The 52,781-nt window shown below is 37.1% G+C and overlaps 1 protein-coding gene and 1 non-coding gene across 2 annotated transcripts; both read left to right on the top strand.

Moving 5' to 3' along the window:
* Positions 1–4,840: 4,840 nt before the first annotated feature.
* On the top strand, positions 4,841–27,622 carry kcnv1 (potassium voltage-gated channel modifier subfamily V member 1). The gene is made up of 4 exons (XM_030158564.1): positions 4,841–5,054; positions 15,220–15,537; positions 16,747–17,405; positions 26,569–27,622. The coding sequence occupies exons 2-4, from the start codon at positions 15,230–15,232 to the stop codon at positions 27,093–27,095; spliced, it is 1,494 nt and encodes a 497-aa protein (XP_030014424.1). The 5' UTR covers positions 4,841–5,054; positions 15,220–15,229; the 3' UTR covers positions 27,096–27,622.
* Positions 27,623–40,854: 13,232 nt separating this feature from the next.
* Positions 40,855–40,926, top strand: trnae-uuc (transfer RNA glutamic acid (anticodon UUC)). The gene has a single exon. It is a non-coding gene; the product is annotated as a tRNA-Glu (tRNA).
* Positions 40,927–52,781: the final 11,855 nt, after the last annotated feature.

Below are 52,781 nucleotides of genomic sequence, written 5' to 3'. Positions count from 1 at the left end.
ATGCAAAGAGCTTTTGCTTTGCACCATCAAATCAAAACAATGTTAACCCTTTCATGCATGAATTAGGAGAACCATAGTCAAGATTTTTTCCTCTTTAGGCATGGAAAAAAAACGATGTAATATAATTTTTTTTAATGAACCTATTCTTCATGGAGTTACAAAAATGTCCACTTAGCTGCACATCATGTGTTATGTGTCATTTTTGAAGCTAAGAAAAGTGTATTAAAAGGCAATATCAGAAAGTTATATAGTGTATGAAAACTATGAAATAATATTTTTAATAATAATAATAATAATAATAATAATAATAATAATAATAATAATAATAATAATGCAGATCTGATGTTTTCTAACATTTTATCATGCTCTAATACTAATTATTACTCATTTCATGGAGATAATATATATACATATATACACACACACACACACACACACACACACACACACACACACACACACATATATATATATATATATATATATATATAAACCTTTTTGTTTAAGTAACCTGTTAATTACAGTCTAGTAACTGAAAATTGATTTACACTCAAACATGTCAGTGCAGATCAGGTTAATCAAGAACAGCAAAAATACAGTAATGGTATGAATGTCAGTGTCTGGGATGGTGCATAAGTGTCCACTGTGTTGGCTGATATGGAACTAAAACAAAATCCATGCAACTTGATATCATGACTTTGCGTCAATATGCATGTCACTTTTGATGGTAAATTGGCGTGTTATCTGTACGACATTATATGCTTTTTGCGTGTATATTGACCCATGAATATACCAGAGAACAGCTGTAGGATAGCTGTCCACTGTAGTGACCACTATGCATGAAAGGGTTAAAATTTTGCAGTGACAAACATATTTAAGTGGGTTAAAAGTGTGACATATTGTAATACAGCTTACAAAAATGTATTCTTCATCTTAAGACTAGCCAGAGTTATGTAATTTTCTCCCACCTTAGTTAATTATGTTAATTAAAATGGTATTATTTGTTACTAATGACCCAACATTATGTGAAACGGTAAGATTTGTGTACAAACTTTTGTTGCCCTAGCTGTGCACCAAAGTCTTCCACAAATTTTGGAAAAATACTGACACAGCCACAGCAACAAACCCTTCTGAAAACACAGAAAATTCATTATTCTTACTAATTATTATCATACTTAATGATATCCATAATAAATCTTTTTAAGAAATTGTAGTTCAAGATCAGACTTTCCAAACATTTCTGCCTCTAGTTTGAGATCATCAAACTGTTCAAGTCATGTCAAACTTAATTTATGAAGTCTTTTATGCAAGAGTGCATTGCAAGAAGATTACGATCAATCAGCAACAAAATTTAGCAACAAACGAAAGTGGAAAAGTCCATATATTTTTTACTCTAGAAGAAGTATAAATGATGTTAAAGAGTAAAAGTAAAGGTTTTTGTACATGTATAGCTCTGCTTTTTGTGTGAACTTCACATCATTCATGTTTGGCCCCAGACTTTTGGTAAATAGATAACACCTTCTCTTCATTTATATTGTCTGTTTTGTCTTGTTATATCTTCCAAGTGGTTATGTTTATGTGGTGTAACATGCCTCCAAGAAGTCATCTTTTCTGTGTGTTATTGTTCCAACCATTTACAGTGAAATTAGTCTTGATGTTGTAAAGAAGTACCATGTGTTGTTCATGCTTTGTGCACTGTGTAATGATTATAAAGTTGAACTGAATCATGTGTTATGTATCTGGGACAAATCATGCAAGGAGGGACAGCATCAGATAATTTCTGCTCATTAGTGCCCAGATGTCAGAGACTGAGAAAGAAGCATCATAACAAAAACATTTTATTCATCTCATTCAAGCAATTTCTGAATTTCACATTGACATTGAAATATTTGCTGGTACACATCACTTCAAAACAAATGCCGTATTTTGTAGTATTTCCTGGTGTTCTTTTTCAGACATGTCAGGATGAATAATGTGATGCAGGTCAGCAGCAGCAGTAGAGTCTCAGTGACAGGGCGATGTGTGGAATTTGCTGTAATTACCGCTGCAGAAGAAGAGTCTTGGCCTCAGTGGTCATCAGGCTGAAGGAGGCACGATGAGACAGATCCACACAGAGATCCACAGGACAAAAACTACATATTGCACCCACTGCTCTAACTCCTCCAAGTCATTTTTTTAAACCTTTATTTTGTAGTAAGATGGCTTTTATGATGAGCATTATGATATAAAAATTAACTTTGTTTATGATCACAAATATCTGTGATATCAGTGCTAAAAGTAACTTTGGAATGATTCATCAAAACTTCATGTTAATATATGACCTAAAGTATAAGGACAAATTTTTAAAAAATTAAAAAATGAATAAATAACATGTCATCATTGAACATATTATTCTCAATCACAGAATTAACATACGATTAATTTGTCTCTCTGTCTTGTATCAGATTTTTCCCCTTTGCTTAAATCTGCAAAATTGACAAAATGATCAAAATAAGGATCAAATCTGCAAAATTAAAAAGGAAACAATTACAAAATAAGCACTATATAGATATTTTCCTTCTAAACTGAGAAAAGGTATCTGATTTTACTTTAAATGTTGGTTTAAAGTTATGTTCTTAGGGGTTTTCATCATTGTTGTTTCGATTAAAAGGCTTGTTGATGAGGTGATAAAATAATAATGATTATAATAATAATAATCTTAAAAGGAACCCTCATAAAACTCACACCTTGTTCAACAGTCATATCATTTCATGTTGAAACAGGACATTGTTTTTAACCACTGAACTGTTTAATTAAACTGCAGACACAATGTTGTCATCCCATGCTGTAGCGTCAGACTGAAACTTAAATGAAACATCTGGAGATGAATCTGAAAAAACAACCACCACCAACAGCGGTTCAACAGGAGCTCCACATATGGTCAGCAATTGAGGAGTAACAGGAGCAGACAGATGGTGGCGCTGTGGGAACACGGATTTATGATGTAAAAGTGGAGCAGCGTTTTAATTTCCATCAAGTTGGATTCATAATGCTGGTCTGTTGCCTAGCAACCGCATCATCTCAAACTCAACTGAGTCCTCCCTGCAGACGAGTATGAAGGGTGATAAACGCCACAGAGACGGAGACGAAAACAAAAGAGGTTTATGATCTCAGAAGACATTTCTATCATTAAAAGAGGTTTATAGATATTAAAGCAATAAACTATAACTTTTATGTTATAAAAGCTTAAAAACCCTTACCCTCAACCTAATCATAGGGCGTGTTTTGTCCTTGTTTGGTATCAGAATCAGAATCTCTTTATTGTCATTGTACAAGTACAACAAAATTGAGGTCGAGCTCTCCAGTTTAGCGCAAGAAATTACAAGGTACAACAAATAACAGTAAGAACGCACACTTATTTACATTGGAAAAAAATTAAAATGAAAGTATTGTAACTAGGATTGTTTGTAAAAAAAAAATTATATATATAGAAATAAGTAGTGGAAATAGCATGAGAGTAGTGCAAAGGACATAGGAAATAGTGCAAATGACATGAGAAAATTAAAAAAATATATTATGGTATGATGTTAACCAGTAGCTGCCTTCAAGTAGTGATATTAAACATGTACACATCTGGGTTTCTGAAAATCTCTTAAAAAGCAACAAAAGACTGTGGTGGACTTGGGTGGTTATCACAGTTTACAGGCCTGTTTTTGTTGAAGTTTGCTTAAAAAAAATGGATATTTACAACTCAGTCAGAAGCATTCAGACTATGTCTGTAAATTGTTCCCACTACAGCAAGGGTTTTCAGATCTGGTCCTTGAGGGCTGGTATCCTGCATGTTTTACATATTTCCCTCTTCCATCACACCTGGTTCAATTAATGATAGAATAGAATAGAATAGAATCTTTATTGTCATTATGCGAGGCACAACAAAATTTCGTCCAGCAGCTCTTGGCATTAAGGCACACATATTTACACATATAATATAAAAGGCACATCTAAGATACATATATATATATATATATATATATATGTATATATATATATATATATATATATATATATATATATATATATATATATATATATATATATATATATATAAATAGAGTAAAATAAAGTGACACAAGTATCCGTAGTGATCATCAAGGTCTGCAGAAGCCTGATAACAACGTAATGACTTCCAGGTGTGATGGAAGAGAGAATTATCTAAAACATGCAGGATACCGGCCCTCGAGGACCAGATTTGAATACCCCTGTACTACAGAATAATCTATGGCAGCTTTAATTTTTCAATCTGATTTACACGTAAAATTATATGCACGAGTATTCATATTGGAAACCCCACCCAACACACACACACACACACACACACACTCACACACTGCGAGTGTCAATATAATGGAAGAAAAAAGCCACAATATTACGAGAACGACGTTGCAATTTTATCACAATCAAATTTCTTAATTGAAATAATCATTTTAGAACACCAGCACACCACGCAAGATTGACCTATGATTAAATTACATTAAAATAAAATCTTTGATCAAATTTACAGTCTTTATATAAATAGGGAATGGAGGAACTTTCTAAGCCAGTTGTTTGTGATTTGGTCATCACCATGTTTCATGCTTTCTGTGTGTATGCATAAAGATAGTGCAAATGAACAAACAATACAAAAATTTTAATCGTCATAAAAACTCCATTTAAATGTATATGTAAAAGTTTAGTGCATGGTTATTTTTTCCACTCATACAGCCGCCGTGTTCTTTTCTTTTGTGTGGCACTACTCACCCGTCATAGCTCCATCCACTATTTTAAAACCTCACCGCCAACAGAGAGCAGAGAGCGGAGCTGTTTCACTCAGAGCCCATAGGACACGGAGACTTTACTCTGCTTTTCACCATGGAAATAACTTTCCCCACTTACTCTGTCGCCATGTGATCGATCCTCAGAGAATTTACCTCTTTTAGTTTCTAAGAAGATGTGGAGTTACAGCTACTTAAGGATGCACCAGATCCTCTACAGTTAGACCCGGTTCCAGTCACCTTTTTCTAACCAAAGAACTGAAGGTAAGCGACTGATCAGAACTGAAGCATGTTCAGAATTTAGCGAGAATAATTGTTGTCTGAAAGCAGCTGCTCTGAAAATATCATATTCAGTTTAATTTGGCAGATATAACTCAAAACTGAACCAAAAAACCTCAAATGCATTGATTTGTGTTGACTGACAATGATGTTTTTTTTAAAAAATTATATTTATTCTGGAAACCTGTCTTATAAAATGAAACATGTTTAAAGAGATTATTGAAATAAAATGGTTTGATTGTAAGGTTTGACTGAAATCGCTAAAAATATACATATTTTCTGCAGAAACATGTTATTCTTTCTGTACTCATCTGATTTCTCCTGATATTTATCTTGTGACTTTGATGCCAAGAGGTAAATTATACTAAAAACTATCAGTCTAACATTATTGTTAATTAATTTAACTAATTTTATAATGTCAATCAATTAGCAAATGTGATGTAAGACGGTAATATGAGTTACACAAGCCTTTTGTCTGCAGAATCAGCCAGTATACAGACAGGTGACAAATTAAAGGAAAAATCAGTTCAATTCAATTTCATTCTCATCAAACCATTTGGGTGGGGATGCTGTTATCACCACCACTCATTGAGTTTTTCAATGAGAAAGAGCCAAATGTAGACAAACAAAGCAAAAACAAAATTCACTGGAGCTAAAACTTACAAGAAAACAGGGAATCAGACTTTAAAAAAAAAAAAAAGGTAGAGTAAGACTTAACTGTTTTTCTTTAGTAAAATCATCTGACATGCCATCACCCTTGTGTTAAGAATAAAACATGTACAACATCCCTGCATCACCTACTGACACATTACAGCACTTTATGAACAGTAATGAAAGTTAATTACATGAACATTTACATGAACACTCATCTGACAGATCAATGCATCAGTGTATTGGACACATGCAAGAGAACAAAGATAAGACAGGAAAAAAGGAAGCTACTGAAAACAAGGAATGAGGACAGAACAGAGAAAAGGCTGACAGTCACACCACTAAAACAAGATAGAAATATAGTATCATTCAAAAGACAGAGGTGACGACTTTGTGTTGATGGGCCTGATCCTTCTGTCTGAGGCTGGAGGTGTAGTTGATCTACTGGGTGCTACTGGTTATTATTCAGTTAAAGGATAGTCTGGGGCTCAGTAATGCTTAAAGGGGTCATATTTATCTAAACCCACTTTTATTAGTCTTTGGTTCTTTTATTTGTGTATTTAGACCCTAATAGTTCATAAAGTTTGAATTTGAACCCTCCACGTGCTGCAAAGCTATCTTTATATTAATTTTGGCAAAAATCATGTGGATTTCTACAACCTGTTTTAATTCCTGCTTAATTTGTTATGTCTATAACTAGGTACGTCTCGACATTTGCACATATAAGGTCAAGACTTCCGACAAACATTACTCAGAGTATGACATAATTGTTTGTCAGTAGCAGTGGTTGTAGTCCATACTGAAAATATGTCCAAACTTTAATCCATTTACCTAAAATGTTCAGTTGTTGGTTGAACGGGACAGAGCAGCACAGCCAACAACATGGAGGGGGTGGGGCATGAAGTGGCTCATTTGCATTTAAAGGGCCAGCGCTCAAAACAACCTTTCTGGTGTCATTACTCAGAAATAGGGTTGAAGATGGACCTGTGGAGTTGAATTAATGAAGAATACAGACCCAAGCAGAGCATTTACAGTTTATGTAGACCACAGGGAAATCCTACTATAATGGAACATTTTGTGTCTGATGCGTGTCCGACACGTGCCCGGATGTTTGTCCCAATGTTGCAGCACGGGAGGGCATACGGGTGCAATGCCACTGTTGCACCACGGGAGGGCGCTATCGTACAAGGGCACCATGGGTACAATGCCGCTAGTGTTTTAAAATGCATAATTCCATTAAAAAAAAAAAAATCTAAATATCACTCCTTTAAAGTTACACCCACCTTACTGGTTTAAGTGTTGTTCATTTTGATGTTTTTTTTTCTTGACCATGATCAATGAAATCTATACGCCGTCCATGATGATTTTAATTAGCAACCACCAGTGACAAAAAACATCTACTGTTCAATAACTTTAGAGTCACTAATCTTATCAAAACATTGAAGTATTTCAGGTAAAATACAGTTTCTCAGCTTTTCATGGTCATCAGATATGATTCATTTGGACGTTCAGAGGCTCTGCAGTCAACGAAGAAACATCGTCATCTTCTGCAATGTTGATTCACTAGTAAAGCCCATGTAGTTTGACCAATGATAGTGGTTGTAAACACTTGTTTTACATTGGTTAATGATACATTTTGTGGAAAAATTCACATTTTCTTTGTTTTTTTCTGTTTTGATACAACAACCTTTGAATTTACTCTGAGCTTTTCTAAACATCTTCATAATCAGTGAATGAAATGTAGAAAAATATTTGATTTTCACTGTAAAATGTAAAGCATGAATATAATAAATAGATGTCGAGGGAAAATCATTTGGAAGTCACCACCTCAATAGTTCTAGTTCTTCAAGGGTTAAGTCATCCACATGCAGCAGTGTCAGTAATAGCCTACGTTGCCATTCCAGTTACAGTCAGTGCTCGACTTGGATTAATGTCTGTTTTTTCTGGTCAGGTGTAGACACTTATTAAACGGTGAAGGGATGAGTTGAGTCAAACTGAAAGGTGTCCAACAACAACCTGATGGTGACGAATCACAGCACTAAATCCAACTGGTTTTGCATTAGTAAGAGTCAACATGATGGGAGGAACATACATTTGTTTTATCTCTATACATACAGTATGTGAGAGGTGACATCAGCCTCAAAGAAAATCCATTACGCCAGGACCCCAATGTTGGTTTTCCATCCTCTTACAACATAATTTTTTTTTTTATCATGTTAACATGGTGCTGGATTTCCTGCCTGTGGAGTGAAACCATTTTGTAAACTTCTGATCACTTCTGTGGACAAATGTTCCCTGACTTTAAATCTCTGATGCTGGTAATTCTGTTACACACTTTGACAGAAGAAAACAAGTGATTCAACAAAACTAACGCATCTATCTGGGGAAAAGACATGAAATCCAATGACAGCTGCCAAGTTGTGTTCTGTAAAATTACGTTGATCATATTTTCTTTTGTGCTGGTGTTTTAGTGTCTCTGTTACTGTGACGGAAAAGTAATTAACCTGCTTTAACCTTTAATATGAAACGTGACACAATCATTGTCTCTGCCCACCTTTGCTTTCTATACCCTTGTAAACGCATAATCTATAAAACTGGCTGATATATAGAAAAATTATTTTATTTTGATCATGCTAAGATTAATTGTATGCCTCATTGTTATAAAAAAACATTTTAACCTTCACTTTTTACACAGCTGATTGAAAGCACTTAAAAGAAGGAAGGAAATTAAAAACAAAAAGGGAGGACATACTAAAGGAAGAAAATGAAGAGAAATAACAAACATGCACATAAATTAGTGAATCATGCAGACGTAGAAGTCCTTCCAGCGCTGACCTTTTAATAACTTGAGCATTTTTTTCCCTTGCAAATCACAGTATATAACATTTAATAGTAGTGTTGTAGTAACAGGACACATTTTTCAGGTCTATGTTGAAAACTGACTTTATACAACAAACACAGCAAATATTAAATAGTAAAAAACAATATATATATATAAGAGGAGGATTATTTCTTTTATCTTATTTGGTGCTAACAAGTGTTAACAGAGAAATTCATCATATTCATTTGTTTTGGTATTTTCTTGCTAAGTAAACTGAAGGTGATGAAGTTTTGGGGATGTTTTATTGCTTTCATCAGGTCAACTGTAGAGACTTAGAGTCTAACCAGTTGTTCAACCTGACCAAGTACTACTATAAGTAGTACTGATATTCCAAACTCTCATAAGGGGAGCTCATGTACCGGAACACACTTAAGACCATAACCATCAACAAATCAAGACTATGTGTCCACAGACTGTATCACTCACAGAATAAAGTATAAAAGTCATTCTTAACTCACATCTTTATTATGGTTTTATCACATTTTCTTCTTCAAACTAAAACTCATAGCTGGTTATTTTGACAGTTGGTCAAAGTAACAGTGTGTCGTATAATCTTCATGTGCTGCATCAGCTGATAGTTTACATTATAGCTCTGTTAGCTTAGCTCTGTTTTTACACAGAAAACAGCCACAGTAAAACCACAAACCACCTCTGTTTTCTGTGCAGTTTGTGTTGTCAATATCTGCACTAAAAATCTGTTTGGAATCATCAAAAGAAGGTCAGAACTGTCACAGTTTAGTCTGAACCCTGGATCAACATACAGCAACTTAGCAAAGATAAGAAGATCACATAATAATTTTATACCTTCATAAGCCTCATAATCAACCTCACCCAAGTAGAAGAAACACTGTGATTTCATCATTGAACTCCATTGTTTTCATTTACAGCTGTGTCCAGTGGTGAAAACAACAACAGCGCTTCTAGATTTTATCTCTTTGTCACTTTCTTTGACTCTAAAACTTGTTTTTAGCAATAGTGTTGTAGTACTCAAGTCTGGTCTCGAGACCATTTTCTGCTTTCTCTGTCTCGTCTCAGACTTGATCCCTCAGGGACTTGTTCTCGGACCACAGTGGGAGGAGAAGGACTTGTAATTTCAGAGCGAGTCCTTGAGACCAACAGATTTCCATTCCATTTCAGCTGCTGGTGTAGTCCAGGGTATACCTACTTCTTTTGCAGTCAGCATTGCATATACCTGCATCTAAATCTCAGTCTTGCTTCCTCGAAGACTAGGTTTTGACTTGGTCTTGACTGCATTTGAAAACCAATGGTCTGTCTCGACTCGGTCGTGACCCTTCAAAGACTTGGTCTTGACATAGACAGTCTTGTCCCCATCACTAATTGTTGGTTCTCATCCCATCTGGTCACTTTCTGATAGTTTGGTCAAAGGCCCTGTGATGTTAGTTTTCCTCACCATGGGGGACCAGTGACTCACTACTCCCTCTAGTGGTCATTTAAATCTTTTGAATTCAAGACATTGGTGTCTTTGGCAGAACTTCTAAGCTATTTATTCTAAACTCTGTAATGATAACTTTAGGTCTTTTTTTTAATTTTAGAAAGTAGAAATATTACAAATAGCCCCTTTATTGCTCTTCTTTCCAATTAAAAATATCTCCTCATGTCAAAATAACACAAATCTTCAGCCAACATAATCACTGGCACCATCATGTGCAAGGCTTCTGACAGAGCAGTTTTCCAAATGGTGAAACAATGACACGTTCCACCAGAAGGATATGAGAAAGTTCTGTGTCAAATCATCTTCATGCAAAATCAGCTGGAAGAATAAGATATGACAGGAAGAGGAGCAGCCGTCAGCAGCCCGAAGAAAAATGTGAAGAAGAGTGGGAGAGATCCAGAAGAAAAGAAGAGGCAGGAGTTGACGTGTCAAAGGCTTTGACATACAGATGGCAATAAGAGATGAAGTACATCTGTTGAACACGGAGCCTCGAGCCTCTTCTGACTCCAGGCAGCGTCACAGCAGACTGAGGCTGAACAGGAGACAGACGGGAGTGTCCTTTAACCCATGAAGACCCAAACAGCCACTGGCAACCAAAACCATCTACTGATCCAATCTGTTTAATACCTGTTGATCCACTAATCCTGTCAACACATGAAAATAATTGGTGTAAAATACAGTTTGTTGTCTTTTCATGGTCATCCATAGTTACCGTGGAAACACTGTCATCTTCTACAACATTGATTCACCAGTAAAACCCATGGAGTTGGATCAATGACAGCGGATAGAGACACTTGTTTTTATGTTCAGTTATTGATATTTTTGCTGAAAAAGTCATTTTTCTTTAGTTTTCTCTGTTTCTGATATAACAACCCACAACTTGAATCTGAGCGTTTATGAACATCTACATTATCAGCGAACTTAATATAGGAAAATACATGATTTACACTGAAAAAATGCAAAATAAGGAGGATAATATTACAATCAAGTGTGAAAAATCACTTAAGAAAGGTTTAATATAAAGGAAAATTCATTAAGGGACTGCCATAAAAGTAACACTGGGTCTTCATGGGTGAAAGTCAGCATTAACTCTGTGTTATTGTACACCTCAGCCAAGTACCCAAACCACACTGTGAGCTGGTTGAACTGGTCAAAATCAAGTTCCCCATCACAATGTGTCCATTAAACTATACAATGTGTCTGTAATGATGGGCTTTGCAACATTAAACCAGCCAAACCAAAGGCTGCAGATGTGTTTTTGTTCTGTTACATCATGTCTTCTGTGTTGATTGTGTCAGTTTGTCTCATGTCGTCTTCTTCCTGATAAAACCTGCGATGTGACTTTTGGCAAATTTTACAGGAGAAACAAAAAACTGTTTATATAACAGGAAACTGTGAAATATGACAAAAAAATATCTGTTCCTTTAATGTTGGCACTTATGATGGAATGTAAACAACTTTCGCAGGAGACTGAAATTTGAAGCTATAATAGGGAAGATAACAGGTTTTTATTCCCAACCAAAAATGACACTTAGCAGGTTTTATCAGGAAGCCGACGATGTGTAGTTGTTGTTTCTGTCTTTTGTCTTTTATATCATTTTTGTGTTATATCATGTTTTCATCTTATTGCATCTTTTTTGTCACTTTCATCTTTAAGTTATTTTCATCTTTTTACATGTTTGGGATTTTCACCTTTTTGCATCTTTACATCATTTACATCTTTTTGTGATTTTCACCTTTTTGCATATTTTCATAATTGAAATCTTTTTGTCATTTTCACCTTTTTACATCTTTACATCATTTACATCTTTTTTTATCATTTTCACCCTTTTACATAATTTACATCTTTTTGTCATTTTCACCTGTCTTTTTTGTATAATTTCTGTCTTGTTTTATCGTGTATGTTGTTTTCAACTTGTTGCATCTATATGGTTGTTTTCTTTTCATCAGATTTTTTTCTCAAATACTGTAAAATTACAAATACCTGTGTGGTTTCTTCAAAAGTTAATGACATTTACCTTGATACTTATTGATGCTGATGACTGATATAATAATTTGGCTGTAATGGCCACAGTGTGATGATATTTATCCGTTCATCTTGTTGTAGATTCACACCTTTCCTGAATAGTAAACATGCTGGGGGTGATTTCTCACCATCAATCCTCTTAAACCCAGGAGGACTGGTTCGCTCTTACATCTTCAATCTTTTAATATTCACTAACAGCTGCTCATTTGACAGATGAAATATCCCTAATCTGACATGTTTTTCCTGTCCAGTTTGACAGCTCTGAATTATTCAAGGCCGTAAACTCACACAATTTTCCCATCATCATCATCGTCATCATCATCATCCTCATCATCATCATCCCTGTCACATCTCATCACGTCAGTCGGACTCCAGCTTCACTTCCTTTTGTTGACCTAAAACCTTAAGTGTGTGTGTCTGCTCAAATGGCGTCATGTAATATTCAGAAAGAAAGAATTAGACAGATGACAGTGTCAGACAGAGGCACGTAGAGAAAGAGAATGAATGATCACAAGATAAGTAGCATTACATCCATTAATTAGGAATGTCAGCTAAAATATTTAAATATCGCAGCAGCCGGAGCTTGGCTAAAAGTAGGACACTGCCACAGGCTAAGTCTTTTTAATTTCTACATCTCGATTTCTCGTTTTGTGGATCTGTCTCTCAGCCTTTTTTCTTTTTACTACATTCTTTATTTTCTATTATATTATCTTTTGATGGCTGCACCACGTCAGCAGAGGTGAAATGAGGAAATTGTGCAAAAAGGATCCTTCAAAGCCTCCCCATGTCTCTTTAAAATACCACAGACGCTCGTTGACAACAGGGGAATATTTACACAGCGCCAATCTATAAAAAAACAGATTCTCGTGAGATGTATGAAGAACAGAAACAGATGATGTTTTTGAGGAGATGTAGAAAAAAAAGGAAAATACCACAGAGCAAGAACAAAACAGAACAGGACTGTGACAGTTAAATGGAGGAAGATTTGGACAAAATGTGAAGGTAACAGCTAAAGCAAGCCACAGAAATAGTAATAGAAAAAGAGAAAAAAAAACATCTGCATAAAACGTGAAAATAAGCAGATAAAACTAAGAAAACACAACGATCCAAGATTAATGAATGGATTTTTGCCACTTTGTGTTGGAAAATAACCTATAAATCAAATTAATGAGCATCTGTGGCAGATCTTCTGAGCTCTTTATTCTAAACATTATGATGATAATTTTAGGTCTCTTTTTTTATCTTGGACAGTAGAAATCCTACATATATCCCCTTTAAAGATCTGCTCTGTAAACACTTTCTTATTCTGCTCTTGTTTTATTTAAATCTAAATTAGTAAATCACCTTATGTCAAAATAAGACATCAAGTAGCAGGTTTAGTCTTTGACCTTTAGCCACTGAAACTAAGTTCATCCTTTGCTATAATATAATATAATGTAATATAATATAATATAATATAATATAATATAATATAATATAATATAATATAATGTAACCTGATGGACAAACAGACTTAAAAGATGCACAGTAGACACTGGTTTCTAAAACTAGCGTTCCTTCTATTTCCCGACTAAAAAATATGTCAACCAGTATGACAGTGATGTGTGACGTATTATTAATCATTTTCAGAAGATAGGTCCTGTCAAATGTAACAAAAAATGAAATCCAATGTCTCCTGTGAATCCAAACTTCATCTTCTAGACTGCCATAACATGTCCATTTCTACTGAAAATAACATGTCCATTTCTACTGAAAATGACTCCATGTATCATTGTATGTTTATATCACCCTCCAAATGTGAAGATAAAATGCGTAAGAATAAAGACTGATATTATTTTGATTTGATCTCAATAAAGATACTGTATGAATTGATCCAACTAATTATTAAAAAAGACAAACCAACAAAGAAAACAAATAAAAAATAACAAAAAAATGAAAAAAAAGTTACAAAAGTTAGTAAAATTACCAACATAAACATGAAAATGAATGTGAGCTAAAAAAAAAAAAAAGAAAGAAAAAGAAAAAGAAAGAAAGAAGATAATAATAATAAAGACATTGAGGCAAATAATTAAGAACATGAACAAAAATGAAGAAAATAATCAAGAAAATGGACAAAGAGAGTAAAAATATGAAATAAAGAGGCATCCTTCCAGAACACATCTTGGGTCCCAACCATAGGTTTGGACCACAGGTCAGATGAATTAAATTCAGTTACATGCACAGATGGTCCTGTTAATAAATATATTTGTTGCTGTTGGATAACAAAGGAACAGAAAATATGGCTGATTAGATTTTTGTGATGAACGCATATTGTAGTGTTATTCAAGCTTCAATTAAAAACACAGTATTGGCAATAATTACTCTAAACTACTAGTGTTATTTGTAGCATATAGCACTGGAATATCTTGATCACCACATGAATTATCTGATAATTAATACCTCTGTTATTTTATTACATTTTCAGGTCATTAATATGGCTATTGATGAGCCAAACCAGTCATAAATCCACTGTATTTATGAACATGTTTATGCAAAAAGGATATTTAACCGAGTCATAGCCTAAGTCTCATGAATCCGTTAGTCTTTCTGTAATTATGCACCTGAATCACTTCCCTCATGGTGAACAACTTCAAAGTGTACTCCATCACAAGCAGTCCGTTTGTTTACATACCAAACCGATATGTCACTCAGGCCTTTTCGGGAATTTTGTTGCCAAGTGCATTGTGGGAATGGGAATTCCACGCAGCCACAATATGGTCGCAGCAGCAACAAACACAGAAACCGCTTCATTGCTTCTTGCTGTTGCGGCTTCCTGGAATTCCACAAAGGCCCAAGTGTCGGTTTGGTTTCGGTTTTGGTTTGGTATGTACACAAACAGGCGGCTTGTGATGGAGTCAATTTCAAAGTTGTTCATCGTGACGGAAGTGATTCAGGTTCGTAATCACGGAAGGACTAACAGATTTGATGAAAAATTGGTGCCAAAAGTCCTACGCAGCTTTAAACTACATTCAAACCATTGACTTTCAGGTCTGTGTCTCACTCAAAATAAGACCTGAATCCAACTGGACATGTCTGTTTGTCTCTGTTAATACCAGGGGTTCAGGGTTAATACTGGTCTCCTCTGATCTTTAACCTCCAGCTCCTCCATCATGAGCCTCAGCTCCAGCTCGTTGACGGAAGCGGAGCAATATGTCGACAGTCGCTCTCTGGTGTCTCTGGACTCCAGCGTCTTCTTCAGCGAGACGACGGCATCGTGCGTCCGAGACCCGCTCGACTTCTTCATCATTAATGTTGGGGGAAGTCGCTATGTTCTGTCTCAGGAGATGCTGGCATTGTATCCGGAGACACGTCTGGGGAAACTGGCCTGTTGCAGCCGCGACTCAGCGCTGGAACTCTGCGACGACGCAGACTTTCTGGAGAACGAGTTCTTCTTCGATCGAAGCTCTCAGACCTTCCAGTAGGTTTGATCCTTAAGTTAAAACATGAGCAATGTCCTATTGTTGTCGCATAGTCTAAAAAAAAACAAAAGCACCTTTAACTCTGATGACCATTTTTATTCAGCCTGAGTCCACATGACCTGTTTACATGGATGATAAACAAAGTGAGCTGATAAAATGCCCCAAAGTTTTTACAGAAAGTTCCAGTTTGTGGTAAATATACAAATATCAGTTGAAATAGCTCAGTGAACTGCATCTCTAGACTTGCCTGAGATACAGCATCAGTACCCAAGGGACATATTGTTGGCATATTTCACCTTCTTCTTCCAGAACAAGAGAAAGGTATTAAAAAAGATGAAAAATACTACAAGTCTGAACATGTTTACAGCTGCAGTGGCATTTTGAGTGGCTCTGAGCAGCTGATAGAGAGAGTTATAATGAGGAAAAATGAATAGCAATGTACAAATTGTTTGGCGAAGTGAAAAATATAGAACAAAATGCACAGAAAATGAAGGAGGTGATCAATAAATTAAGTAAAAATGAACAATATAATTAAGCAAATCTGCAAAAAATTCAACAAAACTTTAGTAAATAGTCCCTTTTCCACCAGATCCCCAGAAACTTTAGCTACCAGGAACTTATTTACCCTGGTAAAAGAATTCCTGGTAATCTGTGTGGTTTGTGTTTCCACTGCACCTTGAAGTTTCTGAAAAGCTTATCAAATGAGAAACGTTTTTTAGGGAAAGTTTGGGGTTGAGGGAATTTTTTTTTTTACCTGGGTAATTTGGGTGGAAATGTGCTGAGGTTTTTCAAAATTCCTGATAAAGTTAAAGTTCCTGAAAAAGTCCCTACAATGGAGAAGGGGCTAAAGCAAACAAAAGAATCAACAAAGTTAAACAAAGCCAAACTCTGAATGACTTTTTGTGAAATAGTTCAACTTAAAACCAATTCAGTAATACCACTGTGCAATATTCAGTCAGTTTTATTACAATACATGTTTACGTTTTCCAGTCATTCCTCATCCTCCTTTATGTTCATTTATTTATTACTATTACTTCACTTTGCTTTCATTGTTTTCTGTTTTTCTATTAAATGTTTGTGGTTCTTTTTTAAAAGGCCCACTTCTCTGTCAGTCCTGTGAAACGGAATTTCCTTCTTCATGTTATATGTTGAATGATAATAAAGGATCTTGAATCTAATATCTTATGTGATTTTGTTGCTCTGTGCAGGTATGTGATGAATTACTACCGGACCGGTCACCTTCACGTCATGGAGGAGCTGTGTGAGATCTCGTTTCTGCAGGAGATTGAATACTGGGGCATTGACGAGATCCGCATCAACCCCTGTTGCCGGGAGCGCTACTATCGCCGCAAGGAGCAGAAGGACACGTTGGACGTAAAGAAAGACTTTGAGGTTGACGATGGAGATGAAGACTTTGTGGGAGCCGCCTGCCCTGCTCTCCGTCGGCGCCTTTGGGACCTTCTGGAGAAACCTGAATCGTCTCGTGCTGCTCGTACCTTCGGGTCACTGTCAATCTTCTTTGTTGTGGTGTCGGTGGCGAACATGGTGCTCATCTCTCTGGACTTCGGTGATGATTCTGGTGCCAGTATCAGCGCTCCGATGCTGTTCGACACTCTGGAGTATGTCTGCGTGGTTTGGTTCACAGGTGAGCTGGCACTTCGGTTTGTCTGCGTCAGAGACAAATGCCGCTTCAGTCGCAGTATTATCAACGTCATCGACTTGCTCGCCATCCTGCCGTTCTACGTGACGCTGGCGGTGGAGAGTCTCCACGGAGGATCCACCGAGCTGGAGAACATGGGTCGTGTGGTGCAGGTTCTGCGACTGCTGAGGTCTCTGCGTATGCTGAAGCTGGGACGACACCTGACAGGTAAACAAAGAAAACATGTCTACAACGATAAAACTACTGTGATGATGGAAACACTTGAACACCTGAACATTCTTGATGTTAGCGTGTTCTTTTGTTGGAAGCGCCAAGAATAAGTCCGGATTCTTTTAGGTCTCATTTTTATAAAATTATTGTTGACTTGATCTGATCACAAACAAAATATAACTCAGCTGAGGATCCACACCCCAAGTGGGGAAATGGATCCAGACATTCCACCCCCTTGAGCTAGGTGGGCTGGGTCACAGAAAATGGACTGGTGTCATCTGACTTTAAAGTCAAGCAATGTGATACCTCAACTCTGTGTAAAACCCCCTATTTAGTGTTTACCTCTTACACTCTAGTTGTTTACAATTGTCTGTGGGCATGTGTATTAGTCCTGTGATCATAAATCTGTCAGTTTAGTATGTGACCAAGATGTGACCTGTCTAGTGACACAAAAGAATCCTAACTAATAGCAACTAATATGCAATTAAACTTAAGAATTCAACTAAATTTGTCTAAATTAAAACAATATTTCATTGAACATCAGATAGGTGTGATAGGACAGAGCTCTGTAACGCTGACCAGAGGGAAGGAGTTTAAACAATGTGTGTCCAGGGTGTGAGGGGTCTGCAGAGATGTTTCCAGCTCGTTTCCTGGTCCTGAACTGGTATAGGTCCTGGATGGAGTGCAGGGTGGCTCCGATGATTTTTTCTGCAGACCTGACAGTTCGTTGTAGTCTGTTGCTTGTCGTGTTTGGAGGCAGAGGGAAACCAAATAGAGATAGAGATGCACAGGAAAGACTGGATGATGGAGGTGTAGAAGATAATGAGCAGTTTCTGGGGCAGGTTGAACTTCCTGAGCTGTGTGAGGAAGTACAGCCTCTGCTGCGCCATTTTCCTAAATTCTAGGAGTCATGAATTTTTGCAAATATAGCGGTGAAATGGGCATTAAATTCTGTTCTAAGTAGTCTTAAAAAGGTCTTAAAAAGTCTTAAATTGAACCTGTAGAAATCTGTAGAAACCCTGATAAAGATCCAGTTTTGCAGAAGCAGTAGGAGCTAATGTTAGTAACAGTAGCCAGCATCTTTTAAACATATTTATCTCTTTTGATTAAGATTTTTAACTTTACTTGTAATGGCAAATGGCAAAAGTACTGCACTTATATAACGCATTCTCTTCACCCGTGGTTCCCAGCCTTTTTATGCTCATGACCCCATTTTAACATCACAAATTTCTGGTGACCCCAGACATTCAAACTGGAGACTTTTTTTTTTTTTTTTTTTTTTTTGCTAAAATTAATTTATTTTTGATCATGTAATAGTTTTCTATACCATGTTCCAAATAAATATCAATTTTAGATGACATTTAGTCTATATAATGTACATTACTATGGATAGAGGCAGAAAAGGCAGGTGTAGATTACTGCACAAAGTGAGAATTTTATTTTCCTTGGTCAGGATATGTACACTCAGTCCAGTTTGGATTTACAAGGCTGACAATATAAGCCAAACAAACAATAACTCAAACTATGAATGATGAAAGAGCTGCAGCATCTGAAACCGACCACAATGAACATTTGAAAGATAAACAGAACCACAGTGCTTCAGTTTCAGCTTCAGAGTTTGTCATGTGTTTTATGTATTGGGATTGTCTCTCTCAACACACCATATATTTAATTAGTAAGTTTTTATTTATTTCTATCAATTACTAGAAATTTCCGGTGACTCCATTTGAATTCCAGGCGACCCCACGGTTGAAAAACACTGCTCTACACCTTCATGGTGCCCAAGTGCTTTACAAAGCCTCACATTCACCCTTTCATGCACACACTCATACACCAGTTGTAAGCTTCATCCACATCCTCTGGTCTTTATCATCACATATAAAGTGGTAGAATGACACTAGATGTGTTTTATGGAGACACAGTAGAGTAGCAGATTGAACACACAGGAATAAACAGAAGTGGATAAGACATGACTTATCAGCCAAATTCAAACTGGGCTGTTTTTCACATCATCAGCGAAAAACTCGAGAAAATAAAATGCTTAAATTGTCAGAAAAAACAGATTCTTGTCCACAGTAGAGGACGTCCACCATCTTGAATCCCTTCAGAGTCAATAAGTGAGGATACATGAGACCATCTTTCACTGAACTGTTTAACCAGACCAACCTTTCCTGTTATTAGGAATCTGTGCGTGAATGGACGGTACAGCTGGTTAAACTGGTCTGAAAACAATTCGCAGCATCACTGAAGCTTAATATAAAAGTAAACAAACAGGAGAAAAGCAGATGTGAGCTGTGATTCATCATCTTTTCAAAGTGTCTGAATGAAAATAAACCCATAAAACCTTCCCTGTGCTCTGCTGTGACTGATGTGATGAATACACAATGGAGTATTTAATTCATGTGGAGATTATGTTTCAAACTGTTTAAGGATATTACCATAGACTGAACTTAAAAAAACATACGCTTCTGTGTCAACGCTGATAACTGAGAGCTGGTATTCATTCTCTGCACAAACCCAGACTCCTGACGTCTCTACAGAGCAGCTTAGAGCCGACGCAGAGCTGATCAGCTTTGATGTCGCTGCGTCTCCTCACACTTCTTTAACTAGTGTTTTTTAATTAGAAAGACTGAGACTTCAGGAAAAGACGCAACTGAGGGAAGCAGGGATGCAATTAAAGGCACTGGGATGTATATGTTGTTTGTGAATAGAAAGAGATAGAGAAAGTGTTGTAACTCTGAGAACTAGGCAATGTTCACATCAAAAGATCAAGATGCGAGCGCCCCAGTTAAAAGTGTCGGATATAACTTTCAATGAAATCCGCATGAATCTTGAGCTTACAATGCTGATGTGAAATTTCTGAAGTTTACAGAGTTGCATCATGTTCTGTACGGCTGAGTTTGGCAATGATGTGTGATGTGTTATTAATCATTTTCAGAAAACATCTCAGCTGCAGCAAAAAATGAAACGTGGTGTCTCCTGGGATTCCCTGGACTGCCATAACATGTCCAGTTTGACTGAAAATGACTCTACATATCATCACTCTCCAAATGTGAAGATAAAATGCACAAGAATAGAGACTGATATTATTTTGATTTGATGCCATGAAAGACAGTGCATCAATTGAAACAACTAAATTAGAAAAAAAAAGCAAATAAAGAAAGAAAATGAATAAAGATGACCAAAACAACCACAAAGATGGATGAAAGTTGATGAAAAATTAAGAAAATAGAAGAAAGAAGAAAATGAATACAACTGCCAAAATAATTACGCAAATTAATGTAAATTAAAACAGATGCATCTTGAACTTATGATGCTAATGTGAAACTTCTGATGTTTATAGAGATGCACCATGCCCTGTAGGGCAGAGTTTTCACACTTCAGTGTTGTGTGTTTGTCATTCCTATAGTTCTTATTCAGGTTGTATTTGTGTTCTTCCATTTTAAAGCCTTGAGACGCTGAAGATGCCGTTGCCATGTTAGTCCATGAGAATATGAGCCCGTATTTGGCTCCAGAGAGTGGAGCTGGAGAAGAACAAGTGGTGAAACCAGGGTTACAATAGTTTTGGATTTTTTCATTATAGTTTAGTTTTAGTTAGTTTTGACTTTTTTTTTTTCTCTAATTCAGTTTGTTTTAATTTGTTTTTAGAGCAGGTTTGCTCGTTTTTATTAGTTTTGCTTTTTTTCTAAATGCTTAGTTTTAGTTTATTTTGAGTTTTGTCATATCTTTTCTCTTCTTCGCTGTCGTATTCAAATAAATTCCTCTGCTACTTTCTCCCAACTTTAGTCTTCACGTTTCCAGGTAGAGTGGGGACCAGAAGACTACTCTAAACCACAAGTGACCACAAGTGACGGACCGTTAAATATCATATGGTGCCAGCAGCTACAATTGCTTGAGGGAAAGAAATCGATTTCATATCAATCCGACATTGACAAAGATGAAAACGAAGGGAATTTTATCCATAATTTTTTACACGTTTTAGTTAGTTTTATAAACACACAGTTTCAGTTAGTTATCTTTTTTTTTCTTTTAATTATCATTTCTATTTATTTCAGTTAACGATAATGTTTTTTCAATTCTAGTTTTCATCATTTCGTTCGTTTTCATTAATGATAATAACCTTGGATGAAACTGAAACTTACTGAAACACCCACCACATCCACTACTACTTTCAGCTGCGGCCTTTAGGGTCATCACAAATCATCTGCTTCCATCTGACCTCATCCTCTGCATCTTCTTAGACACCAACCAGCTGCATGTCTACCTCCTCTCTGTCTTTGACCAATTTTAGTTTTAGTTAACAGTGATGACAGTCATTGATCAACCGATCAGATATGGAAGTTTATAGAACATATGGAATTTGCATGGTTAATTTGAGAGAAGTATTACACCCTTCCTGACACAATCCTCTCAATTATATACGCTTGGGACCAGTATTAGAAACCAGAACTAGGACTGAACTGGGACTGGATTATCAACAACACTAATTAACTTAAAAGCATCAACAAGTAATGTCAGCATCTTAATAAATAATACGTACAGTTGTGTTTGATAATATTAAAGTTATGAAATGTATAAACACACTAATAACAACTGAGTAAATTAACAGACTAGCTAGCATGCTAACATCAGCTAATGCTGCTAAGTTCCATCAGTTATTGTAATTAAATACTGCTAAACTTCATGAAAGAATCCTCTGACAGCCTTGTTCATGTAACGCCTTAAACACAACTAATGCAGCTGCCTGTCTTATTGTTTTGTTTTTTTTTTCTGTCTTGTTTTATTCAATAAATAACAGCACTGAATGTCAAACTCTGCAGCCAAGCTAATGTTAGCTGTCAATAAAACCAAGACAGAAACGTAATTGACACTGAAAAATCAAGACAGCTTGAGTCGATAAGTCATGATGTTCCGTGCCCTCCACCCAAATCACAGTAACAAGACAAGACGAGACAAAACAAAGTAAGACAAGATAAGATAAGACAGCCTTTATCGTCTTTATTGTATAGTCTCCTATACAATGACATTGGAAATCGGGATACAACTACTGGAAAGTGTCTTACAATAAAAACAAGATGAAAAAAAACATGTACCAGTTAGAATAAACTCAAATAAAGTAATAAGTTGTAGTGTAATTACACAGTGTAATTAAACAGGGGTAACTGTTCATATTGGACATATGGCTGGAGAAAAAAAGAATGTTCTTCAGCAAACTATTTCATTAACTGAACATAAACCCGGTGTCTCCATTCACTGTCATTTATCCAATTCCATGGGTTTTACTGGTGAATTAATGTTCTAGAAAATTATGGCGTTACCACGGTAACTACAGAGCCTCTGAATGTCCAAATGGCTCAGATCTGACCACAAATTGCATTTCACAGGATCAGTGGATCATAAGTTATTAAACATTTTACATCAGTTGATGGTTTTGGTCATCGGTGGCTGTTTGGGTCTTTATGGGTTAAAATCATAGTTTACTGTAATGCTCAGAGTACGTAGACTGAACCCACATGCACGACCCAGAGACAGATTTGAAAGTTCACAGTGTTTATTAAACACCAAGCTCACTGACAGTTCACTGATAATGAACAAAATCTTGAGAACACTGAGCCCCGGGTTCTTCTTTGGGTTAGGGAACTGGACCGGAGACGAAAACCCACAGTCCGGGTTGGTAGATAACATCGGGAATCCGACTAGGGAAAAGCAGAGGGAGGTCAGTGGCAGAACCAGGTCATACACGGGCAGGCAGACGGAAAGGCAACAGGACATAGGGATCAGGCTAGCTCACATACCGTAAAAACAGGCGATAAGGTCGAACACACGTTGAGTCAGTAGAAGGCTGAAGTACAGACAGGGATCAGGCAAACAGGCAAAAAACAGAGATGGCAAACCGGGTCATACACAGATAGGCAGACAGACAGGATCAAAAATGCTGGTAAGTATCTCACGAGGAAAATACAAACTGGCAACATACAAGGGGAAACAGGGCTTAAATACACAAAAGGGAGGGAAGACAAGGAGACACAGGTGGAACAAATTAGGGCGGAGTCAGGTAATCACACAGGTGGACACAATCAGGGACAGGAAGCAAAGACACCAGACATGACACACGAGGGAAACTTAACAAAATAAAACAGGAAAAGACACACACAAGACACACAAGACAGACAAAACCAGACTATCGTCGAGTGGTAGGCATGACAGTTTACTGTGTTTTCATGGTATATTTTTTGGAATTTTAGGTCTCAGAAATGTATCTTAGCCACAAAATGATGCATGTCTGAAGCTGAAATTTTTGCTAAATGTGTCCCATGTTTGAAAAAATGAGACTGAAGACTGAACACTGGAGTGAAATCAGAACATCCAGGTTCTGTTCCAGCAGTTTGAAAAGTATTAAGACATCATGACTTTACTCTGAGTATGTGTTGAGTTTCATCACATTTGTCTCCACAGGAATAACTTTTCTTCCTTGTTAATGCTGTATTTACATTTTTAGAACAGGAATAAGACATAAATCAGATTTAAAAATAATAGATGGCAAAAGTTCAGGATGTGAAGTTGGTCTTGTCAGAGCAGGAGAACCTCTGAGGGACCTGAGCTCTTATTCCCTCAGTCTGTCTGTCAGGGGATTTGGAGAACATGATGTGAACAGCCGCAAAACCAAATTGAAAGTCTCCCCGGTAAACTGCTGCTGTGAGATTACAGCCGAGAGGGGAGAATGAGGAGTGGGAGTGGGAGTGGGAGTGGAAGGGTGTCTGAGGATGAGGAGGAAAATTATTGATTCATATTGTGGCAAATTCTATTGGCAGCTGAAAGAAGAGAAGCGCAGGAGACGGTGTTTTGTAAAGAAGACATGTTTGTGTGTCAGACGGAGACGTGTGGAGGCTTTGATCTAATGATTCTGGGAGGAGGATGATCCTCCGACTCCACTCATGAATAATAAATGAAAACATAGACAGAGGAAGAGGAGGAACAGGGAACAAGGGAATGGACTGGAAAGAGACTGGAGTTAATGAACAGATCCCAGAGACAAAATACTCTAGTTGTTGTTGTTGTTTTACTTTTGCTGCTCAGCCAAAGAGCACTTGCAGTAATGATCACATTTTTCTTGTTAAAGAATACATCTGGTGATTTTCTGTACGTCCAGAGTTTTCCAGTCTTATCTTCATAAAAACACACCTGCTTTCAGAGTGTGACAGAAACATGAAAACATTTACAGTAAAAACTCTAGATTTAAATGAAGTTCAGATAGTTTTCAGACTGAACAGTAGGACTTAATAATATTAAATAAAGGGTACATAAAGTACAGACTATATTACAGTCTTTTTTTATTTGTTTTTTTAGTTGTCGTCACTTATTTGAATCTTCCTTCATTATTTATCTTGGGGTTTTTTTGCACATTTTTGTGAGATATTTGGGGTTTGGGTTGGCACAATTTATTAAAATTTGACCTTTTTTTTTTTCTTTTCTCTTTTAATCGTGCAAACAAATGAAATAAACACAAAATAAGTATGCTATTAATTCAGAACCAATCATTATGTAAGTTCTAATTTTTATTGCTGATTGTTGTAAAAAGTTGAATATCCCAGTCTTTCTCGTATACTGTACATTGGTGTCTTGGAGCTCTGTATTCTAAACACACTAATGATAATTTTAGGTTCTTTAAATCTCTGTTATTCAATCTTCATAAATGCTTTGCCTTTTTGGGGGGAATTTTATTAATCAAATTATCAATTCACATAAAAAATTACGATTCATCAGCAGTGAATATAATCTTTTGTTTCAGCTCAATGTGAGCTTCATTAAAGAAGAACATGACACTTCTAACTGCAGACTTGTGAAAACTGAATGAGAACTACAATACATACAACTCATTATCAACTTTCCTCTGATGTAAAAGCAGCTGTAGCAGCTGCAGACAGTTTTGATGAGCCTAAACTCAGCACCACAGCTCTTTTTATTCTCAGAGGAGAATAGATGACAAGTCATTCTGTGGTGTGAACATCAGACTCTGTGAGCCGCTCACATGTGGCGTTATTTATAAATTTGCTGTTTCTGTCTCGCGCTCGTTACTCTCTCCTCACTGAACAGCTTCGGTCCTCCAACAAAACATAGAAAGGAGACGATTAATAAATAGATTCAAGTGTGAAATCAACTGTGATATGAAGCCATGAGTCAGAGTAAGACTATTTGAACTAATAAGTATGGTTTAAAAAGGAATTATATCTTGATTATTACAAATGAAAACCAAACAAAAATCAGGCATTATAAAGAAATATAGCAAATACTGTAGTAAAATAATATTACATAGTGTAATATATGAGTCAATGCAGTTCATTCTGACTTGGTAAATACATTTGCAAGACAAATCTCAGAGTTGTTTCTTTATTGTAGATGTTATGTTTAACCCATAAAGACTCAAACAGCGACTGGTGACCAAAAGCATCTACTGATCTAAACTGTTTAATACCATTTGATCCATTAATCCTATCAATACATGGAAATAATTGGTGTAAAATGCAGTTTGTCATCTTTTCATCCCACAGCTTCATGCCATGGGTGAAAATGGCATGTAGCCACATCACCTGTGGCATCCCTGACACAAAGCTGTGGCACCCAGGGTGGCTGCCACAGAATCCATACCAGTGCCTCCATATGTGCCCACTGCCTCTCAGGCACGGGGGGCGCTGTCATCAAAATGTCATACCTTGGTTGTGGAACAAGAGGTGTTCCTTTTACATAGTGTTCCGGAATATATATATATATATATATATATATATATATATATATATATATATATATATATATATATATATATATATATATATATATATTTTTTTTTTTTTTTTTTTTTTTTTTTTTTTCCCTGTTCCGGAATCATGATTCCACCTTTATCATAGTTCTGTTACTACGTCCAGAGGCGTTACAAAGCCACGATAAAGGTGGGACCAAATGATCCCACCATTTCATTTACACAGACATCGTTCCGGAATAAAGGCAAAATATTCCTGTTACAGAAGTGCTGTTTAAAAGTGGCTAAAGACACAAACAAACAAACAGAACCAAAAACAATACCCCTTGCCTCCCCTTCGGGGGGCGGAGTAAATTCAAAAAACGACATCTGACGTCTGGTGTCCTTTGTCCTTCTTGTGTCCAGGTCTGAAGTCTCTGGGGATGACCATCGCTCAATGCTACGAGGAAGTCGGTCTCCTCCTCCTGTTCCTTGGCGTGGGCATCTCCATCTTCGCCACTGTGGTCTTTGCTCTGGAACACGACCTCCCAGCCACCACCTTCACCAGCGTACCGGCCGCCTGGTGGTGGGCGACCACCTCCATGACCACAGTGGGCTACGGTGACATTCGGCCTGACACCACTGTAGGGAAGGTGCTGGCGTTCCTCTGCATCCTGTCCGGGATCCTGATCCTGGCGCTGCCCATCGCCATCATCAATGACCGCTTTTCCGCCTGCTACTTCACCCTGAAGATGAAGGAGGCGGCTGTGCGGCATGGCGAGATGCTGAAGAGGCTGGCGAGGGGTTCAATGGGCGATGTGGGGGAGGGAGGTATTGGGGGAGGGGTTAACCTGAGGGACGCCTACGCCAGGAGCGTCCTGGAGATGCTGAAGCTGCAGGGACGAGAGAGAGCGAGTACGAGGAGCAGCGGAGGAGATGAACTGTGGTGGTGAAGAACCAAGGTGGACCATCAAGACCTGGACCAGGACTCTGATACCTTTTCACACACATGAAAACATATGAACACAGACTGGGCATCCCACAGGGTGTACACAAGGGTATTTTTACATTTCACAGGAGGTTTTCTCAGAGGTCTAAGCACCAGCATCGTTGGAACCCTCATATTTTTGGGGGGGATTCAATCCTGTCTCACAGAAATTAAATTCATATACAACCAAACTGCAAATACAGTTGTAAATAGTCTTAGATGTAAAAAAGGTGGCATTACATTTATTCCCAACATATCATATATAATGTCAAAATTCAGGACAAGCTGGGGTTTGCATCCCAACTCTTGTGATTTTAACCATAAAAGCACTTTGGTTGAAGTAAAAACCAAGTACTTTTCTCTATTTAAACCAAGATTCTCTATTTAACCAAAACTAAGTGTCTTTCTCTAAACCAAACCAAATGCTATCAGTGCATAAAACTAACCACAAAAAGTTTCATAATACCAGTAAAAGTGCTTGTTTGGGTTCAGGAAAAGATCATGCTTGGTTTGAAATGGAAATAGATGACTTGTTTTTTAATATATATTTGTAGAGTGTGTATATTTTGTATATAACAAAACCCAGGAACATTATATTTGTTGAACCAAGTGCAGGTAAGTTTAACTGATTTGTATCTGTCTGTGGACAGTTTATGTTCACAATCAACAATCAATCAGAATTTGAGAAATAACTAAAATAAAATGTGATGCAACTGCCGTTAGTTTATATCAAAGCATATTTTCTGATTACAGTTTCATTGTATATGAACATAATTTCTATGATATGGGATATGGTATTGTATTGTTCCGTGTTATTTTTTTTAAAAACTAATATGGCGACTAAACAGCACATGATGTGAAGGTGAAATATTCTCTAAAACTCTATGGGGCAGACGGAGGGGGTGGGGGGGCACTAGAATCACCATGGACATAAAGTATTTTTACATTCTTTGAACTGAACCTCATCTGCCATTTTCCATCTTAATTTTCTTCGGTAAATTTGTGATGAATTTGATATTGATATGATATGATGTGTGGTTTTTCAACTGTGAACGATTAACTTTTTGTGAAGTGATGCTTTGGAACCTCATAGTCAGTATTTATTATGAATATTGAGTACATCAGTTTGTTACTTTGTGAGTTAGTGTCAGTTTTGGATAAAACGCAGTAACTCAGCCAAACACATGATGCGAATACACCTACTGAGAGCACTATTAAATATTTCTAAGTGATAAATTCACAGATAAATGTTTTTGTTCAAGTTTACGTGCAGTATGTAGCCTCAGATACATGGATGGGGTGTTTCACTTGGGTTCAAAACATGTACCAGTGTTTGGACTCCGTTGTGATGGTTTGCACAAGAAAATGCTCAGATTAGACATTTACAGATATCAGCTCTACATTGGAAGTCAGAAAAACAAGGTCACCAGCAAACGCCTACTATCACCCAATATTATTCTGCATTAACATCAGGAGGATTATGTTAATTACACACATATTCAGTACCTTGATTTTGTTGCAAGGGAACATATTTTGTCACTGAACAACCTGCAGGTTCATCTTCTTTCTTTTACCCTTTACCCTTTTTGGGGAAAAAACAAAATTTTATCTCCGGCATGTTTAATGTTTATTTCAGTGTGAAACAGCCATATATCTGTACTCAGGACTCAGCACATTCACAGTCAATATTATATCACGATTACACGATTGACCACACGCTGGAAAAAATCAAAATCTTAAAATCTTAAATTTTTTCTCATTTCTAGCCAAAATGTTTCATCACACTTAAAATAAGACATGAATTTTAAGCAAGAAAAAATCTGCCAATGGAACAAGTGAAAATTATCTTGGTAAGATTTCTTGAAATAAGATTTTCAAGATCTATTGTCTAAAAATAAATTCTTCAACCTCCTAAGACCCAGCTATGGGTTTTCTGTCCACATTTGTGGACAAGAGTTTCACAACTTTATACAAAAAAAAAAAGAAAAGAAAACTATCCACCACAAAGGACATTCCATAAAAATTTTAAAAACTGCATCCGAAAAAACTGTTGCATCATGATGTTTCCAATATAGGCACTTATTTAATAAAAACCAAAAAAAAGCTTGTACTTTGCTGACATTTCCTGGGTCTTAGGAGGTTAAATCTCACTGAAAAGTTACTCTAGGTCACAGGTGTCAAACATGCGGCCCAGGGGCCAAATCCAGCCCTCCAAAGGGTCCAATCCGGCCCGCGGGATGAATTTGTGAAATGCAAAAATTACACTGAAGATATTAACAATCAATGGTGTCAAAATCATTTGAATTCAGATTCCACATACAGCCACATACAGTCCAATTAGATTTCAAGTGCGTCAGACCAGTAAAATATTATTAAAATAACCTATAAATAATGACAACCCCAAATTTTCTTTTTGATTTTTTGGTGTAAAAAAGAAAATTACATGAAAATATTTACATTACCAACTATACTTTTACAAAAAATGTGAATAACCTGAACAAATATGAACAAACGGAAATGTCTTCAGAAAAGTAAATGCAATTTTACCAATATTCTGCCTGTTACTAAATGATTTGTGTGATTGTAATCCACATGTGTAAATGATAAACTGATAAACCGAGGCAGAATATTGTTAAAAGTGCACTTGTTTTTCTTAAGACAATTCAAGTCATTCATGTTATTCAGATTTTTAAGGAAACTTTGCAGATGGAAACCTGATCATAATAGAATTTTACTTTTTTCACTGTTATTATTTCACTGGTCTGGCCCACTTGAGATCAAATTGGGCTGAATGTGGAACTGAACTAAAATGAGTTCGACATCCTTGCTCTGGGTGATTATTTCTTATTTTAAGTGTGATGAGATATTTTGACTGGAAATGGGAAATATACACTTGGTAAGATTTTGATTTTTGCAGTGTGCATAATTATATTAGTAATTTGGTGCCCACAAACCTACTTACAACAGGTATTTCTTTTATTTCTATAAGACCACTCTGTCATAAAAGTAACAAAACCCGCAATAAATAACATGTCCTACTTTAATAGGAACCCCTGAATACAACATGAAACACAGTGGGAAAGGAGTGTTTATTTATTTTTTAAATTTTATTGCATTTTTTATTTTTCGTTACTTTTTCAGTCATTGAGAGGCAGTAATGGTACTGACTCTAATCTGCTGATGTGGACATACACGTAACGAACCTTATTATCTGAATAGACTTTCTCACTTATTTCTTTATGTTTATGTCAAACCACACATTCATTTTACATTCACCACACATATTAATTTACGAACTGTTCAACAGTTGTTCAGGGACAGACAGATTCAGTTGGTGAGTGGAACCTTTTGAAACTTTATTCATACAAGTGTATTATGACTTTCTGTACATGTTTCCATGATTCTGTTGTATTTAAGGTGGTTGTGAAACTCACTGAAAACTGTGTTGATGGATTTTATGACTGTACAAGAGAAAAACTAATAAAATCATCCAAACTTGATTCTGTTCACAACGTTCCGAGTCAGACACAGGCCTGGTATTTCTCATAAAAGCCGAATAAACAAACACACTTAAAGCCTCAGCTGAATACAAGGATGTCCTGTCATATTTCTGTTAGGATTTGGTGAGTTTAATTCAGTAGGTGGACCACTGTCCCACCTGGTGTTACTCTGGTTAGTTGTAGGTCTGTAGTAAATGCCCAGAAATCTCAGACTGTCATTTACAGCTGATATTTGCCAGTATCAGCATATAGGATGACATTTCAGTGATGGATTTTTTTAAGCTGTCTTGTATTAAAATTGTGGACTTGTATTTCTATCAACTGAGTTAGAGCATGTTATTAATTTAGTAATGTGAAGACGATCTGGAAGACTTTGAAACAAATAGATCAAAAAATAACAATTACAATTTAAATTCAAAAGTTGAATTCTATTTTCTCAAAAGTCAGTTATAAACCTGGTCTGAAGTGTTACAGTCTGATTTCAGCCACTGCAGGTGTGTGTCTCACATTTCAACAAAACTTACAAGACAGACAGTAATACAACTACACCATAAAAGCTCTTTTTGAAACATTTGTGAGACTTTACTTTAAAACAGCTAAGGAAATGTTGGATTTTGCAGCAAAACTAAGTTTCACCCTGAATAAGACCATTTCTACTTTTTGAACACAGCAGATTAGAAATAAAGTTTTCTCTCTAACACAAACCTTCAAATAAAGGCCTGGCACTGTCCACAGCTGAGAGAAATAAAGGCCACAAGACACTATTTGAGGAAATTCACTATGTATATTGAGCATTTATTTGTTTCCACAGTGCACAAGGGTGATAAATTACAACAAAAACAAAATAAATGAAGAAAATTACATTCATTTTAAATTAGCCCAGAAATCAGTGTATCCTTAATTTTATTTATTTATTTATTTATTGGTGTAACATAATCTGTCTTCTGATGTTGGACCTTAACTTTTGCAAGAAGTGGAATAATTTGGTAACTTAATGCCCAAAAATACATCCAGACCACTGCACTGCAAATTTGATAGAACAATTGTAACACTGTCAGGGTTCTTGTCGACTATAACTCTTTCTGACATTGTGAAAGGTGGTGCTGCTCATGCAGCAAATTTAACTCTCCATGTAGGGAGAGCTTAGCTTATTAACTCTACATGAAAGCAGAATTAAATTACTGTGTAGGATGGAAACACTATTTGACCTCACCTCACATGCAAATACAAAGATTGTCATCAACTCTGTAGAGTACTTTACTCATGGTGTTACAACGTCATGATCTGACATGTTGCTGCTACAACCTGACCTCCTCCATGACACGCCCCCTGGAAACTGTCGCCATGACTTCAAACAATGAGAAGCAGAATTTGTTCTGCCAAGAGACCTATTTAAACTTAGATAAACTTTCCCAGATAGCAAAATCATTATGGCTTAAATCTGGCCCCAAAACTGGCATGCCATTTTGGCAAAGTTCTGGGCAGATGTATGGGCCCTAAATGCCCCAAAATAGGCAAGCCAAAATCAAACCAGAAGGAAGCCAAAATTCACCCAAAACTAATTGCGGACTTCCAAAATATAGCCATAATTGTCCCAGAAAAGCCCCAAATCCCCATAATCCAGCCAAAAAGTAGTGAAAACTGACCCAAAGAGAGGCCAAAAGGAGGCCAAAATTTGTGTTGATCATGCTTTTACAGTGAAGTGGGGTTTTCTTCTAGGTAGAAATTCTCACTCTTTGTGCAGTGTCTTGACTTTACAGAAATATGCTAAAACACAACCAAAACACATCCATATATGGAATAAGATGTTGCTGCTCTTTAGTCAATCTTCTGGCTTGCCATAAACATGCCATACCATCCCTATACTTGATCCCGCTCTTTGCCCTGTCTTTTGGTTAACCAGACATATGCCAGAACTCAGCCATATATTGCTGGTGCCTCCATATTTATTATGGATAACCTTAATCATACCACAGTAAAGCCAACAGGTTCTCATAATGCCAAAAGAAAGCCAAAAACACCAAATGTATGCCATAATACTGCCAAAATATTTGCTATCTGGGTTATTGATTCACATGTTTGATTTACATGTTTAGACTGTAATGTACACTGTCCCACCTAAATAAAGATACATTTAAAAAAAAAAAAAAAACACTCTTGAAAAAAACACTGGCAAAAAAAAAAAAAGGAAAGTGAGCGTGAAGAGATACAAGCAATAAATAATAAAAACAGAATAAGATAGAGAAAAAAAAATACAAGATTTGCATATGTACAAATCTACAGGAAATGGAAGTAAATATACACTATATACATTCACTGATCAAATTCAAATCATTAATTCTAGCCTACAAAATTCTCAATGGGTCTGCTCCTACCTACTTAGGTGCACTGATAAAAGCTTATGTTGCCCCACGACCACTCTGCTCGTCTAGGGAATGTTGTCTGGTGGTCCCGAAACCTTGCACAAGACAATCCAGGCTCTTTTCATGGGTCATTCCACGGTGGTGGAATGATCTACCAAGCACTATGAGAACAGGGGCGTCCCTGCCTTTCTTCAAGAAGCTCCTGAAGGCCCAACTCTTCAGAGAGCACCTCCTGTACTTGCACTTTCAAACATTCCATTTTAAATGTATTATTATGGTTATTCTGTTGTTTAACTTGGTATTTTTATTTCACTATTTTAAATTATACAGCTGTTTTTATGTCTTCTTAATCTATTCTTGTATTTTTACTCTAGAATTTTGCTTTTTAATCTTCTGTATAACACTGTTCTTAATTGTACAGCTGCTTTATGTCTTTAATCTATTCTTGTATTTTATTTTATTTTATTTTTTGAATTTTTGGTTTTCCCCTGTAAGTCGCTTTGGAAAAAAGCATCTGCCAAATGCATAAATGTAAATGTAATAAAGCAGAAAAAATTAAAAATTTGCATATGTACAAATTTAACACCATATGAGTGTAAAAACAACACCCAAATCAACACTCACCCATTCAGCTCTAGAAACTCAACAGTGCTTAATTTGCTGATTGGAGAACGGAACTGGACTTGAGTTCACACCCATCAGTTCCAATCCATTGTCATGTTTTATTCAGGTTCAGGGGCGTTCACATATATCTCTGCAGATGTTTACATACATACTCTCCTAGGATTTCCCACAATGCTTAGTTTGCTGCACTTTTGCTTTACTTTAAAACAGAATGTGGTGTTTGTGCAGAGAACTTTTTTCATGTTGCTGTTGTGTTGAGTTCTTGTGTTTTACCTCAGTGACCACCTTCACTAAAGCGCCCCTCAGAGTGCACATGCATTAGTAAATCAGGATTAAAGCCTACAGGCTGGTTTTTAGGACCTCGGTGCTTCTGTTTCATCTCTTTCTCTCTGTGACTCAGTAATGCAATAATAAAGAGCATTGTCCTGTGGCTCCGAGTGCTCTTTGTGAATATCACAGTGATGACCTGAGGGGAAACTCTGACCTGGGAGAAGCCACTTCCAAGTTTTATAGAAGAAGAAATTGGTGTTTTGGGTTTTTTTTTTTAATCTTTCCATAGGATTTTTTTAACATGTTTGATGTGTTTCTGTATCTCAGCTTAAATTCAGCAGCAGCTCAAAAACCAGTAAAGCATAAAAGAATGTTTTTTTTATCAGGTTAACCAGATGGTGAGGTGTTTTCATCGCTAGAATTATTTTTTTACTGACTTAATCTAATCCGACATTAAGTATCAAGTGTAAAACTCAGCTTTTCTGTCAGTAAATGGAAAGTCTCTCAAACTTTCCTTGCTTCACTCAACATCACAACCCTACTGAAATAGTTTTGTCTCCAGTGTTTGTATGATTTACATTTGCACTTTAGCCCTAAGAGCATAAACACAGCTCTGGAGTACAAGAAAAAACAAGGATGGCATATTTTTAGACATGTTTTGCAGAGAAAAAGAGACAGGGTTCACTATATCTTCAGATAAAAACTTAAAATGTCATAATTTTTGGCAGTATAGCTATAAAACTAAAATTGCAAGTTGAAATATTGAACAGAAAGAGGTATTATATTCAAAACTATAAACTTAATGTTCTTCTAAGAAATAACTGATGCAATAATAACAAATGCAATCTTCATTTTAATAAAAAAAGAACCAGAATAAAAAACACATGCCCGCTAAAATCACTCTGTTTCATGTATTTGTCATTTACATTAGTGTTTTGCTCTGCACTAAGAGAAAATAATCACAGAATTTTAAGAATAAGGTCAAATTATTTTCAGAAATATACAACTGAGAGCAAGAACAACAAGAACAACAACATTTTGATGATATAGCAAATAAAGTTGGAAGATTAAAGTCTCAGTTTTTGTAAACAAAGTCACAATATGAAGATATTTGATTTTTAACGAAAGTAATATTTTTTTGAAAAGTTTCCTTTATGTTACTTGTGAAAATAATAGCAATTATTTCACTGGAAAAAGAATGTAAAAACATATAGTTCTGTCTGTTTTACATGTGTGATTTAACTTTGTGTTTTATTTCTTTTTTGTCGAAAGAATATGAATGAAGGACACTGTTTAGAAAGAGAAAATGTGAAATATTACAAATAAGGTTGAGTTACTGTATTTTCAAACAAATAATACTGAGAAAAAGTTCATGTACTGTGAAACTTAATTTACATGTGATAATAATGTTTTGGGGATACAGACCTTATTTTCGTTGTAAAACCTGTCATTTATGGTTTTTATTTTACTTTTAAGAGCATGAGCAGCTTGTAATGTCAAGAATAAGACTGGAGTATTTTCATAAAAGTGATGGTGAAAAAGTACTATTTCAAATATACACCAGATGAAGTTGGAATATTACAAGAGAAATATATAATATAGGTTATATATAATCAATCAAGTCTAAGTAAGTGGAAGAAAAGCTGTAATATGGAAATAAAAAGAAAATGCTTAACAAAAAAGGTATTGTTTCAACAATGCAAATATTATGTACTTTACAGTTTTCGTTCGACTATAGGTTTTAAAATAATACTTTATTCTGCTGTTTGATAAGTCAATCTTTTTTAACAAATGCAAATAAATCAAACTAATACCTTTATTATTTCATAAGTTGCCACATTTTGTGTGAAAAATGTTTATTGCAACAAAAATCCAGTTTTCATCTTGAGAAAATGTCATCATAAAGACCAACAAACCAAAATAAAGACATGACTCGATATTTATTTGAATGAATTGAATAAACTGAAGATGTGTACGTAGAGAAATGAGGAAAAATAAACATCAAAAACCTTTAAAGTTTAGGGAAAGGAAAATATTCATGAGTTTGTGTCTGAGGTGAGACAATCATGTTTTTCTCCTTGTTATCATTCATGTAACTGTTCTCACAGACACCTCTCACCTCTCATGACGCCTTCAGGTGTTTGAGAAAAGGTTAAAAAAGACCCAGTGACAGATGTGAATGTGTGGATTGAACTCCTAACGACCTCTTCAGAGAACACCTTATTTTGATAAGAAGCTCGTAGGCAGCGGCTTCTCATCTACTTTTCACTGAATACATCATGGATACTTCTCATTTTACACATTTAGTCTGCGCTAATAAAGTGCAGCATTTCACACCATGTGCACACGTATCTGACGAAGGCTGTGAAAGTCACTGACATGTGAGAAAAAGTGTAAATATGAAACATTTTCAGTGAGAAAAAAGTACAAGCTCTGACTTAAGAAAGTAGGTCCATAAAGATGTCATTTAATGAGATCATTTCATCGTTGTTTTCAAGTTGAACAACACAGGCCACTACTTTATTCATCAATAATCTCAAATATGCATAAAAATTTATATAAAAAAGTCTAAGACTATAACAATATCTTCAAGTTGTTTTGATGTCACTTTATTTTCACAAAAACAGTCCTGTTAAAAAGGTATTTCACAAATACAACTGACAAACTTATAATTTTATAACAGAATATGAAACACATTGTGAATAAAGTCATAGATTCTGGAATTAAAAGCATAATTTAGTGATAAAACATCACAATATTTAACCAAAGTTGAGTCCTGACTGTATAAGACAAATGTTATCAACTATAAAAGAATATAAAAGAATCAATTGCTTAACCTGTAAGAAATCAACTGTTTAATCTACCAGAGAAACATTCTTATTTAGTTTGCTTTTTTGGGTCTGACTAATCAAAAAAAGCAGAGTGAAAATGCTTATTTCCTCCAGAGACATTAAGAAGTGACACTGTCGGGTCTCCATTTGGGCCAAAGGAAACTGGATGATGTATTTTGCAACTGGGTGATAAATATGAGGATGTTTTTCAGAGGAAGGAGAACAGTTACTGCAGTGCTAGGAGAAACAAAACATGCTGCACACTTTTAATCCCCCTCGACCAAATATAATGTAAGTTGCGTCCCTATAATTTAGATTAGATTGTCTTTGTATAAAATGTATTATATACATATTTATATTTGAAAGTACTCAGATATTATAACTGCACAAGGTAATTTGACCTTGAAAAATAAGTCAAGGTCACCTATTTTCAATAGGCCTCTGCTCCATAAAAACATGCATCCACAGTATAAATCTGGTTCCGATATCTCAATGCATTCTTCAGAAAATTATTATTATAATTATGTCATTGAATGGACAGACAGACAGACAGACAGACAACAAAATGATTACAATACCCCTTCAGCCAGAAGCTGACCAAGGGCTAAAAATCAAGCGACACAAAGAAAAAGTTAAATGATACATCAGTATGATTGGTTGAGACAGGCTCAGCTGTATCAGAGTTAAGGAACTCAGCTCCAAGTCAGTAACCAGCTGGATTTAACTCAACAAATAGGCAAGAGGCCTCCATTATATAATTTCTACCATCAAGGGGAGAAAAATGACCATTCTAAAGCCGCGTTTCCACTATGTGGAACCAGCTCGACTCGGCTGGAGACCGTTTCCATTACAAGATACTACTGACTTCACAGTACCTGGACGTCATAGCGATGCAGCGCGTTACGTCCGCGTCGTCTGTTCAGAGAGTTGCTGATAAACTCGCTCATTTCGTGTTGTCTCGTCTGAATTTTTACGTCGGCCACCAAAGACTGAATCTCCTCGACCGACCATGGTGTAGTTTTGGGCTGTTATCATGTGGATTAATGTACCGGTATATTTACTGTCCACTTCCCCATCTGTTTTTTGTAAAATGGCGGGTCACAGAGACAACTGTCTGACCAATCAGTGGTCTGCAGTGTGTACACGTCACGTTTTGGTATCTGATCCCCAGTCCTGGAACCTCGGTGGAGGTGATACCAAAAAGTAGTTCTGGGTACCAGATTCCAGGTCCTTTTTCGTAATGGAAATGCAAGAAGGCCGAGTCGAGTCGAGTCGAGCCGATACCATGCAGTGGAAACGGGGCATAAGGCTCCATGACTCACCAGGAGCCTTAGAAAATAATACAACATTAGTTAATATTTAAAGGTGCGGGAGACTTTTGTGACCAATTTTTCATCAAATCTGTAAAACCTCAGTCATAGCCTAGATGTCACGAATCTGTAAGTCTTTCTGTGATTACTCATCTGAATCTCTTGTTTACAAACAGAGCCAGGAGGTAACTTGAGCATCTTTGGAATTTTGTCGCGACGTGTATTGTGGGAAAGGGAGGTTCGCGGCACCACCTGCAGTGGCAGTACAACTGTATGATATTATATGGATGAAACAAACACGACATGGAAACGGCCGAAATGTGGAAACGGTGGAGGAATATGCATAGAGGGAAGGGAGCTCCTGCCGTTTCCGCCTCGTGTCTGCCAGGCGGCTGTGCGAGCCTTCATTTCCCACAATGTTTCTCAAAATTGGTCACGAAAGTCTCCCGCACCTTAAAGAAAAAAAATTTAACCAGTCACCTTAAAAGGATGTTTTCCTCACAAAGCACTAATAATCATGCTTGTTCTTTGCATTAGAAAAAAAATAATGAGATTCTGCCTCTGACCCCTGTCTCCCCCCTCCTCATTTCAGATATGGTTAGGTGCCAGAGTTCCAAGCAGAGGCCAATAAACACACTTCCATCCAAAAAGTAAAACTGTATTTTATTTGTATTTATATATCAATGGAAAAGATCTAATACTATTATCATTAAAATATTTTTTTCTAATCAAACTTGCATGAAATCATAAAATCTATCGTGATCAGAATACTGATCCTGCCTGCACGGTGTTATATTTATAGGGTTTGCTGCATTGAAGTGGTGGGGCCCAAAGTGATATTTTTTCACAGGGCCTCAAATCTGTGTCTACAGTGATTCAAATGTTTCATCTTCTATATGTTCTTGAACACTAACTGATGCAGTAACTGCTCATTTCTTAAACCACCATCGGTTTGATAGGACCTGGACTGTGTTTCAGCAGTAAAAGGTCATGTGGTCTAATGAGTCCAGATTGACCCTGTTCCAGTGTGAAAAGAGAGGTGGATGAAGTGATTACCCATCATGCCTAGTGCTTAAGGTACAGGCCTGTGGGGGCAGTGTTATAATCTGGGGTTGGTTCAGTTGGTCAGGTCTCAATTCAGCAGAAATATGTGTCCAAAAAATTAAGGGAAATAAATGTTGTGACTTTGCATAAGCTTATTAAAGTTAACACTGGAATCAAAGCAAAAGGAAATGTTAGCATGTGAGACTTTTCTGTGTGAGTATGTTTGCACATATTTTGAGGGATGAACTTAAACCGCATTAGCACGCATTCAGAAACAGCCTGGCTAAAGCTCTCCACATACCTCTGCCCAGTTTTCTACTTTTCTGCAGTCTCCATAAATGCCGAAAATGCAGATGAGATGCTCTAGTTTTGTGTGACTGAGCAGCCAGAGGCATCAAACAGTGAATTCAGGTCAGTTCTGAAGGCAAGTGATGCACGTACCTGAGGTGAAGGAGCTGTGTCTGCTAAAATAAGATGTGTGTGAAGGGTCTGCAGTTTATCTGAGGTTTTCATCTGATTGGGTTTCAGTCATGGCCTGCTCAAAGGCTGTGATGAATAAGAAGGTAAACAGGAAGGAAGAACAGGAACAAGGAGGTAAAATACATTCAGCTGAACAGAAGAAAAACATAAAACATGATGAATTAAACATAGAGTCACATTTTTACACAATCGAGTTCTGAAAATAAGTGACAGCTTATGATGGACTCACTGTCACATCCTGAAAAGATTTGTTTTGGTGGTTTCAACAGCGCTTCTTTCAGATAAACCCCAGAGACAATCAAATAATCATATTTGTTCATGAAAAGCTGCCAGCTCTGGAACACTTTACCAACTCAAATCAATCTTGAACAACATCAATAACATTTTTCTCCAGAATGAATGAACTCAAACTGGAACCCAGAGCGCAGACGGCAGAGATGAAGGTTTAGAACAGGCTTTAGTATAAACTATAGAAGTGAGGGGTCTGGAGGTCTCTGAGGAGTCTGGGGTCAAGGATGGGAGGTCGAGGAGGGTTGAAGGTAGAGAGAGGGGAGGGAGAACAGAACCCAACAGAACCGAGAACCATGAGGGTCATGAGTAAAGCAGGAACCAGACAGGGACTGAGCTGGCAGCTCCATTAGGTGGTCTGGGGTCCAGAACCAGGAGGTCCAGGTAAGGAGCAGATAGTAGAAGAACCAGGAGATCAATACTGAGTGGAAGACGGGAATTGTCAAAGACTGGTTCATGTTTATGTTAAAGTGCAAACATGTAGAGAGGAATTGAAGGTATGTTACATTCAAAAAATGTTTATGTGAACAAATGTAACTGAGATGTATGATCACAATATATGTTTTCTTTATATAAAACTAGGAAATTTGGTTTTGTTTGTTTCATTTATTCATTTTAATTACTCTACAGGTGAGTAGTTAACTAATTATAAAAGTGTAGGGAGAGAAAAAAAAGAAAAGAAGAATATTTGTTTGTGCTTGATCCTAAACAGTCGTCTGCTTCATATGGGTCTCAAACTCATTTTAGTTCAGGGGCCACATCCAGTCCAGTATGATCTAAAATGGGCTGGACCGGTAAAATATTAACATAACAACCTATAAATTATGACCAGTCCAAACTTTTGTCTATGAACTAAAATGAATTTGACACCCATGATTGTTAATACCTTCAGTGTAATTTTTACATTTCACTAATTCATCTCACAGACAGAATATGACCCTTTGATGGGCCAGTTTTGGCCCATGGTCCATATGTTGGACACCAGTAAGCTGTGGCTTCGTGTTACTGTCATCCTCCCATATGGTCTAGCGGTTAGGATTCCTGGTTTTCACCCAGGCGGCCCGGGTTCGACTCCCGGTGTGGGAACACTATTTATAGGTGTTGTAATGAGTAGCACACCCTTACATGAAGAAGAGCTTTATCTGTGTTGAGTTTATTAGATCTGTCCATGGCATGCAGGTTTCCTCCGGTTTCTCCTGTCATTAAAAAATAAGTAAAGCGTACTGTATGTTAATTCTGACCTCGGTACTAATGAAGATCTAGAGTTGGTCCCTGAACAGCTTCAATGGCAGCTGACCTTCCTGCTGTGCTAATGCTAATGCTAATGCTAATACTAATACTAATGCTGTGTGTATTAGAATGGGTAAAATGCAGAGACCAAACTTCCAACAGGGATGATAAAGTATGTTAACTTTTACACCTTTACGGTCAATATTGTTTGTTTCTACTGGAAATAACTACTGCACTGAGCTATACTGTGTGAATTTGTCCTGTTGTATAGTGTGATATATTATCAGGGCTCTCAAGTTTTGAACTGAGTTCAGAGTGAGATTTTGGCAGCAGGGGTGGGGGTTTGGTCGGGGTGGGGATGGAGTTCTGATCTGATAAATGACATAAAATCATAGAAATCAAAATCTTTTTTTAATTCACAATTTTTTAGTGCAGGTGTGTGTGTGTGTGTGTGTGTGTGTGTGTGTGTGTGTGTGTGTGTGGGTGTGGGTGTGTGTGTGTGCATGCATGCTTGTGTGGGAGATAGCCTAATGGTAGTGTTGTTTATTGTACTTCGGGGAGATCAGTGTGACAGGTGTCCTCTTCTGGAACATTGTTGTAGCAAGAATATCTAAATCTTACCCGGATACAGCAATTCTGTTTTTTGATTGGCTGTTTGGTAGCTCTATTCTTTTGTATTTGATTAGCTGATGTGTGGCAAGCACCTTCTGAACTCTACAGGGAACCCACTTGATTCCTACATGTTCCACTGCTATAAAAAATAGCGGTGCAACTTGGTGGGCATTATCCTGGTAAGTCCTCTGAGAAATACAAGGTGTGGAGTGTGAGTGTGTGAACGGGTTGAAATGTGTGTCTCATGCCCATTGTGTGAGACTTGAGAGCCCTGCATTATTATGGATAAAAAACTGTGACCTATCGTGGTCCTAAAAAGACAACATGGGGCAAATTGGTCTCATACACCAGGAGATTTTGTATTTTCATGATGAAGCAGAGTAGGATATTTAGAACAACCCTGTGTGATGAAATTCAATAGATAAACCAATGTTGCTGTCTCTAATAAAAGGTGTTCACAGTCTGATAAACCTTGTTCATTTTCCAACAGGAACTTAAGCCTTATATTTTACCTGTTCTATCTGTTCAGAGGTTTTGGACTCACATAGGGGCGGTGAATTGGACTTTCAGACTCTAATCATTACACCCTCAGCCTCCTTCTGACTTCGAAGCATATTACAGAACCATGCAATGGATGGAGTTAGACTCACAGCAAGAGTATAGTTACACTTATATTCACACTATGTTTAGGGATTTATATGCACTTTGCAGACCCAGGACACGCTGGAGGGATTCGATGTCTTCCCTGGCCTGGAAACGCCTTGGTGTCCCACTGGGGGAAATAGTGGCAGTGGAAGGACACAGGGAAGTCTGAGTGTGTCTGCTACACCAGTGACCTGGACCTGGAAAAGAAGATGAATGGATATACAGGGTGTCCCATAAGTCTCCATACATAGGAGACATAATACATATGTTTCTAACATGTATTTCTTTATATTTCTTCTTTATAGTTCTTCAGCAGTGGAGGACATGCATTGAAATGTGTTCCTGACAAAATGGCAGTCATATAGAGCATATTATATAAACAAAAATGGTTTATGTCAAGAAACGTTTATTTTTCCTATGTATGGAGACTTATGGGACACCCTGTATATCAGTGGCGGCTGCTCGTCTTTCAGACAGGGGAAGCTCATTGTCGGCTTACATAAAAAAAAAAAAAAAAAAGTCAAGTTATTTAAACATAAATTCGGCCCTCCATTCCTTTTTAAGAAAATGGTCAGTGACCTTATCGTACCAACTAAACAAGAAAACGCTGAAATTATGTTAAATTGAAACAAGGAAGTACAATGAGTGTGTTTTATTTACAGTGCAAGAAATGAACAAGTAATTTCGTAGTGGTTTCTGTCTTGATTTCACAGTAGAATGCACGACGGTATTAAACTGAACTGAGTCAGTGAAGGAGTAGATCTCAAAATACCTGTCAATCAAACGGGATTCCGCCTTTCGACTGATCCTCCAATCAGCACGTGGAATCCTGGCGTCCAGCCCGGCCGAGCTCCGCCCACAGCTCCATTCACCCCCAGAGACGCCGGGCGTCCGGGGGCGGGACAACATGGTGGCATTTATCCAATTACCGTCCAGTTTTGAGGCAGTGAAAAAAACTGTTCCACTCAGTCCCACTGAAGTGCATGGACACCGGGCGTCTACGAGCAAATGCACTGAGCAGAGATCGAATGAGAAAACAGCGCAATGGGAATGTATGAGAAGTGAACTACATCGAGTCTGTTGATTTGTGATGAAGCTGATTCTGAACGAACTTGTCTTTGAGATGAACGTGTTCTAACACATTTGTAGTCAATGAAATGTCAACACAACTGTACATATCTGACCATTTAATTTTCGTAATTTTAGGGGAAGCCGGGCTTCCCTTGCAGTCTATGAGAAATCACCACTGACATATATTCATTTTATGTCATTTTTGTTCTAATTAAACAGCAGCAATATGACACTAAATGACATGGGCTGGTACACTGCATGAAGTGACAGATTTCCCTCAGTTTTAACATCGTTGTAAACACTTGAAATTAGACGTTAATCGCCATGTGATGATATGCACTGACGTTAAAACAAGCCCTGTAAAAACAGGCCTAATGAAAGGAAATCTGAATCCAAATGTTTCTATATTTATTCTCCCTGAAGAAAAGCAGTCATCGTGTTTAATCCTGACATGTTTGAAAGCCTACGGGTTAAAACATGAGGTGAATCCGAGTCCCTTTAAAACAGTGTAAAGACCATTCAGAGTGTGTTCATTTGTGTCTTTCCTTTTTTCACGCCTTGTGATCACCAGAGCATCTCTCTGCTGTCGCCTTCAGTCATAACAGTTTACTCCTCAGCTGTTTTATTTCTCTGCAGGGCTTCCTCTTCATCGGCTCTGACCAAACTCTGCAGCAAATAAACACACATCCCTCACTATAAGTATTTTAGGCTGCTGCAGGTTCTTGGACAGATTTGCAATAAAAAACACTTAAGGTAAAGACAGCAAAGACTGAAACAACAAAGATACACATCCTTGATCTGTTTCACTAACATTCACACATTTGTTTATGTCACATTTATGTCTGCAAATACAACAGAAGTCGAAATTTCCTCAAATGTATTTACAGTTTTGGAGGAAAAGGGTATTTTTGCACAGCTACACATTTCAGTGCATTCAGTCTAAAATAAAATGAAGAATTTTACATTAAAGCACCAAGTGTCAGCTTTATTTATGTAGGATTACAGAAAGAAATGTGTGGGTGCTTAGAGCGCTCATCCAGTCTGCTTAAGACATAATAAACCACTACAGAGAAACAGAATAGACGCTTTTTGGCCTAAAAAGTTAAATAGCATCAACTGTCACGTTTTCCATTGTCATGTAAAAAAACCCAGAATGTGTGAATCTCCAAATATACTGTACATCATTGGTGAAGTTAAACTGTTGGAATCCAGATGTTTCCTGGTTTTACTACCTGAGCAGCCATGGTTTTAAGTTTCTACATCAAATCTGGAAAAGCTGCGGTGACAGATCCACAACGAGGATGCAATGATAAACACAAACAACGAAATAATGCACATCTATTCAAACCATCAGCGATAAGAAATGACCACTCATGTCTATTAAAATGTGTTTCCATTTATGCCACAAACTTTATGTGTCATAGATGGAGAAATGGTTATGTCACCCATTGGTTTCTGAACTACAGTTTTGAAGCCAGTAATTGTTGCCATGTTGGCTTTTGGAGCCAGAAGTGATCGTATTTGGACAAAAGGGGCAGGACTACACAAGCATGAGGGGTGAGTGAGCAAAAAAATAGCTTACTATCTCCATAAAGAGGTAAACTTCATTATGTTCATCAGTGGAGAAATTCATCAAACATTGCAAAAGTCCAACTTGGCAGGCAAATAAGCTGTCAGTCAAAACTTTTATAGAGAACTGAAGTCCCGCCCCTCTTGCCCTATTTTTGTCATGAGTTTTTCTACATAAAACACAAAAAAGACAAAAAGTAACCTTTTTCATAACATGGTTGATTTTTACAAGTGCTATTATTACAACTAAAGATAACTAATATTGTTGCACAGAATGGTTGTCACATCATAACAACAATGTGGAGTTTTGTTAGAAAATGACAAATGACACAAATATGTTTAAGACAAAAACCAAACCAAAGGAATAAAAGATAATTGTCATGTTTGTCATGTGTGATTCACCGATGAATTCATCAATCTTTTCTATGTGTTATTGTTTCATCCAGTTTGATTTAAATAAGAGTTGGTTTTGTAAAGACATGTGATGATACAATATGAAAATATTCAAAATGATCACATGACTGACAGAGATTTCCTCTTTTTCATCTTGTTACTTTATTTACTTCATTTTCATCTTGTTGCATCGTTTACGACTCCGGCCTCTTCTCTGGATTTCACTTGGTTTTATTGAGGTCAGTATTCACAACCTCTGTCACAGAATTGTAATGTTCCAGTGAAAGCAGCGCCACATTCCAGTTTGGGAAACAGAATTATCACATTAACCAGTAGTTTGTATTTTATAATATTTACTTGGCCTTTTCAGTGACTAATCAGTCTGTCATGTTCAACCTTTTGCTCTGTTTTTTGTTGGCTGTGTTGAGCCACTTCACAAACCCATTCAAACCTCCAGCGTGAAAAAGCGTCTCATGAAATTCAGAGCTGTGTCACCTTGTTTCCTCCTGACTCACTCATCTCCTCTGGTTTTAAGTCTTCTAGCCGTTGGCCTGTCCCGTCGCTGCTGTTTCCTCTGGGACCTGAATCCATCCCATTCTGCTCTGCTTCCTGAGTAACGTGTCACTTCAATGAGGACAAACGCCACCAGACAGGTTTTCTACGGGTCTCTGAATTTAAAAAAAAAAAAAAAGAAAGAAAGAAACACTACAGGAAGAACGCAGGAGGAGGTGACTTTGAACCAAATAATTCACAGTTCGTTTGTTCTCAGGAAGTAGAACGTCTTTACTATGACTTTTGCAACATGTTTAAGTTGAATGTAGCTAAAATAGATATTTCCAATATTGTAGTCTTGTGCTTTACAGCTCCTTAAATATTCCTTATTTTTCCTCTGGCACAAATAAGAGTCAATACAGTTTTGAGCTTGTAATATAAACTTCAAAAGTTTGAAATTGAAAATCAACTTTTATGAAACTATATCACCACCTTTTCTGAAATAGTTGCCAAAGTCACTTTTTCAGATTTTTAAGGAAACACAAAAAGACGAAACAAGAAATGGAGTATTTTATGATTTAGGCCACAGGTGTCAAACATGCGGCCCGGGGGCCAAAACCAGCCCGCCAAAGGTTCCAATCCGGCCCGCAGGATGAATTTGCAAAGTGCAGAAGATATTAACAGTCAAGGGTGTCAAACTCGGAAATAATAGCATAATAACCTAGGAATAATGACTCCAAATTTTCTTCTTGGTTTAAAGTGAAAAAAATAATATGACATTATGCCTATAAATAATAGCGACACCAATTTTTTCTCTTTGATTTATTGCAAAGAACATTAAATTCTGATATCCTTTAATAATAAAATGTCAATAAAAAATAAATAATTATAAATAATAAAATAAAATTAACAATATTCTGCCTGTTTTGTGCCTTGGTAGGTCTGATCTGTAATGCACTTGTATAAATCATAAGTTGAGGCATAATATTGATCAAATTTTTCTTATTATTATTTCTTCTTATTTTTCTTCAGAAATTTCTGTTTTTTCAGGTTATTCACATGCTTTTTGTTTGGATAGTCTGTAAAATGTAAATGTTTTTCATAATTTAATGTTATTTTTTTGCATTAAAAAAAATTTGGAGTACTCATTATTTCTAGGCTACTATGCCATTATTTTACTGGTCCGGCCCACTGGAGATCAAATTGGGCTGAATGTGGCCCCTGAAGGAAAATGGGTTTGACACCCCTGATTTAGGCAATTTTTTTTTTTTTTAATCAAAAAATGATGTAGACAATTATTTTGGGACAGTGACAATATGACAAATCTGCATGACTTTGTGCTCATGTAGAAAAGAAAAAATCATGAAAATCTAATCCATCTGTCTGAATCTGCCCTGTGATTGGGTAGTTTGGTTCTGTTCTGTGTGGTCTTTTGATGCATTTCCAATTACATACATTATGCATTTTGACATTATACTTTCTAACATGTTTATGGAAATACAAATGTCAAAACTAAAAAAAAAAAAAAAAAAAAAAAAATGAAGAAAACATTGTTATGGTGGCTTGTGGTGGTTTTTAGTTTGTTTGAAACCAAGCTAATGCTAATAATGGGAAATGAAGTCTGATGGTAAACATTTAACTCATGTGACTAATTCTCTGGTGTCTTTTCCAGAATAAACAATACTCTTCTTCTTCAACAATCATCTGTTTTGCAGAGCAGTGTAACGGCATCTTCTGACAACACGGCACAGTCTAGTTCATTTACCCTTAACACATAATTTTGTCCCTTTTCAAAGCTGCCGTCTTCTCTCTTGTGATCATAATTACAGCTGTCAATCATATATTTAGCCCCTATCTGTCTGAAAACACAGACAAATGGCAAAAACCCTTCATCACAGGGTAGGTTTTCTAAAGCCTGAAAAAACAGCCCAGAAAACTTGTGGAAGTGTTATTTCCTCTCAGGCCACTTGAATTACAACATATTTAAAAAGAGTTATGGAGTTTTTGCCCAATGATAGCAAAAAATGTCATGTACTGGAGCTTTAATGCAACCCTAATATTTTGTAGCATACTACTGGAAGGTCTCAGAGCATCTGTCTGTCTGTCTGTCTGTGCAACTGCACGGTTCTGAGAAGTTGAGACATTTTTAACTGGCCAGTTTGGTACCTACAGTTGAGGAATAGTCGTCCCTTGTAAATGTTAAATTTCTTTTTTCTTTAAAATTCCCTTTTAAGTCAAGAGGGACTGATTTGATTCATGTTGCTCAGCAGTTGCCAGGAGGAGGGAAAGGAAGCAGCGTTGCATGACAGGAAATGAAGTCAAAAACAGGAACAACACATTTTTTGTCAAGGAAGAGACTAGCAAAAATGGCAAGTTGATAGGACCAATATTTTGGGAGATATTAGTAATTCTGGAGTACAGTACCCTTACAATCACATTGCTATACCCATGACAGATAACGGGAAGCACAGTACCACGATGCATGATGGGAAATGAAGTAAAAAACAGGAACAACGCATTTATTAATTTCAATCCCTAGATATTGGTATTAATAAAGGAATTGTTGTTTAAAGAATGATTTACCAAACAATTTTTATGTCAGTACTTATAAAATATAGACTAACATCTTTTCCCAAAAGTCAGCTCTCCCCAGGATAAAAGCTACTACATCTAGAACTCGTGGTTTGCCGAGTCAACTGTCTGTCCATCCATCCATCCATCCTCTTCCGCTTTGTCTGGGGCCGGGTCGCGGGGGTAATAGCCTAAGCAGGGATGCCCAGACTTCCCTCTCCCCAGACTTCCCTCTCTCCAGGCACCCCCTCCAGCTCCACCTCCACCTCCGGGTCAACCACTTTTAACATAAATATGTTAGTTTCACAAGAAACTCTGAACTGAGCAGGAACTGAAAATATTAAGTTTGAAAGATCTGTAAAACGGCTCCAAAATAAAAGAAAGTGCAATTTGACTTTTTTTCAGGTTTCACAAAAAAATAATCAAAAACCATCACACAAACCCATTGAAAACAAGCGATTCAGGGTCATACAGCTTTTAAATATTAGCTTGAGCAAAAAAAAAAAATGCTTTGCAAGAGTTTATCCGTGCTAAAAATTTCTAGCACTTAGAATCAAAGATAAAGTTTGACGTCTTTGTGGGGAATATAATATGCCTTATTTCAGTTAAAGGATTGAAGTAGCACTCATATTCCCATCTACATTTCTTTTTGACAACACAGACCAGTTAATATTATGTTACTACTGTATTCTTTTGCTCCTATTTGTCCTTGAAGGCAAATATTAGCATTTTATAATATTCTTAAAATAATCCAGCAGTCATATTTACACTAGTTATACAAGGCAAAAGTTGGCTTTGCTTCTGGTCTGAACATAGTATAATAACAACAGTTTAGTATGAATGTTTTACCATAAACTAGTTCCCAGTAGTGTTTTTAAGACCAATAAAATCAGGGCGCACGTATGTAGATTGTACTGTTTAATGGATGAAGCTACAGGATTTGTTGATAATTAAAGAACGTAAAATCAGTGTACTGACCCTTTAGCCAAGAACTTGAGAAAATAGTTAAATGAAAGACAAAATGCCCTAATTACCTGTTGGGGTGTTTTTATTTCATATTTCATCAGCGTTTGGAGCATAATGATTAAATAAATGAGTTATTTCACAAGCAGAGTGTCTATAAGTGTCTCCGCTGTGTTCAAAGGGTTTTATTCACACGTCAGCTGCTCAGAAATAACGACCACACTGGAGAACCCCCCGAGGGAACACCACAACATACGGTTTATATGTCTGCACAGACCATTCCTGCTTTCCCAGAATTCCCCGTCTGGGACATCTCATTAACCCAGTTCTGTTAGAGAGAAGATGCTGGACGATCCAAGGACGAAGCTGCAGGTACGGAAACGAGGCCAGGAGCTCATTCATCACCTCCCCGTCTCCTCAGGACATAATGAAACTGAATCCAGTATGAAGTGGGTCAGTTCATACAGCTGAGGTCAAAGGTCACATACAGCTTTTATGCAGGCATCAAACTCAGCATTCACTCTTCTGAACAGTACATGTGAATATATATTCCCTCTGTTGGCTCAGTTAGTCCAAGCAGTTTAATCTGAAGTGAAATTTGAGAATCAAAGTAGATAAAATGTTAAGTTTCAGATTTTATTTTCTTGATCACATGATTGTTATGGAAGTGAACGTCTTCCAGGTTGAAATAAAAAAAAAAAAGGATAAATATCACATTATATCATGAAAGATTTCTTGTCATAGAAGGACATTTTCATACTACATCAAGATATTTTCACATTATAATAAAACACATCTCATGAGATAACAAGAAATGTTTATCTTATTATAACATACAAACTTGTATACACAATATGGACAAAAGTATTGGGACACATTGAATTCTGACTAATTTCTAACACGATACTGGTCATAACTTTAATATTTTCAGAAATATCTTTGTAAAAATTTTTACAAATGCTTTCTTTTTATTTAATTGTACTCGACATTGAATTCATCATTTATCATTACAAGTCTTCTAAGAGTTCTACCTGGGCAAACAAGCTGAATTTGCATTTCAACAGGTTTGACTCTGTCCTGACTCCAACCCCCACCCATTCAGGCCCCTCTTCACACCCCTCTAATATTGGGACCCCTCCCCCCTGCTGTTACCATCGACACCTCAGCTCCAATCACACTTCTCTGTCCTGGCTCCAGCCCCCACCCTTTCATGTCCCTACTTTCATCCCTGCCCCCCGTCACAGAAGACCCCCTCCAGTCACCTCCTGCCCCCCTCTCCATCCTTATGGACTAGGTGAGGTGGGAGCTCCAGAAGACAAAGGCCAGGAAAGCCACAGGCCCAGACGGTATCTGCTCCAGGCTGCTCAGGGAACGTGCAGAGCTGCTCTGTGAGGTGCTTCTGTACCTGTTCAACCTGAGCCTCAGAGAGTCCCAGTCCTGTGGAAGACCTCCTGTGTGGTTCCGGTTCCTACAAAGCCCACCCCAGTGAACTGAACCACTACAGACCTGTCGCCTTGACCTCCCACCTCATGAAGACCATGGAGAGGATCATCCTCCACCACTTCCGCTCCCAGGTGAGCTCTGCGCTGGACCCTCTGCAGTTCGCCAACCATCTGGGTGGATGACGCTGTCATCTACCTGCTGCACCGGGTCCTTTCTCACCTGGAGTCTCCTGGGGGCACTGTGAGAGTCATGTTCTTTGACTTCTCCAGTGCTTTCTACACCATCCAGCCGTCGCTGCTGTGGGGGAAGATGGAGGAGGCAGGCGTGGACCAACACCTGGCTGCATGGACCACCATCTACCTCACTGACAGACCACAGTATGTGAGACCACACAAGTGTGTATCAGATGTGGTAGTCTGCAACACAGGGACCCCCCAGGGGACAGTGCTCTCACCGTTTTTGTTCACATTATACACATCTGACTTTACATACAATACCAGACACCGTCACCTGCAGAAGTTCTCTGATGACACCGCCATTGTTGGCTGTGTGTCTGAAGGGAACGAACAGGAATACAGGGGGTCATCACACACTTCATGTACCCCCCCACCCCCATATCAAACCATGTACATGTGCAACCACAATGTAAATAATGTAAATATGTAAATAATATTTAAAATTTTAAGCTCAAATGTTAAAAATTCTAATTCTTTATTAATATAAATATTTATATCAATACCAAATTTCTCATTTTCCATTACATTTCATTCTTCACTTGTGTTTTTTTTTCTACCTGTCTTTTTTGTGTGTCTCTTGTGTGTTGTATGTTGCTGCTGTTAACTGTGAAACTTCCCCATGGTGGGATCAGTAAACTCTTCTGTTCTGTTCTGTTCTGTTCTGTTCTGTTCTGTTCTGTTCTCTTCTCTTCTGTTCTGTTCTGTTCTGTTCTGTTCTGTTCTGTTCTCTTCTGTTCTGTTCTGTTCTGTTCTCTTCTCTTCTCTTCTCTTCTCTTCTCTTCTCTTCTCTTCTCTTCTCTTCTCTTCCAGCATTTATGACACCTATAAACATTTGTTTTTTATAAATGTCTATTGTTAAACTGTGAACTTAATACTTAAGGAAAAGGTAATAAATATGCAAAATGTTTTAATGAGGTCATGTTCAAAGGATGATGAGAATAATCCAGACATGTGAACAGAGCTTCTGTCAACAAAGTCCTGAGACCAAAGTTTAACTATTTTTTGCATTGGTAAACGCTCCAGCTCCAGGGTGCGAAGGCTGTGTTGTCTGTGAGAGCTGAATCATTAGGTGCTGCTGCTGCTGGTGCTGCTGCTGCTGCTGATGATGATGATGAAGATGTGAGCGGGAGATTCTCTCCAGACGTCTGGACACTTTGTTCGTTGTGTCAAACGGTGAAACTGGAGTCTACAGACAGTTTGCAGAAGGAGCTGAGGAGACGCTCATCATTCTGTCAGAAACAAGCTGCAGCTCACTGTTACCTTGAAGCTGGAGTGTGAACGTCTGGTGGAAGATTTACTAACATGTATAGAAGTAAAACAGAGGTGAAAAATAGAGGTTATGAAACAGAGACATTCATAACATTAACTCATTCACAGAAAAGTAAATAACAGTTGCCGACAATGTTATAAAAAGAAGAAAAAAGGATAATGTTTTGCAAGATTTTCCAGAAAACCTGCAAAGAATGAGTGGTTTTCCATCCACTACAAGTATTAAATGCTGGTTCTTTATCATCCGCATCATCATCATGACTTACAATTTTACCATTTTAATAGAGTAAGTTAGTTTGTTTTCCATAATCCATATTTTATATCTGAGCTGCTGGATATCTTGAATTTCCTCCATGCGGAAAAATAGAGTATCTTCTATTGTATTGTATTGTATTGTATTGTATTGTATTGTATTGTATTGTATTGTATTCTCTTCTCTTCTCTTCT

This window comes from Sphaeramia orbicularis, chromosome 16, assembly GCF_902148855.1.
Source record: "Sphaeramia orbicularis chromosome 16, fSphaOr1.1, whole genome shotgun sequence".
Classification (NCBI taxonomy): Eukaryota; Metazoa; Chordata; class Actinopteri; order Kurtiformes; family Apogonidae; genus Sphaeramia; species Sphaeramia orbicularis.
Note: the sequence above shows the minus strand (reverse complement) of the source record. Positions and strands in the feature narration are given on the sequence as shown.

What these genes read in the sequence shown, in the direction of transcription:
- kcnv1 (XM_030158564.1), top strand. Translation starts at nt 15,230, where the DNA reads ATGAGCCTCAGCTCCAGCTCGTTGACGGAAGCGGAGCAATATGTCGAC. An exon ending in CGAAGCTCTCAGACCTTCCA is followed by an intron (nt 15,538 to 16,746) that starts GTAGGTTTGATC and finishes TGCTCTGTGCAG; the next exon opens with GTATGTGATGAATTACTACC. An exon ending in GCTGGGACGACACCTGACAG is followed by an intron (nt 17,406 to 26,568) that starts GTAAACAAAGAA and finishes TCTTGTGTCCAG; the next exon opens with GTCTGAAGTCTCTGGGGATG.